Source organism: Perca flavescens, chromosome 4 (genome assembly GCF_004354835.1).
Source record: "Perca flavescens isolate YP-PL-M2 chromosome 4, PFLA_1.0, whole genome shotgun sequence".
NCBI lineage: Eukaryota > Metazoa > Chordata > Actinopteri > Perciformes > Percidae > Perca > Perca flavescens.
The window spans coordinates 4659896-4731791 of NC_041334.1; the positions used below are offsets into that span (position 1 = coordinate 4659896).

General features: G+C 40.7%; 7 protein-coding genes across 7 annotated transcripts; 4 read left to right on the forward strand and 3 right to left on the reverse strand.

Annotated features, from left to right (window-relative positions):
* Window positions 1-21029: 21029 nt before the first annotated feature.
* LOC114553516 (uncharacterized) lies at window positions 21030-22888 on the reverse strand. The gene is made up of 5 exons (XM_028574726.1): window positions 22805-22888; window positions 22549-22575; window positions 22106-22387; window positions 21604-21900; window positions 21030-21112 (listed from the first exon to the last, which is right to left on the reverse strand). Exons 1-5 carry the CDS (start codon window positions 22836-22838, stop codon window positions 21030-21032), a joined length of 723 nt encoding a protein of 240 aa, XP_028430527.1. The 5' UTR covers window positions 22839-22888.
* Window positions 22889-29875: 6987 nt separating this feature from the next.
* On the forward strand, window positions 29876-30360 carry LOC114554160 (histone H2B). The gene has a single exon (XM_028575814.1). The coding sequence runs from the start codon at window positions 29895-29897 to the stop codon at window positions 30270-30272; it is 378 nt and encodes a 125-aa protein (XP_028431615.1). The 5' UTR covers window positions 29876-29894; the 3' UTR covers window positions 30273-30360.
* A 2392-nt stretch (window positions 30361-32752) lies between these two features.
* Window positions 32753-33467, forward strand: LOC114554154 (histone H1-like). The gene has a single exon (XM_028575807.1). The coding sequence runs from the start codon at window positions 32769-32771 to the stop codon at window positions 33384-33386; it is 618 nt and encodes a 205-aa protein (XP_028431608.1). The 5' UTR covers window positions 32753-32768; the 3' UTR covers window positions 33387-33467.
* A 1281-nt stretch (window positions 33468-34748) lies between these two features.
* On the forward strand, window positions 34749-38378 carry LOC114553518 (histone H3.3). Its single transcript, XM_028574728.1, has 2 exons — window positions 34749-34811; window positions 38007-38378. Exons 1-2 carry the CDS (start codon window positions 34749-34751, stop codon window positions 38355-38357), a joined length of 414 nt encoding a protein of 137 aa, XP_028430529.1. The 3' UTR covers window positions 38358-38378.
* A 4113-nt stretch (window positions 38379-42491) lies between these two features.
* Window positions 42492-42864, reverse strand: LOC114554166 (histone H4). The gene has a single exon (XM_028575820.1). It carries the CDS (start codon window positions 42851-42853, stop codon window positions 42542-42544), a length of 312 nt encoding a protein of 103 aa, XP_028431621.1. The 5' UTR covers window positions 42854-42864; the 3' UTR covers window positions 42492-42541.
* Window positions 42865-47145: 4281 nt separating this feature from the next.
* On the reverse strand, window positions 47146-47670 carry LOC114554158 (histone H2A). The gene has a single exon (XM_028575812.1). It carries the CDS (start codon window positions 47556-47558, stop codon window positions 47175-47177), a length of 384 nt encoding a protein of 127 aa, XP_028431613.1. The 5' UTR covers window positions 47559-47670; the 3' UTR covers window positions 47146-47174.
* Window positions 47671-47858: 188 nt separating this feature from the next.
* Window positions 47859-48653, forward strand: LOC114554157 (histone H3). Its single transcript, XM_028575811.1, has one exon. The coding sequence runs from the start codon at window positions 47933-47935 to the stop codon at window positions 48341-48343; it is 411 nt and encodes a 136-aa protein (XP_028431612.1). The 5' UTR covers window positions 47859-47932; the 3' UTR covers window positions 48344-48653.
* The last annotated feature ends 23243 nt before the right edge of the window (window positions 48654-71896 follow it).

Sequence of the window (71896 nt, forward strand, 5' to 3'; positions counted from 1 at the left end):
ACGGTTTGCAGCCAAGTGTGAAGCAGTTGGGATGAGGATCAGCACCTCTAAGTCTGAGGCCATGGTTCTCAGCAGGAAACCGATGGAGTGCCTACTCCAGGTAGGGAATGAGTCCTTACCCCAAGTGAAGGAGTTCAAGTACCTTGGGGTTTTGTTCGCGAGTGAGGGGACAATGGAGCGGGAGATTGGTCGGAGAATCGGCGCAGCGGGTGCGGTATTACATTCAATTTATCGCACCGTTGTGACGAAAAGAGAGCTGAGCCAAATGGCAAAGCTCTCGATCTACCGGTCAGTTTTCGTTCCTACCCTCACCTATGGTCATGAAGGCTGGGTCATGACCGAAAGAACGAGATCCAGGGTACAAGCGGCCGAAATGGGTTTCCTCAGGAGGGTGGCTGGCGTCTCCCTTAGAGATAGGGTGAGAAGCTCAGTCATCCGTGAGGAGCTCGGAGTAGAGCCGCTGCTCCTTCGCGTCGAAAGGAGCCAGTTGAGGTGGTTCGGGCATCTGGTAAGGATGCCCCCTGGGCGCCTCCCTAGGGAGGTGTTCCAGGCATGTCCAGCTGGGAGGAGGCCTCGGGGGAAGACGGTTTGTTTACCGTCAGAAGACGGCTGTGTCTCATGTTACGTTGTTTTTTGTAAACGCTGTGACTATACAAATCACAACATGTAAATAGTAACATGTTGGCGTTATTTTGTCACTTTTGTCACAATTCGGAGCAGTAGGCTAGTTGGAACCAGTTACCTGCAGGATTTGTGCTGGGCTAAGCTAATGCTGGAACCGTCAGACAGCGTTACAGCACGCACGGAGATGAGAATGGTATGTATCGACTTGTCTTACTCTGGGGGTTACGGTGAATAAGCTAAATTCCCACTAAGTCGGCGTGTTCCTTTAAATGTTACCTGATAAGTGTGTTTCCCCCCACCCCTGTTTTCAGAGCCTTTTGCGGCATAAATCCCCAGACCGGCAGCAAGGCAGGGAAAAACGAGGGCTGAACGCACCAGTTTGCACACTTTTGAGAAAACTAAAGATTGTTGTTAAATAAATGAGGAATGATTGTTTGTGCATTGTGCACTCCATCTTCTCTTCAATTTTAAGAGAAAATAAAAAATATATAAAAAAAGAAAATACCAGTTGTTTTGTTTTTCTTTGCAGAAGTCTAAAAGAGGACATTTATCCAAGTTACAACATTTAATTGTAATATTTACAATATTCTATCCTGTGAAATTACAGGACATTCCTGGCAAGTTTATATGATTGTATTGTAATTAATTACAGTAGGGATGTTGTATTAAGTACAGTAAGAAATTTCTAACAGTGTTATCATACTCTCTTACTTACTACTCAGCTATGTAGCAGTATTAGGGGCTGGAATGCAGGGTTCAAAATTAACTTTTGGTCCACCAGGTATTACTAGTGAATGTTAAAATTGAACTTAATTTTGGCTGGTGAGTTAAGCAAATCTACCAGCCACTTGCATATTTTACCAGCATTTGGCTACTAAATTGTGCGAATTTTGGACCCAGCTTACATGTGTTGAAGGGGAGTCTGGGTCTCAAAAGTCCAGAACTGATTTTTTACTCCAGTCCAGCCCTGGGTGCTTCCACTCCTGTAACGCCTACAGAACGAACATCGGGTCCACTAAAGATATATTAAGTGTGACTTTGATTAATCACAAATCATATGTATTTTATAGTATTTTGACTTCTGAAATGTACTTTGTTGATTCACCAGGGAGGACTGTTGGTACATCAAGTAACACTGGTAGTTTTATCTCTACTTTCCCAACACCAGTGAAACCAGCAGCAGGTAATTATTCCGTGCGGCTTAATAACTTCACATTTGTACCCATACAAAGGGAGAACATATGTATTTGTGATGTTAATATGTTTTGTGCCTTCAACAAACAGATACTAGTATGACTCCTATGACTCCAGAATCTGGTGATGAAATAACAGGTAAACTCTTATAATTGCATCAAAATGCAAACATGCTTTTCTGTTGATGTTTGTTGCTGTGTACTCATATTTGAGTGTTAATATGTCTGACACTAAACATAAAAACATATAAAACATATTACGGTAACATACTATCTGGTACTATGTATCTTTCATAGTTAGCTTGAGTTATGGATATTGCTCACCCAAATCACATTAGAAATTGGGGGTTAAATATTAGATGTGATGTCATTTGTGCGAAAGGTTAAGAAATAGCTAAGATTTTATATTTGAAAAGTTGAAAATGGTGACTCTGTCATCTTCAGTAGACACACTGCACATTGCTGTAGTGGAAGAATTGAATTCAGTGATAAAATAATTGTTTAGAACCTAATTTACAATGAACATCAGTAGCAACATTTTGATTTCCATGGTAAATATTTGGTGTGAACTGGTATTGGTGGTTATAACACTGTAGTTATCCACAGAACATATCTTCCTGCTTTGTGTTAATGTTGTGAGAAGCAAAACTGACTTGTTTATGGCTTCTATTGTTGCAGAAACGTGGATTTTAACAGCAGTTGTGGCTGGTTGTGGAGTCACAGTGGGCGTCATCTTGCTCGTTTCTGCAATTCTCTGCAACAAAAGAACTGGTGAGAACTAGGTTCATGTTTTTGCAGAAACCATTATTTTTTTGTTTCTTTCTGATTATTACATAAGTGCTGTACTTAAACTCGAGAAGTGCATTGTTGCACTTTAAGATTCACTCAGTTTGAGAGGGCGTCACACTTTGTTCCTTTGTCCCTTCAGCTCCATTCTCTATTCCTCCATTGCTATTCTCCTTTCATCCAGCAGATGTTCTTTGACATTGCCTCCTTCCCCTGTACAATTTTTTGTTTCCTAGGATGGCGAAGGCATGTCCCGACCTACAGAGAGAAGCAAACGCACATTTGCTTCCCCCTTCCCCTGACTGCCAGACCAATCTACTCTACACATGTGCTTCCACTTCATTCATCTGTCTGCCTGACTTTTCCTCCCCACCTCCTCACCTGCATCACTCGCCTGCTTCCAATCCACTCTCTTTAGATCCTGCTCTACTTATACCAGTCCAGTTGCTTTGTTCCTTGCCAGTTTGTAATGTTTCAATGTAGTCATCTGTCTGTCTGTGACCTGCCTGCTGTATACCTGTTCTGTGTCAGCTTGCGCAGAACAAAAGACACAAGACCTGCATCTCAATCTGAAAGTCAACGCTGCGTGACGGAGACCAACACTGCACTTAGACAAAAATAACTTCCTTTGCTCGCGTCTAACACTTTTTTTCCACATACGAAATGTTCTTAACGGCGGGTTGATTTTGTACACTTTTAAAGTGCGATGCTTTCCTATTATATTGTGACCATCACATTCTTAACTCCAATCTGCCAGACTAAATACATATCTTAATAAAGAGAAATGTATAATTGCATATATAACCTTTGCTATTAACTTACTTTGAGTGTCTCTCTCACTGGCAGGTTCTGAGGAAGTAAGAAGGCAAGAGCCTCAAAACGAGAATGTAAGTATGATGTGAGAGGCAATATTAAATACATTTTCCATATATATATTAACAGATGCTACAGTGTTGCTTTCTTTTCCCAGTTTGACACATACCATATGTACTCCATTATTGCTGAAGAGCCAGCTGCATCAGGCCTGAAGGGTATGGTCTACAGCATGGTGCTATACTATGCTATACTGGATAGAGAAAGAGAGGCAGACAGCCTCAAGGACTGTAAGAAATGTAAACCTTGTGTTTGAAGTTGAGTGGTCTATTCCAGACTAATGTTGGGAGACATAAACATTTCTTTTTATCAGATGAACCCAAACCAAACTGCTGGTTAAGACTGAACCATTTCAATTTAGCTTTAGTTTAGGTCAAGATTGAACATGTATTTAGTTTTACTCATATATTAAGCATGAGTTCAATTTACTCCTGTTAATAATTTGTTTTACTTTGATTTGTTGTGTGTTCTGTTCTGTTTTTGTTTTGTTGTTTTTGAATCTGGATATATTTTGTCTGAGACTTCTGTGACTACACATGCATATATGTAATAATTATGTTTCTCAGTTTAAGTGTCATTAATTGGTTCATGTCAGACACACATACAAATGGGAGGTTGTGTAAATCGGAAGAGGTCCAGATGAATGAACAGCTGGTTTTAATTGTCAATGATGAAGAGCTGAAAATCAAGATCTATTGAAAAAAGAAAGTGGCCCACAATAGGGGTCCTATTGCATATTTTAATTTTTTTTTAAATGCATTGTGCATACAATGTACAAGTTTGTTTGAAATGTGTGTTCAATAAGATTAAACAGCTATTGACAAAAATCAGAAAAGCTCCCTTGGCCCATTTGCATGCACTTTTGAGACTGTCCCTAACTTCTATTCCTCATTTTACAATATGTTCAGATGTTTCCCTGACAAAAACTTATCAAAAGAATCTTCAGTTAAAATGTAAGCATATCTCGGCAAAATCCAATGCTATCAACGCAAAACTTGGTATTACTGTTCACCAGGCCACTCCGAAGGCTCTGTAGCCAAACAAATTTAAGATTGGCCCTTTAGGGGGCGCTATAATCGAGGTAGACGCGTTTTGGTCTATAACTAAATACGCAATGGGGAAAAAAGTGCTATCAATGCAAAATTTGAGATTCATGTTCACCATGGCAATTTGAGGCTCTGTACAAAATGTTTCGAGGTAGACAGGTTTTGGCCTATACCCCATCTAAATGGGAAATTTGCGGCTCACACCTCGCGACATTGCCTCCCCACTTTGGGTTCCATTTTCGCAGACTCTGCGGGTCGTCTGGGGTGACTCGCAAATTTTATTTAGAATGCTTTATCTTTGAAAAATTTGCGCAGGTTTGGGCTCTTTCAGAAATATCTCTTTCAGTTAAAGGTGCTCTAATCGATGTTGGGTGAGGTCACTTCTTGTTGATGTTCGAAGTATTGTCAAACAAAACGGAGGCTAGCTCCTCGTCATCCCGTTCACTCCCTCTCCCTTCTGCGCACACAGTTAGCATTTTCTGTTAGCGTTTGTGGAGCCTGGGCTGTCTACAGTGTTTTTTTACAGTGTGTTCAGGGGACAGGCAGCTAGCGGATAGTGAGATGTTTGCTGTATGTGACAAAAAGTGTTGTAGCCTAAAAAAAAACGGGACGTCGCTTAGAGCCCCTTTAACACCTGCACTAAATATATTTAACCCTTGTGCATCACTAGGGACATTTTTGCTTTTTTCATTTTTAATCTTTTCGATCATTTTGACTGTGTTGATTTTGGTAGGGTGTTTTTTCAATATTTATGTATTTTTATCCTTTGTGGCTACCTGCCTCTATAGTTTTTTTTTACTGAGGTTCAGAGTGAAGGGTTAGAGCCTCATATACCAGTCCTTTCAGAAAAAGAAGTAGTTTTTTTGTGATTTTGCAGGCAAAAATCCTTGATTATGCGGCACGTTTTCTTAAAAAATGTGATGGAATATGCGTGATTTTTATGCAATGAAATTGCAGGAACTTGCAAAAATTGCGGGAACTTGCAAAAGAGAAAAAAAGTGATTCCCCCAACACCCTGCTTTTCGATGATGTTCACGTTGCGTAATTGCGTCACTTCATAACGTTCCCATGGCAACAGGGGAAAATGACTGCTCTTGTGTGAAGTGAACGCAACATTTTTCAACTTTCTGCTAAGATATATGTGACTTTTTTGCAACGACAATGCAGGGATTATGAAATCATGCAAGCCCCGCATATTTTGCACAAAAATTGGCAATTTATGCTGCAAAAGTGCGGCGTATTTAAAAAAATGCGGCCACTGCATAAATATGCGGACTTTGGCTGATTATGCGTTGAATTAAGAGATCGCATAATCGCGTTTTTCTGGAGGGACTGGTATACCTAACCTGACCTTTGGTTAACATTTAATTTAATAATATTAAATCTTTTGTTAGAAATTAGTAGGATAAATGATGATACATTTCTGAGTGAAACGTCTCCTTCCTGTCAGGGCATCTTTCTCTGTAAATAAGTCTTTAAAGTCCTGTTAATAATATTTAGACTTGTTTGGTGTATTTTCTAAAATCAAGCTTTATTTTTCTTGACTCTAGTTCACAGCGACCTGCCATCTTCAGTCTAGTTTCAGGATAAAGACTTTACTTTATATCACCGTTGGAATCCAGTCAGTTCACAGTTTTTCTCAATTGCTAAAACACTAAACCCTATTGTCTGAACCAAATGCTCAGTTGCCTGAACCCACTGATTGAATCAATCACTCTTTTGGCAAAACCATAAGCACTTTTCACCTGTTTAGACACAACTTGCCACATTTTCATTGTGATGCACCCGTGCTGCATAATGGTGAGCACAGGTGACAAAAGTCAAACACAATTAAAGCACATGTGTCACCATTTGAACACAACAACTCAAAATTGATCACACTTGTGGCTAATGATGTGAGGGAACATATAAGCCAGTTCAGAGAGCACTAGTTTGTGAGGCCCTACAATGGAAAGAAATCTGAGAGGAAGAGTTCGTGTGAGAGGAGGTCGAGGTGGTCAGCGAAGACAAAGAACCGTAATATCTGATGAAATCTGATGTTCTTGTCCATGGTATGAGCATGAGGGAGGCTGGACAAAGGGTACAACCAAACATCAGTAGATTCACTGTGTCCACCATAATCTGAAGATTTAGAGAAGAGAACAGGTAATTACCTTTATTTTTACATTATACTACAGTATGTAAATGTTGACAGCAATTACTGTATGACATACTATATACTGTACCACAGTATACTGTAAGTAAATATATGTTTCAGTACATCACTGTACCAATGTACTGTAGTATTGTAATGGAGGGTTGGTCTAACTTTTTGTAGGCTTAGTATTCCAATACTTGCCTGTGGTGACATAGGTGTGGAGGCATGCCAAGCCTGGATACAGCATGCCAGGGTTTTTTTCCCCCGTTGCCTGGCCAGACAAAATGTGGCCTGTGATGTGGATGAAGTCCTGTGGCCTGACCCAGTACGGAGACATGATGCTGTGGCTGAGTAATGCACTTATTTGTATATTTTTGTACTTTATTTTTACATGGTCTTACTGTACACAAGTGGCAAACGCATGAGATTTCTGTTTGTTTTTACAAGTGCTACGTGCAAATGCACAAGATTTCTGTTTTGTCTTTTTGTACAAGTGCTAAATGCAGTTTTTTTTTTTTTTTTTTTTTTTTTTTTTTTTGCAACATGCATTTAGCCTACAGTGAACAATAAACATTTATTTCTCCAGCTTCATGTCCTGAGCATTGTGTTTTCTATTTTTCTACGTAGTGTTTAGTGACCTCCTCAGTAGTGTTTTTAATTTTGATTGACTCGGGGCACGATTTGACAACATAGTTCAGTTTTAAGCACAGATTAAACTGTTTTGAGGTGAAAGTTTGGTTTTGCAAGAAGAGTCTGAGGTTTTGTGAATGTAGCTTGAAAATTGGGTTTTGTGTTCACCGTTTAGAGAAAAGGAGAGCAGCTTTCAAGAAATGTGTCTTAGCAATCGAAAAACTGTAAAAGTTCTTGATATTATCCAGTTCACACAGAGGTTGATGATGGCTGTAATGGGTTACGTTGGTGAACACCAGATGGCAGCAGGAGATAACATGATGGTGAGCTGGGAGGGAATCCTTTCCTAATGGAACAAATCACAGAGAGGAACTCTCACTTTATATGTTTGATCATGAGCCTGATCATCAACATCAGGAAAACACATCTGAAAGGATACCAACTAAATACTGTACAAGTGTACAGTACAAGTTCACATAGGGAACATTTAGGTCAATGCAATTTGGCGATTTTAATTAAAGTAATCATCAAAGTAAACTTTATTATCCCGCCAGGGGAAATTCATGTGATCTGATACTCTCCTCAAAAGAAAAAGAAATCCTTTAAAAGATGGTCTGTAGGGAGAATCCAGTAATACAGTTTGTGACAAAGAAGTAAATTTCCCCAAATACAAATGTACACAAATGGATCTAATGTACTCTTCGGCCAGTCGTCAGCTGATGGTCGTTGAAAGATTGGAGGACATTCAGAGCCAAACCCTACCCCCACCCCCATTAACCAGGTTTACCTTCAGGCCATGTGATAACCCCAGCTCCATTCACTGAAAGCTCCTGCACACCCCCAACAAACACACAGGTATTCCAGTTATTTGGGCTACAGTCAGGCAGAGCTTTGCTGCGATGTATGTGAAGTCACCACTTGAACTACAAAGAATGATAAAGATATAATTTGTTCCACTCTGACACAGATGCAAGAGAGCCAATATAAGTCAGGGAAATGTTCAAATAGCCTGAACACACCCAGCCAGGTGTCCTGAGATGAAGTTTAAAAAACAAGATTTTAAATTCCTGTTTTGTTACATACAGTCCCCTCCAAAAGTATTGGAACGGCAAAGCCAATTTCTTTGTTATGTTGTTCACTGAAGATAAAGATAGAAAGATAAAAAACAAAAAAAGTATCGCGTTGGGTGTGAGACACACGCATTTCAACCCGTTCACACGCTAATGCCCACCAAGTTGCGCTGCTATTTTTAACAGTGGAACAGGTAGAGGATTCAAGGGAGTTCCCCATAGAGTTCAGAACGCCCTGCCACCACCCGCGGCGCTACCATTGGACATTTTAGGTCCGGGCCCGCCCATTTTGCTAATATGAAACGCAAAGCGAAGCAAAGCAGCTTGTTTTCATTTAAATTCAGCAAGAAACGCTCCGAGAAGCAGGAGGAGGACATTTTAAGTAACACGGTTACAAGTGACGAGTTACCATCCTGCTCGGCCGCACTCTCCCCATCAAGTCCTCCCGTAGCAACCCCCTCACACCAGCAAGGCAAGTAGTGTCTTAACGTTATTGGTGTCTGGCTGTCTGAATGCAGGGGGAACCGGAAAACCTTTTTTTTTTTTGGGCTTTTTTTAATTGGCCCATCCAGTTTTCTGGAGGCCCACCTACAATCAAAATCCTGGCGCCGCTAGTGCCTGCCATGCACCAGCTGAGTGAGTGCGGATTTCAAGTTGCGGCTTTCGTCGCTGTTTGTGACTTTGCCTGAGATTGAGTGACAAGTGTACTCCAAGGGGGTAAGCTTCGCTTCAGAACTCGAAACTCTTATGGCGCCATTCTGATGCTACAAAACGATCACCTCCCGTTACCATTCCACTCACTGACATTCATTTTGACGTCACATGACAGCAAATAACTTTACATCTGAAGCATTTAAAGAATATATTTGTCCATTGTTTATTTCTAAAGAAACACGACAATGTATAAGAGGCTCCATTACCTTGTACCTCACGTTATGGCTCCGTAGCAGACACTTTTATAAAAATAAGCTAACGATTGTGTCACATAGTAGAGGAATTACCGTATAGTACAGGAGAAGCTCTCAGGCAGTTTCGACTTACATGAGCTGTTTAGGTTTAATTACTAATGTTAACTAGCATTTTAGTGATCAATAATTAGCCTGTGCCCATGTTATCTCCTTACATATCCCTACACTCTCCGTCTCTGTAAGATTGGGAATGATTGAGATTTCTCTTGTCACAGCTACCAGAAGACTTCCAACTTTCAGACACGTTGCTCACGTCACATTTACCTTGTCTCTGTCAGTTGGAGGCTGCGCAGTAAAGCAAGAGATCACCGGAAAAGTGCTTCTAATAGCCTTCACTGGTCTCCGTCCAGAGCATAGGGATCTGTTGGTCCATTCTTATATACTGTCTATGGTGTACTCACCCTGTTGTTTATCTGGTTGCCATGACTTTGCAAGTGATGACGTCCTGTCACTGTTCCAGTTGAGGGGAGAGAGAGCGGATAACATTTGGCTTACACGGCTCTGTAGAGTCGTATAATTATGACTTTCTATACTATATAGCTACATAGTGGAAACCCTGTTGTGCGTCTGCCCTATTTGTGATACTGTGGCGGCAGAAATCAACATAGAGGAAACACTGGGTAGCTTTTGCGCCTATTATTAGTATTATTATTATTATTATTATTATTATTATTATTATTATTACATGTTAAATCGTTTATTTTTATAAAGATACCCATTTTATAATAGGCCTACCCATAATACTTTTATAACAGTACCCATAATAATTTGGAACATTTTTAGTTTTTTCTTTCCTTTCATTTTTACTGCACAACCTCCCGGCCCCCATAGCGAAAACCTTTGGCCTAGGCTATTTCATTATATTTTATCCAGATAATGCATAGTATTAAGTATTACATACAAACACACACACACACACACACACACACACACAAAGAAATTCTGAATTAAATAAAAAAAAAAATATTTGTAAACAAATGTATGTGTCATTTATCAGATCAGACTCCGTCCCCACCCAAACCCCTGCCACCAAAATCTCACTCTGAACTCTGTTCAAAACTTGAGAGCTCTGTTTTTGTATTCATTAAACATTCAAGCTCTACTCTGCCTGCTGCCTCTGCTTTTGGGTCTGCCATATTCCAGAACCTAACAGTAACACCCTTTAACGTTAACGATCACAACTAGCCTAATCTAGCTCCACCTCCTACTGGACCAGCGTCTGCTGCTGCCGATCAGGGAAACCACAGCTAGCATCAAACGTGAATCACATTAAATTAACCGACATTCACAGAAATACACTCACACAACATCCTCTTTAAAGTAGCTAGTACATGTGTTTAATTTAACTTTATCCTACCACACTGGAGGCTCATCGCTGAAGAAAGATGAGTAGGTCTATGTGTTTTTACATTGATTCTGTTGCCTGGTAACTAGACAGCAGCTCTGTTTCAGTTTATATTATTAACAGAGTGTCATATCTTATGATTTGTTGCTTTTTCTAAAATGTCAGGTTAGTTAGACTTATTGTTGGAGCTAAGGTTGAACTTCTAAAATCTGAAAAAAACACCCTTGCCAAAATGTATTCCTTTGCAATAACACAGTCAAAATGATCGAAAAGATAAAACATTAAAAAAGCCTAAAATGTCCCTAGTGATGGACAAGGGTTAAATATATTTAGTGCAGGTGTTAACTGAAAGATATTTCTGAAAGAGCTCAAACCTGCGCACATTATTCAAAGATAAAGCATTATACAGCTGGAGCACGCGAAAGTGGAACCCAAAGTGCGACAGTAAGGAGGCAAATGTCAAATGTCGCAAGGTGTGAGCCGCAAATTTCCCCCATTTACATTTATTGAGTTATATGCTAAAACGCGTCTACAGAGCCTTTGAAGTGGCCTGGCCAACAGTAATACCAAGTTTACGTTGATAGCATTTGATTTTGCCGAGATGCGCTTACGTTTGTGTTTGGACGCTAGTTACAAAAACTTGTTCTTATGTAATTTACGCATTTTTTTACTGAGCAAGATTCTTTTGATAAGTTTTTGTCAGGTAAACATCTGAACATATGGTAAAATGAGGAACATTTTCTCAAAAGTGCATGCAAATGGACCAAAGGAGCTTTTTGTCAATAGCTGTTTTGTTTTATTGAAAGCACTTATTCAAACAAACTTCTGATCTTCTCCCATTGTATGCACAATGTATTTAAAAAAATAAAATATGCAATAGGGCCCCATGAGCTATTGTGGGCCACTTTTTTTTTCAATAGCTCTTGATCTTCAGCTCTTCATCATTGGCAATTAAAACAAACTGTTCATTCATCTGGACCTCTTCCGATTTACACAACCTCCCATTTGTATGTGTGTCTGACATGAACCAATTAATGACACTTAAAGTGACTAAGAAACATAATTATTACATATATGCATGTGTAGTCACAGAAGTCTCAGACGAAATATATCCAGATACAAAAACAACATAAAAACATATCAACAAAAACAGAACACACAACAAATAAAAGTAAAACAAATTATGAACAGGAGTAAAGTAAACGTATGCCTCTTATATGAGTAAATCTAAATACATGTTAAATCTTGATCTAAAATAAAGCTAAATCGAAATGCAGTTTGGAAAGCAAGCTGTGCTTTGTCCATCATAAAACTCAACTTGAAATTTTGCATTAAACTTGGGAAACTTTTGTAAAAGTTTGGTTCAGAGAAGTTGGGTTGATCTGATATAAAGTCATTACAGTCGTCCAACATTAGTCTGGAATAGACCACTCAACTTCAAACACAAGGTTTACATTTCTTACAGTCCTTGAGGCTGTCTGCCTCTCTTTCTCTATCCAGTATAAAACAGTGTCAGTGTGTCTGCACCGTGCTGTAGACCATACCCTTCAGGCCTGATGCAGCTGGCTCTTCAGCAATAACAGAGTACATATGGTATGTGTCAAACTGGGAAAAGAAAGCAACACTGTAGCATCTGTTAATATATATGGAAAATGTATTTAATATTGCCTCTCACGTCATACTTACATTCTCGTTTTGAGGCTCTTGCCTTCTTACTTCCTCAGAACCTGCCAGTGAGAGAGACACTCAAAGTAAGATGATTGCAGGGGTTATAATGTATATACAATTCTACATTTCTCTTTAGTAAGATAAGTATTCAGTCCGGCTGATTGCAGCGTTGCTCTCCCTCACGCAGCGTTGACTTTCAGATTGAGATGCAGGTCTTGTGTGTTGGTTCTGTGCAAGCTGAAACAGAACAGGTATACAGCAGGCAGGTCACAGACAGACAGATGACTACATTGAAACATTACAAACTGGCAAGGAACAAAGCAACTGGACTGGTATAAGTAGAGCAGGATCTAGAGAGAGCGGATTGGAAGCAGGCGGGTGATGCAGGTGAGGAGGTGGGGAGGAAAAGTCAGGCAGACAGATGAATGAAGTGGAAGCACATGTGTAGAGTAGATTGGTCTGGCAGTCAGGTGATGGGGGAAGCAAATGTGCGTTTCCTCTCTCTGTAGGTCGGGACATGCCTTCGCCATCCTAGGAAACAAAAAATTGCACAGGGGAAGGAAGGAAAGGCCAAGAACATCTGCTGGATGAAAGGAGAACAGCAATGGAGGAGCCGGGGGAATAAAGAATGGGGCTGAAGGGACAAAGGAACAAAGTGTGACGCCCTCTCAAAATGAGTGAATCTTAAAGTGCAACAATGCAATTCTTGAGTTTAAGTACAGCACATATGTAATAATCAGAAAGAAACAAAATATTATGGTTTCTGCACCCATGTAAAAACATTGCTTGACTAACAAATGAACCTAGTTCTCACCAGTTCTTCTTTTGTTGCAGAGAACTGCAGAAACGAGCAAGATGACGCCCACCATGACTCCACAACCAGCCACAACTGCTACTAACTTCCATATCCACTTTTCTGCAACAAGAGAAGCCATAAACAAGTCAGTTTTGCTTCTCACAACATTAACACAAAGCAGGAAGATATGTTTTGTGGATAACTACAGTGTTTTAACCACCAATACCAGTTCACACCAAATAGTTAACGTGGAAATCAAAATGTTGCTACTGATGTTCATGGTAAATTAGGTTCTAAACATTTTATCACTGAATTCAAGTTGAGGACATGTTGAGAATAAAAATAACTGAACATGTATTACTTCCTTGTAGCACTGTGGTAATTCTTCCACTACAGCAATGTGCAGTGTGTCTACTGAAGATGACAGAGTCACCATTTTCAACTTTTCAGATATAAAATCTTAGCTATTTCTTAACCTTTCGCACAAATGACATCACATCTAATATTTAACCCCCAATTTCTAATGTGATTTGGGTGTGCAATATACACAACTCAAGTTAACTATGAAAGATACATAGTACCAGATAGTATGTTACCGTAATATGTTTTATATGTTTTTATGTTTAGTGTCAGACGTATTAACACTCGAATATGAGTACACAGCAACAAACATCAACAGAAAAGCATGTTTAATTTGCATGTGCTGCTTAATAACTTTATTTTACTTTAACAATGTGGGCTAACATCTGCACTAGAAAGGCTAACTTCACATATCCATAAACAACTGCATACAGCATCTATCACACACTACCTGAGTAACCAATCAGCAACCATCCCTTCAATATGCACTTTGACTGAGATTCAGGATAATCACTTTTTGTATTATTCAGTGTTTCACATGTCAATATTACATGGAGTGTATGTACAAACACTTAGTAAAGAGTGTGTGTGGGTTGTTGAAAAACTGAATAATTACCTGCTGCTGGTTTCACTGGTGTTGGGAAAGTAGAGATAAAACTCTCAGTGTTACTTGATGTACCAACAGTCCTCCCTGGTGAATCAACAAAGTATATTTCAGAAGTTATAATACTATAAAATACATATGATTTGTGATTAATCAAAGTCACACTTAATATATATGAACTTTAGTGGACCTGATGTTGAGAATAAAAATAACTGAAAATGTATTACTTCCTTGTAGCACTGTGGTAATTCTTCCACTACAGCAATGTGCAGTGTGTCTACTGAAGATGACAGAGTAACCATTTTCAACTTTTCAAATATAAAATCCTAGCTATTTATTAACCTTTCGCACAAATAACATCACATCTAATATATAACCCCCAATTTCTAATATGATTTGGGTGTGCAATATCCACAACTCAAGTTAACTATGAAAGATACATAATATCAGATAGTATGTTACCGTAATATGTTTTATATGTTTTTATATGTTTAGTGTCAGACGTATTAACACTCGGACATGAGTACACAGCAACAAACATCAACAGAAAAGCATGTTTGCATTTTGATGCAATTATAAGAGTTTACCTGTTATTTCATTACCAGATTCTGGAGTCATAGGAATCATACTAGTATCTGTTTGTTGAAGGCACAAAACATATTAAAATCACAAATAGATATGTTCTCCCTTTGTATGGGTACCAATGTGAAGTTATTAAGCCGCACAAAATAATTACCTGCTGCTGGTTTCACTGGTGTTGGGAAAGTAGAGATAAAACTATCAGTGTTACTTGATGTACCAACAGTCCTCCCTGGTGAATCAACAAAGTACATTTCAGAAGTTATAATACTATAAAATACATATGATTTGTAATTAATCAAAGTCACACTTAATATATATGAACTTTAGTGGACTTGATGTTCGTTCTGTAGGCGTTACAGGAGTGGAAGCACCCAGGGCTGGACTGGGGTAAAGAATCAGTTCTGGACTTTTGAGACCCAGACCAGCCCACCACAATCGGCCGGACACCACCTGTCCTCCTGTTACACATACCCTGGGGGCTAAGCCCCCCCTGTCTTTCAATCCTAGTGACGTCCCTGGACAGTGTTTAATAAATCCACAGCTAATGCTAGTTGCTAGCTAAGTGTGGGTGTGGCAAGCTAGCTTAATCCAGCGTTTCTGTTATTCATGTTAAACAGGAACATGGAGCTGGCTAAGTAACTAGCACTTACTGCCAAGAGGAGCAGCTAAGGTTTATTTTATATTGTATGTGATTTATGGGCCAAATTGTTCTTCTAAACTGATTGTCTGATATTCTCTTGTCTCAGCCACCATTTGGACTCCTGTTTTCCCTGTCCCTGCCACATGCCCTGGTATATCCAACATCCTAAATAAACACAACGCAGAGGCAGACTTTGCTGGGGCTTGCGGCCTGACAGATAGGGTTACATTAAGAATAAAAATAACTGAAAATGTATTACTTCCTTGTAGCACTGTGGTAATTCTTCCACTACAGCAATGTGCAGTGTGTCTACTGAAGATGACAGAGTCACCATTTTCAACTTTTCAAATATAAAATCTTAGCTATTTCTTAACCTTTCGCACAAATAACATCACATCTAATATTTAACCCTCAATTTCTAATGTGATTTGGGTGTGCAATAGCCACAACTCAAGTTGTCTCAACTATGAAAGATACATAGTACCAGATAGTATGTTACCGTAATATGTTTTATATGTTTTTATGTTTAGTGTCAGACGTATTAACACTCGAACACGAGTACACAGCAACAAACATCAACAGAAAAACATGTTTGCATTTTGATGCAATAATAAAAGTTTACCTGTTATCGGAGTCATAGGAGTCATACTGGTATCTGTTTGTTGAAGGCACAAAACATATTAACACATATATATATTTTACCCCTTTGTATTGGTACACATGTCAAGATTTTCATGTGCTGCTTAATAACTTTATTTTACTTGAATAATATGGGCTAACATCTGCACTAGAAAGGCTAACTTTACATATCCATAAACAACTGCATACAGCATCTATCACACACTATCTGAGTAACCAATCAGCAACCATCCCTTCAATATGCACTTTGACTGAGAGTCAGGATAATGACTTTTTGTATTAACATATTCAGTGTTTCACATCTCAATATTACATGGAGTGAATGTACACACACTTAGTAAAGAGTGTGTGTGGGTTGTTAAAATACGGAATAATTACCTGCTGCTGGTTTCACTGATGTTGGGAAAGTAGAAATAAAACTATCAGTGTTACTTGATGTACCAACAGTCCTCCCTGGTGAATCAACAAAGTACATTTCAGAAGTTATAATACTATAAAATACATATGATTTGTGATTAATCAAAGTCACACTTAATATTTCTGAACTGATGGACCTGATGTTCGTTTTGTCAGCGTTACAGGAGTGGAAGCACCCAGAGCTAGACTGGGGTAAAAAATCTGGTCTGGACTTTTGTAGGGGTGACCCCGAATAGTCGAAGATTCGATGCATCGATATGCGGAGCCTGATTCGACCACCAATCTCACAGTCGGATCTTCGCGGGTGTTATTATGAAACGAGGATCATACCATTTTGGCAATATGGGGGTGCTCAATGTCTAATTTATAAATATAATTTTTATAAAAAATATTAATATAATATATTAAGTTATACACAGCCTTTAATTATGATAATGCTGTAAAAAAAAACATGAAAAGAAAGAAAGAAAAGTTCAATAAATATTTTTTACGTGTGTGTGTGTGTAAATCCAACCACGAGGAGCATCAGACGAGGAGATTAACGTTACTTAACAATGTCTGGAAAAAGAAAATCTAGTGTGGATGCACTTTCAAATGGTAAAAGATGATCCAAAAAAAGTAAAATGCAAGTTGTGCCAACAGCTCATGTCCTACCACTCGTCAACAACAAACATGGCTTTCCACTTAAAACGGGTAAGTTTATTACCAATAAAGACGTTTCACTCTTTCATATATAATGGCGCTTTTAATTTACGAATAGCAATATCATATGTTGGGACTTAAAATATGTTAGTCTGTTTTCTAGATCCACCCACAGTATCAGACTGATGACAGCAGTTCATCTAGTAGTAGTAGTAGTAGTAGTAGTAGTAGTAGTAGTAGTAGTATTAGTAGTAGTAGTAGTAGTAGGCTACCGGAGCTGCGCCAAAACTAACTCAAAGAAAGCTAGATTTGAGACCGCCATTGCCCGAGAAAAGGAAAAGAGAAATCCCGGACAAAATTGCAGAGTTTATTTCACTCGACATGAGGCAAGTGAATGTTGTGGACGGTGAAGGTTATAAAGAATTAATGCGCACACTTGAGCCATGATACACAGTTCCCAAAATAGAGACAGTTATGCATGCGGCGGATGCGAAATACGCGTCCATACGCGCCTGCGGTTTACATGTTACCCTCCTGCTGACTAGTGTCGTGCCCCTCCCAACCCATTCACACACACACACACACACACACACACACACACACACAGATGATTCGACTATCAGTCGACAATAGAAAGATTCGTCAATTCTGATTGGAATGTGTAAATCCTTAATCGGGGACACCCCTAGAATTTTGAGACTCAGACCAGCCCACCACAATTTGCCAGACACCACCTGTCCTTGCACTCCCCTTCAACACATGTAAGCTGGGTCCAAAATTAGCACCATTTAGCAGCAAAATGCTAGTAAAATATGCAAGTGGCTGGTAGAAGATGCTTAACTCACCAGCCAAAATTAAGTTACATTTTAACATTCACTAGTATTACCTGGTGGACAAAAAGTTAATTTTGAACCCTGCATTCCAGTCCCTAATACTGCTACTTAGCTGAACGGTAGGTGCAGAGTGATAGAGAAACCAGAGTGGCGACATTCCCATTGGACTCCATTGTATGCATTTTCCTGTCTACTTCCGTGGTATGGAGCCACGCTTAGTTCCAAATATCCATTCTACGGCATTGGACATCATTCATTTTCATTGCTGGCCGTTGAGTTACTTCTGAGGTAAGTTAATTAAATAGCTACCTCTTCTGAATTGTCACCTGTCTATATTTTATCAGAGGCCATTTATGATGCATATAATGATCTTAAGTACAAAAGTTAAGTAAAGCCATTAGGAAAGCTAAGGCTGCCTACAAGGTGAGGATGGAAGAACAATTTGGCACTGATGACTCCTCTTCAGCCTGGAGGTCATTAAAGAACTTGACAGGTTATAAAAATAAAATACAACAAGCCACCCCATCTGCTAAACTGGCCAATGATTTTAACGTATTTTAATACCAGATTTGAGAGATCTTCTTGCCCTTCCTTCTCCCCTTCCCCTTCCAGGTGGGATTTGGGTGTTATTCCCACACTATCTCGTAATCATTGAGTCCCATTCAGGGAGGGGGAGAACACTACCCCTCAAAATCAAACCCCCTTTGATATTGAGGAGAAAGACGTGCACCGGCTATTTATCCGGCAGAATGTAAGGAAAGCAGGTGGCCCCGATGGGATCTTGCCTGCCACCCTGAAGCACTGTGCCAGTCAGCTTGCTCCTGTTTTTACAGACATTTTTAATCATTCGATTGCCTCATGCAAGGTTCTGTTTTAAGTCGTCAACCATTATTCCAGTACCGAAGAGGAACAATGCCATGGGCCTGAATGACTACAGACCGGTGGCCCTTACATCAGTGGTAATGAAATGTCTGGAGCGGTTGGTTTTGTTTCATCTCAAACCCATTATAGCTCTCCATCTTGATCCACTGCAGTTTGCTTACAGGGCAAACCGCTCAGTGGATGATGCAGTTAACTTAGGCCTGCATTATGCCTTGGACCACCTCGACACTCCTGGCTCCTATGTAAGGATGCTGTTTGTGGATTTCAGTGCCGCCTTTAACACCATCCTACCTGAGCGGCTGCAGTGGAAGCTGTCACTGATGGGGGTGGAACCCTCTATCTGTCGCTGGATAATGGATTTCTTTAGCAATAGACAACAGCAGGTGCGGCTTGGCCTGTGCATGTCTGATCTCCGGTATACCAACATTGGAGCACCTCAAGGGTGCGTGCTGTCACCATTTCTCTACTCGCTGTACATCAATGATTGCACTTCCAACAGCAGTTCCATCAAGTTGAATAAATTTGCAGATGATACCACCTTGGTCGGCCTTATTAAGGACAATGACGAGTCTGCTTATAGGAAGGAAGTGTCTCATTTGGTTGGATGGTGTGACGATAACAATCTGGAGCTTAACCAACAAAAGACAGTGGAAATGGTGATAGACTTCCGCTGATCTACCTGCTCTCTCTCACCCTTAACCATCAAGAGCTCTGTTGTGAAGGAGGTGGAGTCATTTAAATTTTTAGGCACTATTATCACAAACAACCTGAAATGGGAGGAAAACAGTTCTTCCATTATTAAGAGGGCTCACAGTGGAATGTTTTTTCTAAGACAGTTTGTTCGGTCTAGGTTTTATAGAGCCACTGTGGAAAGCCTTCTGTCAACATCCATTTCTGTATGGTTTGCATCAGCATCGGCCCAGGCGAAGAACAGACTGCAGCGCATTGTGCGCATAGCAGAGAGGCTGACTGGACAGAGGCAGCTGTCAATCAGTGACCTGTATGAGGCCAGAGTCAGGAAGAGGGCAGCTAAAATTGCTGCTGATCAGTCCCATCCAGCAAGTGATATTTTTAGGCTGATTCCCTCAGGAAGAAGGTACAGGGCAATGAGGACAAGGACCTCACGCCACCTTAATAGCTTTATTCCTAGAGCTATTTCCCTTTTGAATAGCTGATCAGGTCCCCCCAACGTTATTATTTTATCTTTGGACTATTTATTATTGATTGTTTTTAAGCATTTCCATGCAGCTATGTGCATATACTGTTTGTTAAGTCCTGTGTTACTGATTGCCATGTCAAATTCCTGTGTGTCTGCTGATGCATTTGGCAAATAAAGTGATTCTGATTCTGATTTATTCGTATGTGGACGGCATAATTATCTATACTTTTTTATTTTAGTAGACAACCGATTGCCTGCTAGCTTGTTAGCTCATTTGCTAGTTTGTTAGCTCGACTTCGCCAGCTGTGAAAGTATCCCTACAACCAAAAATAGAGTCTCTGACAACTTTTATTTAGTTATTGATGTTAGATTACTAGGATCATTAAGGTTGATAAAGGACAGGTTTTCCATCCATCCATCTTCGTCCGCTTATCCGGTGTCGGGTCGCGGGGGGAGCAGCTCCAGCAGGGGACCCCAAACTTCCCTTTCCCGAGCAACATTAACCAGCTCCGACTGGGGATCCCAAATGCGTTCCCAGGCCAGGTTGGAGATATAATCCCTCCACCTAGTCCTGGGTCTTCCCCGAGGCCTCCTCCCAGCTGGACGGGCCTGGAACACCTCCCTAGGGAGGCGCCCAGGGGGCATCCTTACCAGATGCCCGAACCCCCTCAACTGGCTCCTTTCGACGCAAAGGAGCAGCGGCTCTACTCCGAGCTCCTCACGGATGACTGAGCTTCTCACCCTATCTCTAAGGGAGACGCCAGCCACCCTCCTGAGGAAACCCATTTCGGCCGCTTGTACCCTGGATCTCGCTCTTTCGGTCATGACCCAGCCTTCATGACCATAGGTGAGGGTAGGAACGAAAACTGACCGGTAGATCGAGAGCTTTGCCTTCTGGCTCAGCTCTCTTTTCGTCACAACGGTGCGATAGATTGAATGTAATACCACACCCGCTGCGCCGATTCTCCGACCAATCTCCCGCTCCACAGGTTTTATTTAGGTTTTATCTGCTGAACCTGACGGTCAGCTGAATACTGTGTGTCTGATGCTATAGCTAGTAGAAATAAGGTTGCGTTTGTTTAATTATACCCTGACAGGAAAATATCTCGGGCTGCAGAAAGACTCAGACTGATGATCAATCACCTTGATCGATCCTCTGCCACGATTGTATCCTTGTGTTCTGCTTGTTTAAATGTTCGATCATCGGGGGATTCGGGGCTGCACAGAGCAGAACAGGCTAAGACGTTATCCGCCTGCTGCGCACCTAACGGCGGACAGCTCTGGTGGGATAGACCGGTGTATTGCAAGCCTCCGGGAAAATGAGGAGCAATACAGGAGTCATTTAATGCTAACTATTATTGTTCAGTTCAAGGTCATCTTGAAAGGGCTGTTGGATTACATGTATGAATACAAATTATTTCCCACAAAAAATAGCATAAGCCATAATGACCTTTAAAATGTTTAGTACACAGACAGTAGTGTGACGAATTTCTTTCCCAATTTAATGTAAACACTAATTTGGTCTCTGCTAAACATTTGTGTGAACTTGTGGTTAACTAAGTTGTTTCTCTTTCTCAGCACCACATTTTTTTCTTCTTTTTTGTCTCCTTTCCCACCGTTTTCCTCTCTTCTCGACACTTATATATACACAATATTCATCCCTGTTTCTTGTGCTGACACTGCATCGAGATATAATAACAGCCACTCACTGTGTATGGTGATGGACGACGTGTCACTGTGTGGTGATGGATAACTTTTCTCTCCAACCTTTACAGTGTAGAAACATGTCACTTGAACCTCAGCGGGTAAACTGTGATGGGCCATGTTCAGCAGCTCAGTTCCTGTCAGGGTCTGCAGACATGAGAGTCCTCTGACACTCCCTCCACTTAGAGTGAAGAAATAACACAGAGACACAGAAACAGATGAAGGAGTCTGACAGTTCAGGGTGACTGAGTCGGTCTCGTTGATCGCTGCTGGATTCACTGTCAGTTTAGATGGAAGAAGAGCTGAAAATGAAGCATGTGTTTGATTAAATAAATGAAAAATGCATTTATTCAAAACAATTCTAAAAATACATTTCTAAGAGCAGATGATGTCCATTAAAAAGCTTCTATTATTTAATTTGAAGACTCAACCCCCATGTTAAAAGCCACTTTGTTGTTTGTGCTCAAACTGTAGCAAGACATCATGATATAAGTAGAGTTCACTCACTTCGAATGATGATGGAGGATGGATCACTGTCGGGAGATTGAGACACGTAAAGGTAAAAACATGTCACTTGAACCTCAGCAGGTGAACTCTGATTGGCCATCTTCAGCAGCTCAGTTCCCGTCAGGGTCTGCAGGCAAGGGAAGCTTTTGCCAGTTTGTCCTCTTACCATTCGAAAATAACACTCAGACAAATTAAGATGTGATGGAGTCTGACAGTTCAGTGTGACTGTTTCTGTCTGTGTGATCACTGCTGGATTCACTGTCAGCTTAGGTGGAAGAAGAGCTGGAAGGTAAACAAAGGTTTAGAGGTAAACGTGTTATATCACATACCTAATAGTTGCATTAAGATAAGATTCCTAATGGGCAACTGGGATTTAATGCACGGTATAGAAAATAGAAAAAAAAATACTGCACAGGCAAATTGTCAAATTAAGAGAGACTGACCTTGTGCTTTCATCTCAGAAAAGGAATCTGTTGGAGAAAAGAAAACATGTTAACAAGTGAAACAGATGTAATAGTAAGATAAATCCTTGATCTCTAAAACCAGATTAAAAAGTGTAATTAAACATGCTCCTACCAATACATAACGGCTTGACTTTACATATTAATCTGGCTCTTGCAAATCAAATGGACCTGTATTGGTGTGTATCTGCCTACATTTACAGAAACATTAAAGAAACTGACAAGAGGTTTAACTTACACATGAGGACGACTAACAGCAGGTGTCCAGCCATGATGAAGCTGAACAATGTCAATGTCCAATAAGACTACACTTGTATGTGTGACTACGTGGACTTTGGTATACTGAAAGTGTCATTTTGCAGAACATGTTCTCAGGAAAACCACAGCAAGCCTCAGAAATGAATCACACTGACAGACAGGCTACAGAAACAGGCAACCATGCATCTGACATCATTTATAAAGCCCCGGTATGTGTGGTACTGTATATTTAGATCACATCTACCCTGTTGGAAGACTGCTTCAGAGAAAATACAATGTGTTTATAATTTGTGTTGCTTTCTTATTGTCTTTTTTTTTTATGTTTGTTTTACTTGTTGCTTGTTCTAAACTGGCAGGGCTAGTGCTGGCTTGTGCTAAAATCTTATCCTAACAACTTAAGACGATAACTTATGAGTATGAGAATGGTTCAACTCGGCAATGAAAATTCATATGAAAGATAAAATTGCATTAAGCTTAAATCAGATGATATGACTAAAATAGCCACGCCAAGGCTAGACACGGCTATCCGATCATTTTGTAAAAATGAAATGACTAAAATCATAAATTAAGGATGTTAATACACAGGTATTAAAGAATTACTCAATTCAACATGAATGAACAGTCGAGACTAGTGCAGTTTAGCCACACTTCCTATCAGAGCTGCTGCTGTCAACAGCTCCTCTAGAAATACTGTAGCCTAATAGTTCTTATATTAATGATCAAACATACTGACAAAATGGAACATATCCACCTATTTTCCTCTTTTTATTTGTACAGTTTTATCACCATTGACCAAAAAGCCAATGAAATAAATAGTAGTATATTATATCCCCTTTTCTACCTTCTACCTAATATAGGCTGCTCACTTCTCCAATGGTTACAGTTCCAGTGAAGATTGACTGAAATTTAGATTTCAGCATGTCAGATTCTACAGAGCTAAGAGTTGAAAAAGTATCAAGCCCATGGCATGTAACGTTGTGGTTCCAAAATTAGAGTTATTTGGTCATGTTTCCTTCCTGCCCTGACTTTTGAGAGATGGGTTGACAAGTCTGGCAAGACGTTAATTTGTACAAGGTTCCTATCATATAATATAATTAGTGCTGTCAGTTAAATGCATTAACGGCGTTACAGTTTTTTTGGATTGCTTAAGCACGATTTTCAAAACAGGGCCCGTGTTTTCAAAACACTACACACAATTAGCACAACCACACACCCAATTAGCAAAACACCTTTGCAAAATGAAACACTCTTGCAAAATCTATACACTAATTTATAAAAAACATATTTTGTTAACATATGACACACCTTTCATTTGACTTAATTAAGTTTTAACCATATACACACTGCTGTTGCTAACCTAAAACACTTTTAGCAATTCTACTTCTACAGTGATTAGAGTACTGTAAATGAAGTACACAGAGAAATGTACAATACGTTCACCAAACACTACACAAGACCAATGCTGCAGACTGAGGAAATATAATTTATTTCTCTCCATATACCTAATTCAGTCAACATGGAGAATCAACAACAAAAAATGTCCCAGTTTTCATTCTACTACAGTAGTGTGCATAGGCGCCGGAAGTAGGGGTGCTGGGGTAGCTGCAGCACCCCCTGTTGGTGGCAGCACCTCTTGTTGGCGGCAGCACCCCTTGTTGGCAAACTGCGATCAAGCCCGTATTACCCAATGGGCATTAATCATTATGGTGATAATTATCCAATCAGAATAAAATACAAGTTGTTTAATGTAATGATTGGGAGAAGGCCGCATGCACTGCGTAGATTGGCTAAAGATAAAGGTGGGTGGGCATAGAGCAGGTTGTTTACATCGCACTGATCCAATATCAGCTTTCTAAGAACGCGTTGAGATTGAAAGAGTGGAATTAATTTGTAACTGATCCCCGGTCAGATTGGGTTGCATCAGCGAGTGAAAGTGTGGAAAACGGAGAGAAAGCGGCTGCTATAAAAATGTCCCGCGAATAAATAGCTTTTTAAAAAGAGCTGGGAATGACGAAGAGGAGGATGTCGAGGAGCTAGCCAACGTTAGCTTGGAAGAATCGCTGCCTTCTACCAGCTACACTCAGCCACAGCTAACGGTGGCTAACGTTAACTTTAGCGAAGTTGTTGTGGAAAAAGACAGAGATGAGGCCGGTCATCAGCATTACAGAACAAGGTAATGGCCGCTCAGGTACCATCATCTCTGAAGAGCCTGCACTACGGGGACCGATTACAGAGGCCGTCCGGGAGGAAGTTATACCCAGAGGAATATTAGCCTTTCAGAATCGGCGGCTAAATGTCCAGCATCTCGGAGGGGGGACGAGGCTGGTGGCAGAAAGACCCGCTCTCTCACTAACGAGGCACTGCCCGACACCTTCACAACGGTGAAACGGTACCACAGGAGTGGATTCTAGATCACTGTCCACCGGAGAGACATTTGTTGCGTTGCCTGTAAAGTGCTCCCAACACACAGCAATACAGTACATGTGTAGTAGGGATTAGCGAGCTGCTGAGGGAGCTGGACTTTGAGGATTTGATCTGCGACTTTGCAAAGAAAAAGACAAGAAATTAGAACTTCTAAAGGTAAGAGCTATTATGCTATCTGTAAATTGAGCAGGTTAATATAATCTGTTGTGACTGTGTGACCAGATAATGTACATATTTTGTTTAGTTTATTGAAATGCCATGCATATCAGACGTATTGCAGAGGTAGAGTCGTTCTGCGCACCCCCTGCTGAAAATGACTTCCTCTGCCTCTGGTAGTGTGCATAACACTGTTAGCTCCACAAACAACAAACCTAAAATATTCTATCCAGTTACAATCACAGAAAAAACAGACAAAACAAAAAAAAAGATCTGAAAAAGTACAGAAAATACTAGACATTATCTCTTCGCCTAGCTGGATCCGGCCAAGAGAATTTCATCAACATCACAGGCGATATCCTCATTGGCAAGACAACGTGGGAAGAACCGTCTTGAATGTCGAATCCATCCTTGCACAGCTGCAGCGTAGATTTGGTCACAGGCGTCCTCCATGGCCTCAATGAGGGGTACCTGAGCCTGGGGCCTCAATGAGGGGTACCTGAGCCTGGGGCCAGAGATCATAAACCCTCGCGTGAATATGGGCCCCCTTCCTCCTTGTCGTTCTCGACCCTCAGTCATGTCACAGGGAGGGGTATCAAAAGTGCTGATATGGTGCATCCAATGAGCAGCTGATTACTGTAACTGTAGACAGATTTTCTTTTACCTGTTTCCTCGTCGAAATGTCCTCATGACAGATGCCGTTGTATATCTACTAAGATTTGGCTGACCCTTAGTCCAGTCTCCCTCAGCATCAATCCGTGGTTAACAACATGGTCCACTAGTGTGCCTCTACCTCTGGCTGGGCCTCTTCCTCTTCCTCTACCTCCTTTTCCTCCTCTGTGGATTCTCACTCTCATTCTTCTTCTTCTTCTGACTCCTTCCATTTTGGTTGAAGGCAGGTGAACTTACCTGCTGCATTTTATATAGTGCTTAAACCTGATTGGTGTGTCTACAATTTAGCAGTCATGTGTTTGCATACCTGGTGGCTGTGTTTAACCAATAGGTTCATGTGTGTTCATTTGAAAGCCTTTGCTTTGAAATTGCAAGGAAGTGACATCATGATAAATTTCTGTGTCAAATGCATATAAGTGTGTTTAGTGTTTTGCAATCACTGTGTGTAATGTTTTGCAAAAAGTGTGAAGCTGACAATGTGCTTCCAGTTGTGCAAATCTAGCTTAGTGTTTTGCTCCTTGAGTGTAAGGTTTTGCTAATTGTGGGAAAGTTTTAATTTTAGTGTGTAAGCAATTGTAAAAAACTGTAAGCCCCATTGTACCGAATTTGGTTGCAGTTCCACCAGAGTTCCACTGGGGGTGATCGCAGTCCAGTGCAAAATGAATGGGACTCTATGGAGATAGACGGTTAAATTTTTCTCTTCCACCTGATTGTCTTTGAGAAAATCTCAGATTTGATTGCAGTTTTTGCAAGATCAACATGGATTACAAGTTGAAAGTTGAATGAAAGAGTACTTATGTCCTTTGATTTCTTACAGGTTGAGTCGTTGTTGCCCATAACACGCTAGCATTCTGCTAATGAATGCTGATTGGTCATTGAAGGACTGATTACGACCAGAGATCCCGCTTGACGGCATCCGAAGCGGAACCAGACTGTCAGAGTGAATATTTTGACGTGGTCTTTAAAACATTAGCAAACCTCTTTCTAGCACGTGTATTAACAGGGAGAGCCTAACCTGTCAGCTGTGTTGTCGATGCCTCAAGAGAAAAAAGGAATCGACTCAGAGCTTGACATAAAGCAGTATCTGTGGCCGTATATGTGTATGACATCAATGACATTTTAAAAGGCTTTTTAGAACAAAAAAGCCACTTTAAAAAGATCTAACACCCAGCAGTGTGTATTTTCTTAGCCTCCCCTTTCGAAATGCAACATTGAAATTACTAGACAAAACATGATATCCTGAGAAAAGTGGATTTTGAGGGTTATAGCTCCATAAAGTCCCATTCATTCTGCACTCGCCCATGAGCACCCTCATATGGAACCAGAGTGGAACTGCAAACAGTTCAGAAGCCGGAAGTTTCCAGAGAGTGGAACTTCTCTCCTTATTAGACATTCTCTGGTTTCAGCTGTTAGACAAGCTATCTACAGTAGCTGTGTTTGTGGGGGCTATACCTATCCAAAGATATCTATAGAGATGGAAACGTTGGCGCAGTCTGAGTCTGAGTTGAGACTGATGTTGATGAGAAATGGCCCATCAGCACGAACAAAAGGATACAGACTTGGGCGTGGAATATGAAACTAACGCTAACGCTCCCATTTGGCCTGATGTTGAACTGATCTCCAACGACCACAACGACTGTCGTTACAACAGCAGGAGCACTAACCAACCAAGCTAGATAAGGTACCTGCTGACAGTTTTTATTAATTAAAAAAACAAGATGGAAACAAGATAACTGAAATTTGGTTTGAAATGTCAGAGTGATCTTCGAGGGAAGTCAATTAATGTGTTGTAAATACTTTGCCTCAAATACAACACATATTCTTATCTCCATACAAATGCCTTTACAAAAGACAAAACTAAAGAAAACTAAAACAGAGACAATATTATTGAACATTAACATTATTCAAACGATCACGTGCCATCTACCTTGCTAACTGACGTGTCATATAAATATGTCCCTCCTTAAGCCTCTATATTTTCTGGCCTTTTCGGCTATATGGCTTGTTACACTCATCTTCAAACATTGTGCAGCAGTGTAACAAACAAATCATATATATACATGAATTTCCCCTGGTGGGATAATAAAGTTTACTTTGACTTTGATTAAAATCGCCAAATTGCATTGACCTAAATGTTCCCTATGTGAACTTTTAACTGTAGTTAAACTAAGTAAGTTTTAAGTGTAGGCTACAGTATTTAGTTTGTATCCTTTCAGATGTGTTTTCCTGATGTTGATGATCAGGCTCATGATCCAACATATAAAGTGAGAGTACCTCTCTGTGATTTGTTCCATTAGGAAATGATTCCCTCCCAGCTCACCATCATGTTATCTCCTGCTGCCATCTGGTGTTCACCAACGTAACCCATTTCAGCCATCATCAACCTCTGTGTGAACTGGATAATATCAAGACATTACACCTTTTAAACTGATTGGATTCCAATGGTGATATAAAGTAAATATTATATTTTATGTTTATATATTCATCCTGAAACTAGACTGAAGATGGCAGGTTGCTGTGAACTAAAGTAAAAAAAAAAAAATCTTGATTTTAGAAAATACCCCAAACAAGTCTAAATATTAACAGGACTTTAAAGACTTATTTACAGAGAAAGATGCCCTGACAGGAAGGAGACGTTTCACTCAGAAACGTATCATCATGTATCCTACTAATCCTATATATATCCTAATCCTACTATACCCTACAGATTTGTACCAAAAAACAAAACCCAGACACATTCGTTAAACTTGCTGGATTATTTGAGAACCCAATAACACTTTACAATTATTGCATAGGCCGATATCAAAATCCCCCATGATGAAAAGTCTGTTATTGTCCTCTAGAAAACACTTGCATCACAGCACAATAATAAGGCGTCCCTGTTGTATTGAGACAGTTGCCATGTGCATTCAGCTGTAGTTGTATTGTGTTAACCTTTTGTTTTGGAAAGTTTACTTGTGTAACATTTCAAGACACGTTTAAGATGGGTTGATTTACATTTTGTGTTTTCCGTTTGATTTTTGTTTCTGTGGATGAACAAGCAGCGATAGAAACTTAATCAGAGTCCTGACACATTGAAAACTCCAGTAAACATCTACAGTGGGGAGGATTTTAATGATTTTTCTTATTAACAGAAAATCAGCTTTTTAATAATGTTATTTTTTATAGTTTATTTAACCTTTATTTAACCAGGTTAGTTCAATAAATAGTAATAATGTTAATGCAACTGGTCGAGGTAATGGGGGAGTTTATCTGCAAGGTAACCAGTAAAAGTACAGCTTTTGAATAATTGTGCATGTAACATAACATGGAAATATAAGTACAAGTACCAACTTATTACAACTTAATCCTCGGTTACAAGTTTTTTATTTCTCCTTCATTACCAACGGGAAATGGAAAGTAGAAAATGTAGGCCTACATTCATATCATAACTTTATTGTGTACCAACCATAACTCTAAGTCTTATACATATTTACGTAATTACAAAAAGAGTAAATATAGAAAATAGAGCATTTGACAAACATAAAAGAGCATACAAACTTTAAATAATTAAGTTAAATATCTTACACCATGAAAAAGTAAACAAACAAAAAAAAACATCAAGAAATATAATAGAGGTCTAGTCAGGAATGTTTTCCTAAACATTAAAGACTTGTTAGGATACAAATAGTGGTTTGGAAACAGAAAAGTCTCAGTCAAAAAGCTCAGCCAATCCTGTGCGAGTAACAGCGCAGTCTCATTTGCATCAGGTGCATATAAAGGAGGCGTCCGGAACGAGAATTTGTTATCCGTTTCAGGAACTCCAATCCGAAGCAAAGATGCCAGCAGAAGCCACCGTGAAAGCGCCCAAGAAGGGCTCCAAGAAAGCCGTGACTAAGACCGCCGCTAAAGGTGGCAAGAAGAGGAGAAAGAGCAGGAAGGAGAGCTACGCCATCTACGTCTACAAGGTGTTGAAGCAGGTCCACCCCGACACCGGTATCTCCTCCAAGGCCATGGGCATCATGAACTCGTTTGTGAGTGATATCTTTGAGCGCATCGCCGGTGAGGCTTCCCGTCTTGCCCACTACAACAAGCGCTCCACCATCACTTCCAGGGAGATCCAGACCGCCGTGAGGCTGCTGCTTCCCGGGGAGCTGGCCAAGCACGCCGTGTCTGAGGGCACCAAGGCCGTCACTAAGTACACCAGCTCCAAGTAAACCATCCCGCTGCTATAATCTACTAAACCAAAGGCTCTTTTAAGAGCCACGCACTTCTTCTTGGGAGCAAAGTTTCATTCCGTTAAGTGTGTAGATGCAAAGTATCTATTTCAATCAATTATCTATTTGTTCTCAACGTATATTTTACGTTGTATAATTGATGTATTTGTTTTATACATTTTATATACTTATATACGAACCTAACTAATTTTACTGTGGGTCAGAGAGAAACCTTGTCAATTCCTCTGTCTGGCACACATTGCTGAATTCACATTAAAGTAGTCTTAAAATGTACAATATAAGCTCCTTGGAGTCTCGACAAATTTAGTCTACCACTTTTCTTTACAACTATAAACTATCACTCCTTGTAGACCATAGGTTACTATTTTGTTTTTCTCCAGTGTGTGTCCAGGTAAACCTGGGGTTAAACCAACAACTTAGCTCTATTAAGGGCCACACAATGACTTGAATAAGCCCTCTTTTCCTGCAGAATTTAAGCTTAAGAGTGTTTAATTCTCCAAGATCCATGCTCTTAAAAATAAAATGTAAGGTTGTTGCATCTGCATTCAAAATAGGCCATGTAAAACAATATTTTGGAAGCATCTTTATTTACAAAGAATTTGGGTGCTTTAAGCCTCTAATAATTTACGTAGGGTTCATGCACTTTCTTAAACTCAATCTTCCTTCATGGACAGTAATTGTAAATAGATCGCATTTTAGTCTTTACGACCAAGAAGAAACCACTGCACACACAAGGACAACTGTGGCCAAAGAGTGCTTCTGTTTCTGCTCGTTTCTTGTGAGTTTCTTCCCAGGAGCAGCACAGTAAACTTTTCCCAAACACATCCAGTAGGAGTCTTGCAAATTGGGAACCTTCAAGATCCCCAGTCTTTGTCATCATGTCACTGAGGTTTGAGTCACAGACTAAGATTTTGCAGATTGCCTTTAGAAGTGCTGTGCGTCTTTTCAAAGTATTCAAGTTAAGTGGTTTGATGATGGTCTTCCTAAGAAAAAACATAATGATTATTAGTACTAATAGTTTGTTGTGCTGTTGCTTCATGCTTTTAATCAGTGTATGTGCTCAAGGCTACTTCAGATCATTTCGAGGTCAGGTTGTACTCTATTATTTTCATTTTAAGCTACTACTTAACCACATTTTAAAAGAAATGATTGTGCTTTTTACTGCACCACATTTGTCTCAAAGCTGGAGTTACTTACTACTATAGCTGTAGTTCCCAAAGTGGAGTCCGGGGTCCTTGAGGGGTTCCCAGGAAATCCCCAGAAAAAGGGGAAATATTTATTCTTAGGCCTACTATAATTCCATTCATAAGTAACACCATGATACAATGTATGACTATTTTGGTCATGGATTGTAGGCCTATTCACTATGTAATCGCTCACACATAAAAACAGAGGTGGAAAGGAAATTGAAAACAAAAAATAACAAACTCAAGCCTATTCACGTTGATGTGATGAAACCAAAAGAAGCTGTTTATGAGAAACCTTCTCAAAATAACTCACAATAATGACGTAGTATCCCGCACTAACCTGTTATTTTGAAAAAGTAGATAGTAGGCCTAGCCTGTCATTATTTTGAGATATAGTTGGCTTCTAGGTTTCTAATTATAAAGACTTAAGTCTTTTTTTCATCACATTGGCGGAAAGTGGCTTCCATCGACCCACATTACCATCTGATCTTTCATGTTAAGTGTCATATTTTACAAAAACATAGTGATAATATAGCCTATACTCATTAATATAATAAAAATGCAAGGAAATGTGGGATCGCAAATAATTGTGAATCATGTTACAGAAAGATTGTGAGGCAAACTGAAACTGGTTGCAGTGACAGACACAGAGTCAGGGTTGTGTACAGCAGAAGAGAGAAATATGAACCTGTGTTATGAGGCCCATCATGTCAGATCCATCATGTTAAGGATCAATGCCAGCAGAGAAACCTGTGTCAGGTAACGGCCTAGCTTCACACCCAGCACCCAGTGTGTTTACCACCAATGAAAACGTCCCCAATTTAAACTAAATAAAACACAATAATGCAGTGATTTCACTTTAATTCTCTTCTCACATGTCTCTGCTTACATGAAAACCACTGTCAAATTTAATACAAATTACTTTGAGGTATTTTTAAAGACAAAATGTGAGGAAAACTCGCTGTGAGTAGTCCAAAATGACTGTGTATCCGAAAGGTTTGAAGCCTCCTGTAATCAAATGAACGAGTCCTCGTCGCCAAACATGAGCTCAGTGTGAAGGGGGGAATGTTTTCTCACCGCTACAGCAACTATTGTGCTATAAAACGTTTCTCTACTATGAATTTTATCCCCAAATTGTGGAAGAGAAAACACAAAGTGTGGCCACATTTTCAGCAGGGCAGCTGAGCGGCTGTGTGTTGACTCTCCACGGTTCTCATGAGCTTTATAAGTCCCGCCTTCTGTCTGAGCAGGAACAGCAGACTGTAACGCGACAGAGAAAGACACAGACATGGCAGAAGAAGCTCCAGCAGCTCCCGCGGCGAAAGCCCCGGCCAAAGCCCCCAAGAAGAAGGCAACTCCCCGGGCAAAGAGTGACGGGCCCTCCCTCCCGAAGCTCATCCTCGACGCCGTGACGGAGTCCAAGGACCGTAAAGGCACCTCTCTTCCGGCTATCAAAAAGACGTTGGCCACCAAAGGCATCGATCTGGAAAAGTCCAACAAACGCATCAACACCGCGGTGAAGAAGCTGGTGACGGACGGAAAGCTGGTCCAGAATAAAGGGGTTGGGGCTTCCGGATCCTTCAAGCTCCCCAAGGCTCAGCCTAAAGCCGCCAAAACGGGCAAGAAAGCTCCCGTTAAGGTGAAGAAACCTGCTGCCAAGTCCCCGCAGAAGAAAACCGCAGCTAAGAAAACTGCAGTGAAGAAGACCGCAGCCAAGAAAACCGCCGCTAAGAAACCAGCGGCCAAGAAACTGGCAGCCAAGAAGTCTCCTGTGAAGAAAGCTGCCAAGAAGCCGGCAGTGAAATCTACACCCAAGAAGGCTGCCCCTAAAAAGGTCGCAAAGAAGAAGACCCCTGTGAAGAAAGCTCCGGCAAAGAAAGCTGCAGCGAAGAAGTCCAAGAAGTAAAGTGGCTCTTTAACCTGCACTCAGTGCACCAAAAGGCTCTTTTTAAGAGCCACCACACATTCACAAGAGAGCTGTTTTCCCCCCAACATTACCATGTCTGTTTCCATTGTTCGTTTTTCTATTTTTATTCTACCAAAATAAAAAATAATTTCTATATTTACTTATGAATATATTTATATTCAGATGAAGTGTGTGGATAAGGAAGACCTACATTTTAATGCATAGGTCCATATTACAAAGGAAAAGCATGTGATGATCAACACTTGTATCATCAACTCCATACTCTGTGTATCTTTTTCTGATTGTAAATCAGATTATGGCCCACCTTTTTGAATTTTAATATATTTCAGTGCCATTGAGAATCCTGTTTTTCAAGAGGAAAGAAAAGACCGGCAACAGCATACATATTAAAATCAGTTAATATTCTATTCAAAAGGAGAAAACAATTAATAATAAACCCATAACCAACTTAATACCTAATAATCTTTAAGGTATTGAACAGTTTTTCAAGGAAGACCTGGCTAAAACATTTTGAAAAAAGTAAGCCAGGGTAGGATTTGAAGTAATTTAATTGAATTAATGAAAGTTTTAATTCATTCTGTACTACAACTCCCACAGTGTGGATGAACTATGTAACGGTGTAGGGGAGCGGGGCACAAAGTAAGTATTTCTAAAACCATTCGAGTTTTACTGCTCATATTTTTATACAAGCAACATACATATCTCTGCTACAAATGTGCACTGGAAGTTTGTTTGTATGACCTACTGTTATTGAACAATTCCACCGAGTGGCGGAAGGTGAAATGTTACAACCTGCCCTATATGCGGGGTTAGTTGTAACACTTGTTAAAAAGTTGGATTCAACACAAATAATTCAATAGCATTGTGCTATACACCTAATAAAACACTTCCTTACTAACTCTGCATAATATAATAGTTTAATTTATGGATCTATTAAAACATATTGCCCTTGTGTGTGAATATATTTGTTAATTTGCACACTGATTTGTCAAAAACAAACTTTAACATGTTAAAATGTGTAAATATATATATATATTTTTTTTATTCAGCAAGACATTTAATCATGTGTGTAGCCTATAGACTCCATGTGTAAACTTTTAATTAAAATGGTTACCAGTATACACTCATTTTGAAGATAACAAAGTTGAAGATATTTCTTTATAATATTATAACCTCATTCTTTCATTAATAAGGTCTCTGGTAGGCCAATATAGCCTACGCTCATTACATACTCATTTCTTTAAAACATATTCATTCTTTCATTTAAAATGTTTCCATTAGACCGGTGTGTAGCCTCCTGTGTAGTCCTCTTCTCGAAAAACTTCAGCTGTGTAGGGCCAGATGCCAGTGCATCTGAACCCTGATGTGATGTTCTCCGGTGTTACTGCCTGTGGCAACGCTTTGGCAACGATGCCAGGAAGATCGTAGATGTTGGCGTTTCTCCCTGGGTTGGCCTTCATCCATTGATCCAAGTGGGGGTTTGACCGGAAAACAGTGCGATCAAGGGGACACAGTTTGTGTGTGCAGTGTGGAGGAAAGGTAAGCAGGACTATGCCCTGTTCTTTGCAAAGCAATGAAGTTTGCAAAAAAGTTCTCACTGAGCTCAAGAGAAGAAAATCCATGGACAGAAAACAGCTCCTTCCTTGGAGCTCTCTGACTCTGAACTACAGCACTTTATGAAGACTTTGAATGCACTTTATGAAAGACTATTTGCACTGTACGCACTTTTATTAGCCCAATTTGCACATTTGCCTCTGGTATCGTTTTTCTTTTTTTTTCTTTGGTATATTGTGATATTTAATGTATAACTTGTAATTTTGTAAAAACGTTGTATATTGTGATGTTGTTTGGTGTATAACATGTAATTTTATAAAAAATATAATAAAGCTCATAAAAAAAAAAGAAAAAAAAAGCAACAGTCACCAGTGTACCCCTCTCCCCTGATATTAATGCCCCTATCTGCCGCTGTCCTTTTGGGCCGATGATCCTCAGCGGTGCTTGGACTGTAGTCTTTCATTTAAAATGTTTCCATTAGACCGGTGTGTAGCCTCATGTGTAGTCCTCTTCTCGAAAAACTTCAGGTCTTTAGGGTGGTCCCCCGTTGATGAAGTGTGCATGAAACCTCTTACGGTGAAAAACAAAAAAAGGTGGGATTGAATTTCCCAATTTATGGCTACAGCAACAGTCACCAGTGTACCCCTCTCCCCTGATCTTAATGCCCCTATCTGCCGCTGTCCTTTTGGCCCGATGATCCTCTTCGGTGCTTGGACTGTAGTCACTCCGGTTTCATCCATATTCCACACCTCTCTTCCCGAGAAAGAATGGCGCTCATATACAGGCTGTAAGTTCTGAAAGAAATGCCCCACTGTGTGAATGTTAAAACTGGTGGCTTTTGCTACACTGGTGGCCTGGGGTTTCCGGATTGAAAGAGACCTATTCCTTTTTAGGAAACTTGTAAACCAGTCCCTGCCTGCCATTTGGGACTTTTGCCACGACTCTGGAAACTTGCAGTAGAACTGAACTGCACACTGGAATGCAAGTTTCCTGACCTGAGAAACATAAAAATAATAAATAAAAAAACAACAAACATAATAAAACAGTAAATAGATGAATTGCTTTTTCATTTGTTTCACACAAATTAATCATGAATATGACTATTTATTTAAATCATTCAAACTAACTTTATAACTGGGAAATAATATGAATCTGCATTTAAGGTCAGAGCATTAGGCCTACCTCTCTTGGGCTCAGCCCATAGCACATTCCTGACACTTAAGTGCTTGACACAATTAAGTAGTCTCTCAACTTTTCCTCATCCTCTGTTGAAAAAACCTTCCTGTGGCTTGAATAATCCATGGTTGGCAATGGTGTTTTTTTTTTTTTTTTTAAATAAATCGTTGTAGGGTGACATGGAAGATGCCATAGGTACCAGCTGCCCCCAGTGTTGGGAAGGATACTTTCAAAACGTATTTCGTTACAGAATACAGAATACATGCCCACAAATGTAATTTGTAACGTATTCCGTTACGTTACTCAATCTGAGTAACGTATTCTGAATACTTGGATTACTTCAGGATTACTTCCACATTGAATTGCATTTTATAAGTGTAGGAATGTGGCTATCACATCCAGTTTACTAAACAGGCCTATAATGGTGTGTTCTTTTTATTCCAACTAGCTGAATGTGTACCTGAACAAGCAGATAGATTATTGTATTGGTAGTCCCGAACTGCATAGCCTACTACAAAAATCTAACCGCGGTCTAAACTACCACAAGCTAATTTTAGCTAACGTTAGTTAGCATGTCAAACGGGGCTGTCAGTCTTTAAACAGCTCTGGAGCTAGTAAATCAGCACGTATACGTATAGGAGAATGTAAAGTCGCACGTCAATGTTAAAATAGCAAGGTGACCAGTAAAACTACAGCAGACGACTACCCTTGGCTAATTAAAAAAATAACTTACTTTAAGATGCTTCTTCAGGTTGGAGGTGGAGTAATTTGGAGCTGAAAGGAGGTTGGTTGCTGGCAAGCAGAGGCTGCACGGCAGAGTTAGCTGTATTTCATTCTCCCTGTTCGTTCTTTAATGTGAAATGCTGTTTGAATTTCCAAGATAGAAACGTATTGCTGCCCTGGCTCTGTCGTGCCCGTTCCGACTCCATTGTGACTGATCAGGCAAATAGCTATTTTTTTCTATTTCATATCGGGGCTTCTGGAAAATGCATTAAGTTGCCTTAATTTATTCAGAGTGAATAAACTCGTGAAACGGAGAAGTATTGTCATGTAATCCACTGATTTTAACAATGTAACTGTATTCTAAATACCAACTATTTAAATTGTAACTGTAACGGAATACAGTTATTCATAATTTGTATTCTGAATACGTAACGCCGTTACATGTATTCCGTTACTCCCCAACACTGGCTGCCCCCCTAACTGCAACTACAAAGAAATTAAATATAATCCTCCCAGATTACACATGAAAAGTGTGCAATAAAAGGATGCAATGTAATGGCTTATACATTCTACAGATTTCTCAAATTAAATATAACCTGAAAGTTATTGGTAATGCTTAGTAAAATGTAGGGCTGGGAAAAAAAATCGATATGATTTAAAAATCGAGTTGGTAGGTCAAATCGATTCATATTTTCAAAAAATAAATTTTTTTGATTTTTTTTCAGTCCAAATACAGTATAAATAATTTGGATGTTTAACAATCTTTTTTTCACACTGCACAGTGACTTTTCAGTTAGAGAAAGGGTTTGCCTGTGCAATTTTGTTTATGTTGATGCACTTTAATTAAATACAATAAATATATATTTTTAAAATATATTTACAGTTCACAGTTATTTGGTTTTAAATGGAAGGGGGTAAAAATCGAATCGAATCTTAAATCAACTTTTTTATGAAAAAATCACAGATTTTTTTAGGGCAAAAAAAAATCGCACAGCTCTAGTAAAACGTGAGATAATTCATTTTTCTTCAAGAAATCAGAATCAAGTGTTCAGTTCAATCAAGACAAACAGCAGGAAAAATAAACCACAGATGAAAGTAATGAAGGCAGAAGAAAGTAAGTAAACATTGCTTTACGGTTTCAAGCAGCTGGCCACCAAGGCTGCCCGTAAGAGCGCCCCGGCCACCGGCGGAGTGAAGAAGCCTCACCGTTACAGGCCCGGTACCGTGGCTCTGAGAGAGATCCGTCGCTACCAGAAATCCACCGAGCTGCTGATCCGCAAGCTGCCCTTCCAGCGCCTGGTCCGAGAAATCGCTCAGGACTTCAAGACCGACCTGCGCTTCCAGAGCTCCGCCGTCATGGCTCTGCAGGAGGCCAGCGAGGACTACCTGGTCGGCCTGTTCGAGGACACCAACCTGTGCGCCATCCACGCCAAGAGGGTCACCATCATGCCCAAAGACATCCAGCTGGCCCGCCGCATCCGCGGAGAGAGGGCTTAAACTGACCTGAGACCAGCCTACAGTCACTCAACGGCTCTTTTAAGAGCCACATACAAACACTAACAGAGCAACAGACCTTTTATAAAATTCTGTTTAACATATTGTATATGATAAACCTATAATTAAAATAGTATTCGGTCCTGTGGGCACTAATCCTAATAACAATTTACAATGTTATTCAAGATGTGTGTATGCTCTCCACTGAGGCTTCATGAAGACCACAACCACAAATGTGTCAAACAAAATCACCATGTTCCTGCCTATTGTAAAAGTGGAAATGCTACCGAGAGGCTCTGTAAAGTGAATAGAAGACACATATATATATAAACCTATATTATTACTATATTTCCAATAGTATGTTGAAAATGTACTTACACAAATTGTACTTATTGTAAATATATAAAAAGTATACTATCATTATCAACACTTTTAACACACTTTACAAAATAATTATACTATAATACACTATAGAAATATATTATACTAAAATATACTTTAAGTGAAAGTTATGTGCACTTTCTAAAGTGTACTTATTTGAAATTTGTTTTTACACATATTTTTGATATATGTTAAATTGTATTCTCAAAATTGTCATTGTAACATAAACTGAAAGCATACTTTAAAAGTACACATTTTAATGTTGTAACACTGTAATATTAAGTTTGAGTGTATTTTAAGTTACATTTGAGTCTAATTATGAAGTGAAGTTATTCACGCTAGTACTTCGGGACATTCTTTTAGAAAGTGTTCAATAGTAATATTATGAAAATGCAATTAAACCCATTTATGAAATTTTGTGCTGTGTGTAAAGTACACAGATAGCAGTTATTGCAGCTGTTCTGTAATGTTTAATCAGTTTGGCAAAAGAATATGATACAATACATTTTACACAAAGAATGACATTAAACAAAAATACAGGTGCACAAAAAATGTGTGTTCTGCTGAAAAGCAAGTGGTTTAAAGTTGGATTTAACAGATAGCATCACCCTTAAAAATTAAGTTCACTCACACTGTGTTAACATTGTCACAAGTGTTCAAAAAAGAACATTTCATTGGTATTGTTTAATGGAGAAAAAGCAGGGCTACTGCAAACAAGACCAATTGGAGAATGTACAGATCAAAAAGTTGCTGACAGTATTCTTGCGTATAGGACTGATATGTAGAGGTCAGTTTGGCGTTGATGTCTGTAAAGTACTGGCTTCCCAAGAAATTTAGTCTCTTTCAACATTGTTGGGAAGTGGAATGACATACATTTTCTCCTTGGACTTAACCATTAGATGCACGGCAAATACATGATGGGTGTGAGACACCTCATTTATAAATGTGGAAGATACATTTAACTGAGTATCTCTACACACCTTTCCTCCACTCTTGGAAAGCTCTTTTACTAAAATACAGAAGTTGGTGGATGTGAATGAGGCCCCATCATTAGATGTAAAAGCCACCAGGGCCATAACTTCGCAGAATATTCCATCATTTAACTGTACAACTGAATGATTTCTCTTTTTAAGAGTTGGTCCCCAGCATAGGCGGAGTTTGACATTCGAGCCAGGGGGGCAAAAAAAAAAAAAAAAAAAACTCATTGTAGCAACTGAGACCTGGGGAACACAGCACGATCACATATGGACAAAACAAACATGCTAAATAAACATAGGTTTATTTTTTTAAGCAGATTTGAATTTACATTGTAACAATGTAAAACCTCGAGCTCAATTTAGTTAAAAAAAGAAGTCCATAACGCATATAATTCTTGAGCGACAGATGCAAAAAATCCACAACAATCTCTGTCCCCACAGGGCAGGCTGCACGCTTCTCTGTTCACAACGCTGCCTGTTCTGCTTAACGGGACAAAGCTTAACGTGGTTTAATGTACCTCAACAACGATCACCAAATGTATCATGGCCATATCTTGAAATGAACACTTATGCCTGTCAAAAGAACTTGACAGGCTATGGCGAGGAAAAAGCGAGGAAAAAGCTTGTACCTAAACAATGATTACCAAATTTCTCTCATATTGCTCCTCATAACCACTGAAAACTGTCATAAAATCTAACCAGAAATGTGGCGATGATTGATCGTTGTTTAGGTATATTAAACCACGTTAAGCTTTTTCATGTTAGGACTTATAAAGCCCATGAGAACCGTGGGGAGTCAACCAACAGCTGCTCCGCTGCCCTGCTGAAAATGTGAAGCAGAAACGCTAAATGTCAGATAACGTCCATAATAATTGGACTTTGGGTTCTATTTTTTGACAGTTTTCCGTGGTTATGAGGAGCAATATTAGAGAGAAATTTGGTAATCATTGGTCATTGTTTACGTACATTAAACTTGACCTGCGCGAAAGAGAAAAAAACGTATGCGTCATTGTACCCAGCACTTCTGGAAATGTACCTCCGAATGCGTCTCTGTCCCCAGCACATTTCAAACCAAACTGAGGCCCGTGGGCACGGCTGTGTTGGAGCACAATAGACAGACGGTGGCAGAATGCCCCGACACTTAAATTCAACGAACATGTAGGCTAACAGTGAACAATCAGTGTTGGACCTCCAGTCTGTTGAGATGCCTCTCCAAACGCAGAAACCAAGCGCAATCGCACCATAAAACGTTAAGACACGTTATGAAAACAGATCAGTATTTTGCCGTAATCCAATGACATGAAAACAAGTCATCCACAGCGATCAGTAGATTCACAAACAGAGTCCCGGTGTATCCAGCAAGGCCTATACGAGCGTCCCATTCACCAGTCAGCTCCAAACAGGTGAACGAGGTGAACTTCGCCGTTTAAACAAAGTGGAATAAAACGTATAAAAGACCAAATCTACACAAAACGCGAATTCAATTAGTAAGCTGACAGCAAATGTATATACATGGCATTTAGGCAACCTTTATTGCAACGTTGGCACGGTAACATGTCCCGACTAGTGCAACAAATTATTGTTTTGGGCGTCCTGCATATGCGTCGACAATGGTCTCAGATGAGAGGCAGAGCCCTGAAAAAATATTATTTTTACTAAAGCAGTATATGAAATCAGATGTATTACCTATCCCCATTTAGTTGTTTTGTGTTTTTAAAGTATTTATAAAATGGCTGGTTATGTCATAAGTAATTATTCCACTCATTTTTGAAACAATGCAATTACCCGTTTCAGCTACCAGGGGGGGCAGTGCTCCCCCTGCCCCCGCAAACTCTGCGCATGGTCCCCAGTTACACACGCCTGCTGCCAAGTGCATTAATAAATGCATATTAAAAGAAGCATTAGCAGCACTAGAGCTGGGCAATATATCGTTATATCGAAATTGTGATATGACACTAGATCTCGTCTTAGATTTTGGATATCATAATATCGTAATATGGCATAAGTGTTGTCTTTTCCTGGTTCTAAAGGCTGCATTACAGTAAAGGGATGTCATTTTCCGAGCTTACCAGACTGTTGTAACTGTTCTATTATTTGATATATCATTGATATACATATCGCCCAGCCCTAAGCAGAACCATACAGTTTCTCAAAGTTGAGCACACATTTCGGCAGAGCTTGTTCTGCCACATCCACATCTCATTTTGATGGCATCCTGAAGAAGAGTGTGCAGTCTAGGAGTCCTTGACCTGAGAAAATTTGGGAACGTAAACAATCACAGGTGGCCAAACTATGGCCTAATTTTTTAAATGCCAGGGTGACTTTAGATAAACTAGGAGTTTAACCGTAAACATTCCATGTAATTAAAATGTATTAAGAGATAAATTAGAACAGTTTGGTTACTTAAAAAGAAGTGTGTGGCTCTTAAAATTGTTTTTTTTTCCCCCATTGGCCTTCAAGGTTTCCAATTCATTGTTATTGGACACAGTAGCTATCACAAACTAAGCAGTGTATGCATGAGAAAGAAAAAAATGTGACGTTGTTGTTCAGCGATGAGATTAAGTAATCACCAACAGATAGGGTCAGATAGGTCTAAATTTGATGGAATATGCCCTAACCGACAGATAACATGGCACAGTAATCTGCAAATATCTAAGTAACTCCAGTATTAACGTAACTTCAATGTATGTGTATGTTTAATTGTGTGGCCAGAAACGAGAATTTGTCCAGTTAATAACATCGTACACATCAGGAAGTATTTCTCTCTAGACGTATTGTGTGTGGCTCTTAAAAGAGCCGTTGTGTTGTTGTAGTTTCTCCCGATCAGGTTTAACCTCCGAAGCCGTACAGAGTGCGTCCCTGCCTCTTCAGAGCGTAGACCACATCCATGGCGGTTACGGTCTTCCTCTTGGCGTGCTCGGTGTAGGTGACGGCATCACGGATCACATTCTCCAAGAACACCTTCAGCACGCCGCGGGTCTCCTCGTAGATCAGACCGGAGATACGCTTCACTCCGCCGCGGCGAGCCAGACGGCGGATGGCGGGCTTGGTGATGCCCTGGATGTTATCACGGAGAACTTTACGGTGACGCTTAGCGCCTCCTTTACCGAGGCCTTTTCCTCCCTTGCCGCGACCACTCATTTTTCCACTAGCTGTCGTTAGAAACGAATGGCTTGAGTCCCGTCAACCGGCAGTATTTACATCTTATCTGCGGACGTAAGAGAGGACAGATGGCGCGAGCTTCTGTGGGCGGAGCCAAACTCTGCAGCCATTTCAAAACTGAATGATTGTTATTCATTTATGTAGAACTATAGTTTAATCCTTCGTGTCTACCAGACCTTTGGTTAAGATTTTATTGAATAATATTTACAAATACGTTTCTCTGTAATTCTTTTTTTTTTCTTGACTCTAGTTCACAGCGACCTGCCATCTTCAGTCCAGTTTCAGGATTAAGACTTTACTTTATATCACCATTGGAATCCAGTCAGTTTAAAAGGTGTAAGTTCTTGATATTATCCAGTTCACACAGAGGTTGATGATGGCTGTAATGGGTTACGTTGGTGAACACCAGATGGCAGCAGGAGATAACATGATGGTGAGATGGGAGGGAATCATTTCCTAATGGAACAAATCACAGAGAGGTACTCTCACTTTATATGTTGGATCACATCTGACAGGATACAAACTAAATACTGTAGCCTACACATACAGTTACAAGTTCACATAGGGAACATCTAGCTCAATGCAATTTGGAGATTTTAATCAAAGTCAACTTTATTATCCCGCCAGGGGAAATTCATGTGATCTGATACTCTCCTCAAAAGAAAAAGAAACACTTTAAAATATGGTCTGTAGGATGAATCCAGTAATGCAGTTTGTGACAAAGAAGTACATTTCCGCAAATACAAACGTTTGACTGCAATCCAGTAGTCATAGAAAAGAATTATAAAGATATAATTTGTTGCACCCTGACACCAATGCAAGAGAGCCAATTTAAGAGTCAGGGAAATGTTGAAATAGCCTGAACACACCCAGCCAGGAGTCCTGAGATGAAGTTTACTCAGCCAAAACAGTGAAATCACGAGAGTGGGTTTGACATTGTTGTGCAGGGACTAAAGGGCAAAAGATAGTGAAATGTTGTTAAAAGCTCAAAATAAAGCATTATACCCTAAACATCACACCCAGTGGAAAGGGACCTTAAAACAACTGACAAACTATCCAAAATGAATATATATATATATATATACTGCTGCACAATGTTTGAAGACTGAGTGTAACAAGCCTGAAAGGCCAGAAATTATAGAGGCTTAACCCTTGTGTTGACTTCGGGTCAAATTGAGCCGTTTTCAATTTTTGTTTTATATCAGAAAATATGGGATGTAGAAATAAGCGCTGAAAATGTGTAAAAGAAATATTTAACAATTTAAAACAAAAAGAAACTGAAAAAAGGCGTCAAAAACATTTCTTTTTTTCAAGGTTGACGGGAAGACAACATAAGGGTTAAGGAGGGACATATTTATATGACACATCAGTCATGAACAATGTGGATGTTCAATAATATTGTCTTTGTTTTAGTTTTCTTTAGTTTTGTCTTTTGTAAATGCATTTGTATGGAGATAAGAATATGTGTTGTATTTGAGGCAAAGTATTTACAACACATTCATTGACTTGCCTGAAGATCACTTTGACATTTCAAACCCAATTTCAGTTATCTTGTTTCTATCTTGTTTTTTAATTTAAGAAACTGTACCTTAGGTACCTTCTCTAGCTTGGTTGGTTAGTGCTCCTGCTGTTGTAACGACAGTCGTTACGGTCGTTGGAGACTTGAAGCCACCATTGTTCCACATCAGGCCAAATGGGAGCTTTGTTTAGTTTCGTGTCCCACGCCCAAGTCTGTATCCTTTTGTTCGTGCTGACGGGCCATTTCTCATCAACATCAGTCTCAACTCAGACTCAGACTGCGCCAACGTTTGCATCTCTATAGACATCTTTGGAGAGGTATAGCCCCCACAAACACAGCTACTGTATATAGCTTGTCTAACAGCTGGAACTCGAGTCAGGATTCAGACAATCCCATTTCACTGAAAGCTGCCTTTTATATTTAACAGGCCGTATCAGAAAGGAGGTAGATGCAGGTGAATTCTGTAGAATAGTTTTATTAGACCTTCAAAAGGCCTTTGATACTGTGGATCATGGTATCCTGTTGTTAAACTCATGTTATCATTTTTAGATTTAAGAGTTCAATGGGCATAAAAACATTTTTATACACAGCTGCAGTTGAATGGAATAAACTTTAGTATTTCTAAAACTCAGAAGCAGTTTTCAGTGCCCATACAAAGCGTGTGAAGTACCTTGGCATAGCACATTACATTGAGAGTAGCAAGACATTGTTGCTGAATAAGTTGTTTATGGGGAAGGAGATCATGGAATGTGTTCACCAAGTACCCCATAATGTAATGTTAATGTGGTTTCTGTATGAAAGGTTACATGTGAATGGAGGACCAGACGGCCATGCCCAGACCATCAGGGTGCATGTCATGGAATGGAACACTGACTGGCCTTCATTCAGATGCAATATGAGCAGTTCATGGCCTATTATAGAAGACAATTAATAGTGTGAAGTACCTTGGCATAGCTGTATTTAGGTGTAGACTATGTTGAAATGGGGTGAATGTGACTCACGTTACATTGAGAGTAGCAAGACATTGTTGCTGACTATTTGATGTTAGAGTGGATTGTGTTTAAACCCACAAGTTCCACATCATTTGTATTAATATTATCATCATAAAGACAGTGGGAAAAATACAGGGACATACGCTTTTCCAAAGATAGGCTTTTATTATCAGTCAAGTCAAATGTATAAAATATAACTATTATACTATATATATATATATATATATATATATATATATATATATATATATATTAGAGATGGCCCGATACCACTTTTTTGCTTCCCGATACCGATTCCGATACCTGAACTTGCGTATCGGCCGATACCGAGTACCGATCCGATACCAGTGTGTCATATATTTTATTATGTTTTAACAGCTGTATACTACTATCCCTGTATGGATGTGATATAAATGTTATCTTTGTTGTCTGTCTGGCTCATAAACATGAACAAACACAAACAATGAATGCCGTAGAACTTTTTATTCTCCAGTTTGACAGTCAATTATAACGGAAAAAGAACATAAATAAACTACTTTAACGTAGATTTTCTTTAGGGCTTTATTACGTGGTATCGGATCGGTGCATAAACTCCAGTACTTCCCGATACCGATACCAGCGTTTTAGGCAGTATCGGAGCCGATACCGATACTGGTATCGGTATCGGAACATCTCTAATATATGTACTACTACTATAAAAAATATGTGGAACACCTCTCTGTCACTGACTGTATATTATGCTTGATGATATTCATTAGATCAGGGTCAGTACTAATTCCTGGTGTGTTTCACGTTCCGGCTCCATCAGAAAATGTTGATCAACTGAAATTCACTGATGAAAGATTAGTCAATTGATAGAATATAGTGGATCAACAGAAACGTGATTTTCATTTTTAAGAAAAATTGTAGGCTATATCCGTTCCATCCAGCCATAACCGTCTCATTGTTTAATATTTTCGTTTTTTGGTTGAAAAGAAAAAGAAACGGACACGTTTTTTTCTTTTTTGGTTTAAAACGAAAAACAGATTATACTTTAGTACACTGACCATCTCGGTGTATTTTATCTCCTCACAGAATTGCTGACCCCCCAACAGGAGAGTGATATGGTTAAGGATGTAACACTCAATGATTGTTGGGAACCATCTGATGACTAGACATTTATTCAAATGCAAAACCTACATTCATACCAGTGAGAAGTGTAAGCTACAGGTTATAGTGCATACTCTTATTCTTGCGTAGATATCCGTTTGGTCATTGTTTTTCCTGTCTTTTAATACACCGGGCGGAGGTAGCGTTCCTGATTTCGTTGTATTCTGTACGACAGTTTTCTATTCTAACTAAAGCAGCTAATTTATCATAGTTGACTGCCCTTAGTAGCCTGTTGTGTATGTAGGCCTATCTATGCATCACTACACAGAAGTGAAGATAGCCATAGTCTAAATGTTGAAATGGTTACCTACAAATAAACAATTGGCTACATTTTGTAGATTCATGGTATCTAAGAGTAACTATAGCTCACAATATAGACCAACGGATGATATTTAGCTTTCTTTAAAAAGTGGGAGCTTCTTAAATTAACGTGTTGGAATCTTCAAAAGGTTTACTAGGCCTAGTTTTGTCATGTTGTTAAGGTCACATCAAAAACTGGCAGAAATTGTTCGTACAATTAAGATAATTGAAAACTTTCACAATATGAACACAGTAAGGAGCTCGTTCTCTTTAGTTAGATGTGTGTGGCTCTTAAAAGAGCCTTTGTTGGGTCGGTACAAGCCGGTACCGGGTGTTCAGGCTACTTCTTGGCGGGCTTCTCGGTCTTCTTGGGCAGCAGGACGGCCTGGATGTTGGGCAGCACGCCGCCCTGAGCGATGGTCACTCCGCCCAGCAGTTTGTTGAGTTCCTCGTCGTTGCGGACAGCCAGCTGCAGGTGACGGGGGATGATACGAGTCTTCTTGTTGTCGCGGGCAGCGTTTCCAGCCAGCTCCAGAATCTCAGCGGTCAGGTACTCCAGCACAGCCGCCAGATAGACGGGGGCGCCGGCTCCCACACGCTGAGCGTAGTTTCCTTTACGGAGCAGCCTGTGGACACGGCCGACTGGGAACTGGAGCCCGGCACGGGAGGAGCGGGTCTTTGCCTTAGCTCTGGCTTTTCCTCCGGTTTTCCCTCTTCCAGACATTTTTAGATGCTCACGTAAGTCTCGACTCTGAGAAGTGTTTCTTCAACAGCCGAAACCCTCCTATTTATGTCCACGGAGAGGACCGCGCCGCTTCCTGGCACACCAACCAGAAAAGAGGCTTCCAGCAGAGCAGAAGAGGGCGGCCCGCTCTCACATTTGGCGGGCATTTTGAAAGGATTATTCGCCAATAAGAAGCAGAGATCCGGGCGGTGGGTCGCTCCTTGAGGCGGTGCTGAGCTCCAGGAAAGCCCCTCACCAATCAGGAGCCGGAGATCTGGAGCAGCGTCACCGTCTCACATCCGGGTCCCACAGTTTAAGAGCCGCCTGTCTCTTTATTTCACTACATTGTCTACTGACCAGAGACAGAAGACGCCATGGCTAGAACTAAGCAGACCGCTCGTAAATCCACCGGAGGTAAAGCCCCCAGGAAGCAGCTGGCCACCAAGGCTGCCCGTAAGAGCGCCCCGGCCACCGGCGGAGTGAAGAAGCCTCACCGTTACAGGCCCGGTACCGTGGCTCTGAGAGAGATCCGTCGCTACCAGAAATCCACCGAGCTGCTGATCCGCAAGCTGCCCTTCCAGCGCCTGGTCCGAGAAATCGCTCAGGATTTCAAGACCGACCTGCGCTTCCAGAGCTCCGCCGTCATGGCTCTGCAGGAGGCCAGCGAGGCCTACCTGGTCGGCCTGTTCGAGGACACCAACCTGTGCGCCATCCACGCCAAGAGGGTCACCATCATGCCCAAAGACATCCAGCTGGCCCGCCGTATCCGCGGAGAGAGGGCTTAATCTGACCTGAGACCAGCCTACAGTCACACAACGGCTCTTTTAAGAGCCACCTCACTCTCACTCTGCTGCAGCACATGTTTCGCCATCAACAACAGATATATACTTTTACAGTAAACTGCTCTTCCTGCCTACATTCTAAATACTTTATTCATCTCCAGACCTCTTTCATGGCTTATTTAATAGGCTACTTATTTAATACAATATTGGCTGAAAGGTTAGATAAGAACTTTGTCTCAAGAGAAATTCTTCTCTATTCCATTTGAGTTAAAAAGATATACAAACAATAAAAGCTCAACGTTAGAAAACTAAACATCAGTGTGCATTAATGTGACTTAATTCCAACCAATGTTTATTTTTCTTCTAATCATCCAAATCAAAGTAACACCATGTACACTATATTTGGAATGTGCGTGTGTGTAAATAGACTAGTATATGCTAAAGTAATTAAAGCACAAAGTGGAAGAAAAAGCTGTATTAATTTCAAGAAGACTACGCTTAAAGGGATTTGACTATGGTGAAATATGACTCAACTAAATGAATAAGAAGTGAACTGTTGAGTTGAAGACTTTGATCAGGAGAGGGCGCTAAAGCATCAGCAGAAAAGTCCTACTGCAAGTTCCTCTGAGAACACACACTACAACTAACACATATCACCATCACACTTCCTCAGCTGATTACTCACATTAAGACGTGTTTGTATTACGAATTTACTTTCGTTTACATTTTTTTAGTTTGTCAGAACAGAAATCTACACACACAGACAATGTGTAGTAAAATAAACAGTCAAATGTGTATTAAGGACAATAACGTGTACAAGTATGTACGTTTTATACACTGATAACGGATGCAGATACATTTGTTGACAGATGGAGAGCAGAGGACTGGAGAGTCAGAGAATATGCAGAGAATATGACTTAACCCTTTAGGCTCTAAGCTGTCTCCATCTCAATGTTTTGTTTAGAAAGATGCCGCATTTTTTTTTTTTAGAATCTATCTCGGCTGATCTTGTTCGTTTTGTTTGCTGCTTCCAGGGCTGCAGCACGCAGACGTTCCGGAATGGAATGGACATTTCATAGGAGAATGTCCTGGCTTTAGCATTGTTGTCAGTGAAAAAAGCATTTCGGCGCCCAGATAGCTCGGTTGGTAGAGCGGGTGGCCATGTGTAGAGGTTTAACCTCAACGCAGCGGACCCGGGTTCAATTCCGACCTGCAAACCTTTGCTGCATGTCATTCCCCCTCTCTCTCCCCTTTCACTACTTCAGCTTTCCTATCATTAAAGGCCTAAAATGCCCAAAAAAATAATCTTTAAGAAAGCATTTCAGCACATTTCCAATGGTGCAACCAGGCAGGGGCCAGGTGGCCCCTGATACAAATGCTGTTCTATCGCATAATTTATGATATTCTACAACAAATGCACAGCTAGCGGCTTTTGACCTTTCATATGGGGCAACATCCCGTGTGCAGGCTCACATGGACCCGCCGATCATATAAATAGACAGAGGAGCATGTCAGCCCCAAGAGGGGTTAAAAAATGTAATGGCCTACAAGTCCTCCATCTTCGTAGGTTGCCTTTTCTTGCCTGAATGAATGATTGCCTAACACATGTACATACAGAAACATAACACAAAAGCATTGTTGTTGTTTCATATAACTCTGAATGTAAATGTCAATTGTGTGTCCCTGCAAAATGTAATAAACAGTGTGGAGGAAGTGGAGGAAAAAACAGGATTGTTTTGGTGCTCAAAATGCATACTGTACAGGTGTTAGTCTATGCACATGAGATAATTAGTAATATTACATGTAAAATAACAAACCAAGTATATCAATGGGCAATTCCTCAATTCTTTGCCGTTTTCAACTACCCTGTATATGCTACAACAACAGCATTATAGAATTTCTAGAATTCTGTTATGGCTTTTGGTGGTCCACCCTAAGATTTTCAGTGGCCCTATCTGACCACCCTGAAAAAATCCCTGGAGGCACCACTGCATGTTTACCTAATATCTGATGACATGTCATGGTCATCTCATGACTTATTGCAGCACAAATATGACATATTTTTACTTTAAATATTTCCAATTAAGCTTTTCCATTTTCCTTTTTGAGATTCATATTTGATGCTCCCTTTTTTAATCTATATTGTCATTTCAATTTCACCTTTATAATTTAAGCTTTCAGTTTGAGCATTTCCAATCTTGCTTTTTGTGAAAGCATTCATTATTTTTGTCATGTTTGTTCATGTTTCACAAAGAGTTTAACCTGACCGACAACAAAGATAGAAATAATATCACATACTACTATCCACATACAGGGATAGTAGTCTACAGCTGTTAAAACATAATAAAATATATGACACACCGGTTTCGGATTGGTACTCGGTATCGGCCGATACACAAGTTCAGGTATCGGAATCGGTATCGGGAAGCAAAAAAGTGGTATAGGGCCATCTCTATTAAATATTGATCAAAATAATGTTATCCAAGTAGTTGATGGGTTTCCTGTTGGGCATGATGCCTTGATTTAGCCTATTACTTTTAAAAAGCTTTAAAAAAAAAAATACATTAGCTAGCTTGATTGAACCGGAATGTTTTATCCCATGTGGCAGAAAATGACGTCCAGTCAGAGCCGGATTAATGGAAAGGCCTGCATCCGGCACAAAATGTTTTGTGCTGGTCAGCGGGTACTTGGATGCAAAAATATTTCAAGGGGGTGCATTATTGAAAAAAGATTGAGAACCACTGCATTAGTGCAATGCATTTAATGGATTTATGTGTGAAATCTCTGCAACCTGGCATGTTTTCTCTTTGCGCATGCCTCATAGTGTGTTGAGTGAGTGAATAACAATGCCTGTGGGAACGCTTTATCGAATGGGCCTCTACAACCTGGGATAGGGGATTGGAAAATTCAATCCATAACAATGTACAGTTCATATGCAATTTCCATCCATTGATTGGAGGATCCATTGTAAATTGGGTTGCCTGAATGGACGGCAGGTTGGCACCAATGGTTTTCTCTGCAGTCCAGACTTTCTATTGTAACCTGTTCCTGACCTGTTCGGTGGCCGATCCAAACAAACCACATCATTTGAGTTCCTATTACACAACCCACTTCACTGTCACTGTGTGCTCACTGTCATGACCTCCAGGCCTTTGTTTTGACCACGAATCTCATTTCAGGTCTTTTAATGGGAAGACCAAAGTAGAAACCAAACCCTAGCTGGAATTTCACTTATCTTTGTAGGACCAAATCTCAAAAGAAGAGGTGGATGAACAGAAAGGAAATGAGGAGTGATGGCGTAGTGTGTCTGTTGGTGCATAAGTGACTCCACACATGTGCTACCAACCAGTGATCAGTGATGATGACGCAGGAGGTGTCCCCCCTATAAAAGAGACCCCTGAGCTGAGTGTGTGGCAGAGGGGTTACAGTCAACGCTCGCTCGCCTTCAGCACACAGGTAAGATCACAGCATCACGTTTCATATACACACTGTTCTGTTTATATCTCCAGGAAGTCTTCGTTCGGTGATATAAGGTTGTGGTCACTGTAGTTGTGTGTGCGTCCGTTTGAGAGTGGGAAAATGAATGATTGAGAATTGTCATGCATGTGACAAACAGAGGTCCCGGTCAACACCAAACAGCATCAAAAAGCGTTCTGGTTAAACCGCACAAAAAGCCTTGGTGGTTTGGTGGGTTGCGAAGCATAGGCGTAGATTTAGTAAGACAACCCACTCCCCTAAAGAGGTAAAAAAAATGTATGGAAAACAAAAACTGTGTCTACTCGGGGGGAAGCTACATAACACAACAAGAGCGTGATAAAATGGAGATGTGATTTCGCTGGTACTGGGATCCGCGTTGCATGGCATTGGCGTGATCCCAGCCCCCTTGGGCTTGGAACTCTAATTAATTATAATAATAATTGCCTCAATGTAAATAAAGATCTCACCATAAATTGATGCAGAAAAAAAGCACAAATTGTTGCACAAAATTTACCAGAATGCAGAAAATGGAAGTATTTGACGCTCAAAGTATTATGGGGGAGGACCCCCCGGTTATAATGTATCCAATGTTGAAACAAAACCTACACCCTTGTTGGGAAGGATCAACGGTCAGAATGGAAAGTGCATACTTTGCAAGCTACTGGACCCTGATTGTCCAGTGAATGACAGAAAAACAACAGTGAAACAAGACCAAGAGTCTACAGAAGCATCTCTGTGTGGCTACAATGCAAAGGAAATTGTTGCATGGCGGTTAAAAATCAGCTTTTGATCCTTAGCAATTGTGCAAAGTCAGAATACAGGTATTTTGCATGCATGATGCTGTGAGCATGAAAGTGTGATACGATGTGAGTGGAATTTTTGAAACGATTCCAAGATGGAACCAGTTCTCGATGCCCAATCGTAGTGCCTAGTGGCTAAGTGTTTCCTGCCAGGATGGCAAAGGCAGAAAGGACAACATGTTAGATGTCATGGTATTATATCAGGTTTGTGTGATGGGTGTAGAAAGATGTAAAAAAAAAAAAAAAAAAAAAAAAAAAAAAAGAGAGAGATGTGAGAAGCACGGTCCATTTAGGCAGTGAGCAGTATAGAGAAAAAGAAAAAGTGGCGTTGCGTTCTCACTTTTTATTCTGCGTTTAGACACATGACCCGTGAGCGTATTCGTGTATGCTGTTATTTATGCATTCTGTGAGTTTGCAATCTCAACATATATGTATTATCTTGCTCCTCTTATTTTACTACCACATAACAGCTGTGTCTTTTCTCATCTTTGCACTCTATGCTCCGTTGTTTGATCTTGTAAGCTGTACTGCTTTGTAACAATTTGGAATAAAACAAGCCTCAGCGCTATATACGCACACACAGACACAGCTGTACATTCCAAACATGAGCAGGGACGTAAAACCCTGGGCACCGATGAATTATTGATCAAAAAACGGTTTGGTTTTTCATCTCTGCGGGGTGTGTTGATGCTGAGGTCAGAGTGACTTGTTCCCCAGCAACCAGTGTCCAGCTGCTGTCACAGGACTCTACTGGTCCATGTCACAGACAGGGTACAACATCAGAGATGTTTCAGCCGGAGCCAGACTGGACCAAAAGAGCTGCCAGTACTCTCATTCTGCAATTGCATGACATATTTTTGTCTGCATTTCATTACATACACTCAGGGTTTGACGTTAACTTTTGTTGCTCACAAGCCACAGTGGCTAGTAGGGTTGGGGATCGTTTTGATTTTGACAATTCCGATTCTTCCTTTTGATTCTCGATTCCCATTCTTTGAGGGGTTGGAGTTGAACGGGTCACATGCTTATTTCACAGACAAAAGGAACATTTTATTTTGATTCAATGGTGATTTACAGTTTAACCGGGCTTTTTCAATGTAAAATAAAGCCACAGTGTGCTCACACCTGGAAGTACGGCGGACGGTACGGAAACCAAAACTTGCATGTGTTAAATTCGGAACTCTAACCCTAACCAAATTTTCCAATCGATTCCAATAAAAAATTATTCCACTGGAGTTGGAATTTTTGAAACGATTCCAAGATGGAACCAGTTCTCGATGCCCAATCGTAGTGCCTAGTGGCTAAGTGTTTCCTGCCAGGAAACTAAACAAACGCTCACATTTGGCCTCACGCAAGTTTACAATTAAAATTAAAAATGTGTGGGAAGCATGGTGTGATTATACCTGTGATGGCAGATATGAGTATGTAAATGACGGTGTGCACACACCTGTTGTGGATGGTGAACATGCAAAAAGAGGACCAAATCTTTTTTACATAAAGAAAATATTTCTATTTTGTTTTTCAATCACATATTCACACAGCCTCAGGTCAGTCTCACGGAAGTAAGAATGTGCTTTTCTTTGACGGATGGTATTTTTATGGCGCTCTTTTTAATTCTCGCCATCTACATTACATTCTGTGACACCATATTTCTTCGCGGTGTGGCAGTTGTTCGACGACTCTGCTGCGTTTATCACCACCATCTTAAAGTTAGCACCAAAGACTCTTCTAATTTGTTGGCTAACTTGGCAAGCTACTGTTGAGCCACTTTGTTGGGGACACTCTCCGTGTCTCTGCGTCTTTCAGCCCTCTGGCTACCAATGGCAGTTTCGATTGACGGCTCCGGTCATGACAAGCACATTCAGGTTACTACGATTTGTTGAAAAGTCTAGACCCCGAATATAGGACGACCTAACGTTTTCACATATATTCATATAAAAACATTAAAATAAAAAATATGTCTTATACAGGATCATTTTGTAAATGTGTGTAGGTTAAACACTGAGGAATCAAAGAATATTCCCATTCAACCACAAAATCATTCAATACAAAGGAGTTATTTGTTTTTAATATATTTTGGGTTATTTTCTGATTCAAATAACATGCAAAGAATTGACACAATCAAAATCAGTAAAATCTAAAGTGTATACCTAACGCTGCCTGCAATTTCTTGACTTAGTACTACAGTATTACAGCTAACGTGTTTTTTGTGTGACAATTAATAAATAATTAATGTAAGTAAATCAAAGCATAGCAGTAATCCAGACTGTTATACGTTCTACTTCGTCGAATCTGTCTGCAGCAATACCGAGAATGTTACAACTTTTGTTGCACCCTACAATCTGCTGGAATGAATGACATTTGAATCGTTTCTGTCTAAACAGAGGAATTTCAGCACCTCTGCCATACTGACTGTCATGATGCCTCGACTCATTGTTGCTCTGATGATGGCTGCTCTGTCAACAGAGGTCTACATCACCAGCAGCATGAAATCCACCTACTACAGTAAAGGTACAGTCATGAGTTCTGGAGGCTTTAAAAGCATCCTGTAAATACAGATCAATGCATAACCTTGAATTACACTCTGCATGTCAGCACACAGGCTGTTCTCATGAACCATTTGTGCATATACTGTAGTTACGAAAAGTAATGCACTGTAATTTGTATATTCCTAGTATTGAAGGCTTTCAATGCCCTTTGTATTGTGCACTAAGTGCTTCATTCTGCACAGCTTTCTCACTCTTAAAACAGCCCCATTGGGCCTATCGTAGTCTATATCCACGATGTTCCACTTCCGGGATTGCTCCGTTGCCGCCGGAAATTCCGCCGGATGCATGTCTTTTCGCTGATGTCCGTTTCGCTGTCCTTTCGCTTCCGTTGTATTGTAATTCTAAACTCTAAATTTATGAGAACTATGGTTAACTGCTCCTCAGATCTGTGCAGGGTAAATCCAGACAGCTAGCTAGACTATCTGTCCAATCTGAGTTTTCTGTTGCACGACTAAAACAACTTTTGAACGTACACATGTTCCACCAAAACAAGTTCCTTCCCGAGGCTATTTTGCAGAGGCACCGTGGCTCCGTCCGGCGCTTAGTGCCGCCCATGATGATTGTGATTGGTTTAAAGAAATGCCAATAAACCAGAGCACGTTCCTCTCCCATCCTGTAATGCTGTGTGGACTAGCCAGACCCTCCTCCGCAGCGCTGTGAAGGAGGGTCTGACAATGTGAGACTAGGCCTATCCTAATATTGACACTTAAGAACAAGCTCTTCCAGAGCCACAGAATACATTACTACAACTGTTTCACAGGATGAGAAGTATGCTAGACCAGCGGTTCCCAAACCTTTTTCAGGTCAGGACCCCTAAACTGACACAAATTAGACAACGGACCCCCATTTGAAAAGATTTTGTCCCAGGGCCGTCCCAAAATTTGCCTCTTTGTTAAAATCTAGATTTCAGTTAAATGTGTTATCAACTGACTAGTTCACTTACTTTGTTTTTAAAATGGATTTTAATGAAGTATGTTGCTGTATTAATTCATTTTGTGCTTTCAGTTTAAATTTGGACAGATCAGCTTTACAATCCGAGTCACATAAGCATTTACGAACAGGTCGACTATAAGTCAAAAAGGGGAACGCCACACATCTTTGTCTTGTTTGTTCTTCAGATCAGGCAATACTCAAAGCCCTGAGAGATTTAAGCCACACATCGATAGTGCTATCAGCTATCAAGACTTCTGGGAATTTACCTGCTGATAAGATCCATTCAGCCGACGGAAAGTTTCCCAGGACGGGATGGTGGCTCCTCCCTCAGACTGTCAGGAAACGTCCAGATGTGTCCTCATACAACCTCAACTCCTTTGGTCTACGTTATGGAAAATGACGAAGAAAGCTGATGTTGTTTTGTGTTAGATCTGATCTTTCCACCGATCGTGTTTTGATTAAGTTTGTACATTCACAGTGGGGAAAGAAAATAATGTAACTGTTAAAGGCTCAATAAAAAAAATCTGTTAAAGGTGATTCAAATAACTTTATTCTTTATTCTTTTTATTTATCTCGAACTATCAACAGATTGCTGTAGAGGAAAAACACAAACGTACACAAATAAATCAGAATTTAACAAAGAACAAAAGAAGGATGAGTTTGAGAAGTAGAAGGCGGAAGCGTAATGCTTACAAAGTCCTGTCCCTACTTTTTTGAATTTTTTTTTATTTAGCACATCAAAATAATTTGTACATAGTAACCATCCATCCATCCATCTTCGTCCGCTTATCCGGTGTCGGGTCGCGGGGGGAGCAGTTCCAGCAGGGGACCCCAAACTTCCCTTTCCCGAGCAACATTAACCAGCTCCGACTGGGGGATCCCGAGGCGTTCCCAGGCCAGGTTGGAGATATAATCCCTCCACCTAGTCCTGGGTCTTCCCCGAGGCCTCCTCCCAGCTGGACGTGCCTGGAACACCTCCCTAGGGGGCGCCCAGGGGGCATCCTTACCAGATGCCCGAACCACCTCAACTGGCTCCTTTCGACGCAAAGGAGCAGCGGCTCTCTCCGAGCTCCTCACGGATGACTGAGCTTCTCACCCTATCTCTAAGGGAGACGCCAGCCACCCTCCTGAGGAAACCCATTTCAGCCGCTTGTACCCTGGATCTCGTTCTTTCGGTCATGACCCAGCCTTCATGACCATAGGTGAGGGTAGGAACGAAAACTGACCGGTAGATCGAGAGCTTTGCCTTCTGGCTAAGCTCTCTTTTCGTCTAACGGTGCGATAGATTGAATGCAATACCGCACCCGCTGCGCCCGATTCTCCGACCAATCTCCCGCTCCATTGTCCCCTCACTCGCGAACACAACCCCAAGGTACTTGAACTCCTTCACTTGGGGTAAGGACTCATTCCCTACCTGGAGAAGGCATTCCATCGGTTTCCTGCTGAGAACCATGGCCTCAGATTTAGAGGTGCTGATCCTCATCCCAACCGCTTCACACTCGGTTGCGAACCGATCCAGTGAGTGCTGAAGGTCGCAGGCCGATGATGCCATCAGGACCACATCATCTGCAAAGAGCAGCGATGAGATCCCCAGCCCACCAAACTGCAACCCCTCCCCACCCCGACTACGCCTCGATATCCTGTCCATAAATACTACAAACAGGATTGGTGACAAAGCGCAGCCCTGGCGGAGGCCAACCCTCACCTGAAACGAGTCCGACTTACTACCGAGAACCCGGACACAGCTCTCGCTTTGGTTGTACAGAGATTGGATGGCCCTGAGAAGAGACCCCCTCACCCCATACTCCCGCAGCACCTCCCACAGTATCTACCGGGGGACCCGGTCATACGCCTTCTCCAAATCCACAAAACACATGTAGACCGGTTGGGCATACTCCCAGGCTCCCTCCAGGATCCTTGCGAGTGAAGAGCTGGTCCGTTGTTCCACGACCAGGACGGAATCCGCATTGTTCCTCCTCAACCCGAGGTTCGACTATCGGCCGAACCCTCCTTTCCAGCACCTTGGAGTAGACTTTACCAGGGAGGCTGAGAAGTGTGATACCCCTATAATTGGCACACACCCTCTGGTCCCCCTTTTTAAAAAGGGGAACCACCACCCCAGTCTGCCACTCCTTTGGCACCGTCCCCAGACTTCCACGCAATGTTGAAAAGGCGTGTCAACCAGGACAGCCCCTCCACACCCAGAGCCTTGAGCATTTCTGGACGGATCTCATCAATCCCGGGGCTTTGCCACTGTGTAGTTGTTTGACTACATCAGTGACTTCCGCCTGGGAAATCGACGACAATCCCCCATTATCCTCCAGCTCTGCCTCTAACATAGAGGGTATTAGTCGGATTCAGGAGTTCCTCAAAGTGCTCCTTCCACCGTCCTATTACCTCCTCAGTTGAGGTCAACAGTGTCCCATCCTTACTGTACACAGCTTGGATGGTTCCCTTCCCCCCTCCTGAGGTGGCGAACAGTTTTCCAGAAGCACTTTGGTGCCGACCGAAAGTCCTTCTCCATGTCTTCTCCAAACTTCTCCCACACCCGCTGCTTTGCCTCTTTCACGGCAGAGGCTGCAGCCCTTCGGGCCCTTCGGTACCCTGCAACTGCCTCCGAGTCCTCCGGGATAACATATCCCGGAAAGACTCCTTCTTCAGTCGGACGGCTTCCCTGACCACCGGTGTCCACCACGGTGTTCGTGGGTTACCGCCCCTTGAGGCACCTAAGACCCTAAGACCACAGCTCCTCGCCGCAGCTTCAGCAATGGAAACTTTGAACATTGTCCACTCGGGTTCAATGCCCCAGCCTCCACAGGGATGCACGAAAAAGCTCCGCCGGAGGTGTGAGTTGAAAGTCTGTTGGACAGGGGCCTCCTCCAGACGTTCCCAATTTACCCGCACTACACGTTTGGGCTTACCAGGTCTGTCCAGAGTCTTCCCCACCCTCTGACCCAACTCATCACCAGATGGTGATCGGTTGACAGCTCTGCCCCTCTCTTCACCCGAGTGTCCAAAACATACGGCCTCAGATCAGATGAAACGATTATGAAATCGATCATTGACCTTCGGCCTAGGGTGCTCTGGTACCAGGTACACTTATGAGCATCCCTATGTTCGAACATGGTGTTCGTTATAGACAATCCATGACTAGCACAGAAGTCCAACAACAAACACCCACTCTGGTTTAGATCAGGGAGGCCGTTCCTCCCAATCACGCCTCTCAGGTGTCTCCATCATTGCCCACGTGTGCGTTGAAGTCCCCCAGCAGAACAATGGAGTCCCCACTGGAGCCCCATGCAGGACTCCAGTCAAGGTCTCCAAGAAGGCTGAATACTCCGAACTCCTGTTTGGTGCATATGCACAAACAACAGTCAGAGTTTTCCCCCACAACCCGCAGGCGTGGGAGGCGACCCTCTCGGTCCACACCGTAAACTCCAACACAGCGGCGCTCAGCCGGGGCTTGTGAGTATCCCCACACCCGCCCGGCGCCTCACACCCTGGGCAACTCCGGAGAAGAAAAGAGTCCACCCCTATCCAGGAGTATGGTTCCAGAACCAAGACTGTGCGTGAGGTAAGCCCCACCAGATCTAACCGGTAGCGCTCCACCTCCCGCACCAGTTCCGGCTCCTTCCCCACAGAGGTGACGTTCCACGTCCCCAGAGCCAGCGTCTGCCGCCCGGGTCTGGTCCGTCGAGGCCCCTGACCTTCACTGCCACCCATGTGGCATCGCACCCGACCCCAACGGTTCCTCCCACAGGTGGTGGGCCCATGGGATGGAGAGGGAGTTGCCACGTAGCTTGTTCGGGCTGTGCCCGGCCGGGCTCCGTGGCAAACCCGCCACCAGGCGCTTCGCCGACGAGCCCGCCCGTCTGGGCCTGGCTCCAGACGGGGCCCCGGCTTCCTCCGGGCAGGGTCACTCCATCTCTGCTTAGCTTTTGCATTCGGGTTTTTGAACCATTCTTTGTCTGGCCCCTCACCTGAGACCACTTTGCCTTGGGAGACCCTACCAGGAGCACAAAGCTCCAGACAACACAGCCCTCAGGTTCACAGAGACACACAAACCTCTCCACCACGATAAGGTGATGGTTCACGGAGAGGACATAGTAACCAATTCATCATAAAAACAGGTGCAAGGAAGAGCAACAGACGGCTCCTCTCTTGAGCACACGTTGTTCTGGTGTATCTCCGCTCTTTCTTCATCCTCTAGCTAACTTTCTTCTCGGTTCTTGAATGTGCAGTACCGACCAGAGTCTCTCCCAGCTTAACAGACTGTTATGCTACCTGGCTAGCTAGGCTAGCAGCTGTAATGTAATGTTATATTCGGCGGTGTAGCTACATTTGTAAATGTAAAATGATTAGTGTTAGAAACTGTTTGTCTCAAATAGTTATATGCTATGGTGTTTTATCCTTTTAAAGAGAGTTAGTTGTGGGTTATTAATTGTTGTGTTATAAAGTTACTACCATGAGTGAAAAGGCTACGCAGTTAACAGGGGCCCCGGTGCTGCGACGGAGTGAAAAAAAAGAAAACTGGATCGGCACGTGGATCTGTTAATTTTTCCGATCCACCGATCCAGCTATTTTGTCAATATCGGGCCGATACCCGATCCAAATATCGAATATACGAAATGCATATGCATGCATACACGTACGAAAAATTGTAGTCATGCAATAACTTGCACATTACAACAACATACAACCATACACTTACACTACAATTCAATTCCTATGTTTAGGTCTCTTCCTTTCTGTACTGGGTATGGGTTAGGGTATTTTTGAACTGTATAATATTATGGCTCTGTGTGATGTCATTGTTTAGTCCAAACCATAAGGTTGTCCCACAAATTGAAATACACATGGTTTAACAGAAGTTCGCACAAGAGGTTCATTCATTCATTCAACCTTTATTCATCCTCGAGAGATCATTGAGGGGCGACCCTCATTTTCAATGTCATCAAGTCAGATTACAAAGACAGATACAGAATAGCAACACAGAAAGTCATATCATAAGAAAAATAGAAAGACAATCAAACATTCAGAATTGGAAAATGAATTGATAAATACATTAGGATAATAGGGATGCAAAAGAAAGTACAATGATGTAAAGCAGTTACACGTAAACGTTTGCAGGTTTAAAACCAGATTTCTAAATTGTCCAAAAGGCACAATTGGGTTGATTTAAAAAAAAAAAAAAAAAAAAAGTGCTGTAATTTGTTCCAGGAGTCAGATGCACTAAAATGATAAGTTGTTTTTTTCAAGTTCAGAGCGAGCTCGTGGAACATGAAGTAAATGCCCGTCAGCAGAGCGAGTCTGATTATGTCCTTCTTAGTAACAGAGTAGTTCTGGAAGGTAGTGTGGTAGTTTTCCAACTAGAGACTTATAGATAAAGTGATACCAGTGAGTATCTCGTCTTTCTTGGAGAGAAGACCACCCATTACTTATAAAACATATTCAGTACATACAAAATACAATGATGTGTACCATAGGCATGACCGGTTATGAATGGCAACGCGGAGTGATAGACTCCAGTCCAGAGATTAAAGAGTTGAAGATGATGCATGATGCACATGAATATTCCTTTTCTTTGCGTCACCCCATACAGAAGAGAGGGGGAACAAAAAGTGTTCACTCCAGAACACAGATTACCAACCAGGATTTCTAGAGAGAGCAAGAGACATATTGTTCACAAAAGTAAAAAAATGTTTTTAAATGATCAAACAATAAATAGCAATTAAAATGTGAGCAAAGCAATGAATATAATTGCTCTTGGGAGACCTCCCACTGAAGAAACACCACATGTTCTTACTGTAGCACTCTTCTCCCCACTCTGCTGTTCTTTAACCAAACCTTAACTATAGTGATGGAAGATCAGTAAAGTTTCATATCATTTTTGTAAGTGATGATTTATAAGGGTTTTGGAAGCCACCGACAATTTGTTACAGTCATCTCATCAAAAGAAGTTAAAGGGTAACTTTGTTTTTTTTCAACCCTATTTTCCTATATTTTTTTGTCTAAGTGACTGATGGGAACAAAAATCTTTGACGGTGGTCCAGTATTAAGCAAGATCGCGAAACAAGCTACAATGTAACGTTAATGGGCAATTGCCCACCTAACCCAATTTCGTTCACTAAAAGTGCTGTTTTTTGCCGCTGACAGGCTCATGTTATTATTTTAAGTGTCTGACAACATTATGGAAAGGATCCCTACGGAGATAGACCTTTTTTGTTAAAGAGTAAGATCCTTTTTGCTTAACACAAACAGCGCCAAAATCACCATCGCCAAACCAGTAACAAAAAATTACGTCTCTGTGTATTTTAATCTCCATTTCCTCTTGTATCCTGAGTGGTAAACCACTACTTTCCACTTAGGCAACACATTTGACTGCATGGGTTTGCTGTTGATGTGTCATTGCTCAGCGGCTGCACGAAGCATTCACTTTTGACTCGATGCCACTGGTCTTTTAATCTCCAATCGCTCTTTCATCCTGTGTCGTAAGCCACAACTTTCCACTGAGGCTGTTACAGGGTTTCCTGTTGATCAGTCATTGCTCAGCGGCTGCATAAAGCACGATAAGATGACACTTGGACCTAAGAAGTACAAGAATCACAAATACTTCGCTTAATGCTCTCAAGCAAATAACTGAATACAAAAATCGATCATTACGAGTCTGGATCTGCGAGATACGACAATGAACAGCTGTGTCGTGAAACTCTGCATATTTCTGTTCCTTACAGAGGGTAAGTGATTTTGAGTTTACGTTTTCATTAAAATGAAAAGAACACTTTAGAATTACCATCACTAATACATGGTAAGTTGCTAGTTAATTAAACTATCTAAAAAAAAATGTTTTTAAGAGGTTTTCATTACGTACATTCATTACAGACTGACAGCATTAAGTCCGGGCCCTACAGTTTCTGTGTTAAAAGAGTCACGGACAGATGCGCGAAATTGAGATTCCATTGGGCTATACATTAAGACAGTGCTAAAAACTAACAGGAGATTTGAAAATTTGAAAATATGTCTAAGTCTCCAACCGAGCCGACTCACTGTAACTGTAGTTTAAAAAACATCCGAAAAATCAGAATTTAAAAATAATTCCCAGGGATTTAGGCCTTAGTGGGCCTCCAGGCTTGCAATACACTGGGGGGAAACTCTCTAAACTAAAGGTTATACTTATTTTACTGTTAATAAGAACAATGAAATGATAATGAATAATGTTTACTGATTATTAGTAATGCCATATTTTATGTTATTGTAACAGGTTATTTTGGCACAAATCGTAACATTTTATAGATTATTATTTTATATACCCCTAGGGGGTTCTCAGAGTTACTGCTGGGGGGGCTCCAAATTATGTTTATATTATTTGTATGCACCATAAAAAAGGTATGTATAAAGGCTTGAGGCCTACCTACACATTATTGTATGCCCAGTTTAATATGCAACTACATTTTGTATAACATATGTGGGGGGGTCCCTGATCCATCTCTATTTCAGCTAAGGGGTCCTTGGCTTAAAAAAAAACATTGAAGACCCCTGATGTAAAAGATTTAATGGGGCCATAATAATGTTACTTGATGAGTTGAAAAAATAGGTTGCAATTCAACACTGGAGATTCTCTGGGTAGTACTGAAACCAAAATCAAATAGCCTGTTCCAAAAAGTGAAGAAAAGGTAGCACATCTTAAGTTAAGCAGGATAAAGTACTGTCATTTCACTTATTTCATTAGGCTCACATAAAAATAAATCAACGCTGATGCATTTCGGCACAAAGCCGTCTTTGGAGCGGTTCTTTTGTTACTTGATGCTTTATAAACCACTTATCAACCATTAACTAATTATTATAAGCGTCAGTTAAAACTTTAAAATAGCCATGCAAATAAATTATTTTAAAGTTTAAAGCTATTTGGTTTGGTTTAGATGGTTTACAAAACAATTATTAACCTTCCACAACTGAGGGGCCCGAGCAGAAAAGGCCTTTAGTTTTCAGGTTTGAACAGGGAACAACCCAGAGTGACCTCAGAGGATCACAGGTTAGGTTTAGGCTCAGACGGGGTGGGAAGATCAGCTATATATTTAGGAGCTAACCCCGTACGAGCCTTAAAAGTGATCATTACAATTTCAAATCCGCTCTAAAACGGACTGGAAGCCAATGAAGTGATTTTAAAATCGGAGTTATGTGTTCTCTTCTGTCATGAGTCTGGCTGCGACATTTTGAAAGTTTATTGAGTTTCTTTTTTGTGAGAGACATGAGAAAAAGCCATTGCAATAATCTAACCGGTCTGAAATGAATGCATGTATGACTGTTTTTGGCAGGTAAAATATCCAAAGTTGAATTCACTTTCAATTTACCGTTTATTTATCGTGGTAATTATAAAGTGTTACCGGCAATTTTTTTATGCTATCTGTGTGTTTAAAAGAAACATCTAATTGTATGTAGCACTTTGCAAAAACAGCCATATTCTTTAAGATCTGGGACAGGAAACAAAAAGCCAAAGCCATAATATAGAGCTTGAAAACTGATGTACATTGAACAATGTACAACAAGCTGCAGCAGTAATAGTGTGGACAGTGTTGGCAGCGTGGCGACTTTCTCGCTAGATTTAGCGACTTTTCAGACCCTCTTAGCAACTTAGAAATACATGGATCAGAAAATAGTCTTTTGAATGGCAAGTTGAGTTTCAAAGCCCTTCCAGATGGTTCTCTCCACAAGACTAAAGTTATTTGCATGTACTGTACATCCAGTCTCAAACAACACTTGAGCATTGGAAATAATATCCCTTTTAAAGTACATTTAGAACAGATAAATGTGATAATGTGATTGATCTTGAGTTAACTATGTACAATCATGCAATTAATTGCGATTCGATATTTTAATCGACTGACAGCCCTGTAATTAACACACGTCTACAATCAGTTACAGTCATTTTGAGCAGTTTCTGTCATTCTCTATTCTTGCTTACCATCATCCAACATTGCAATTTATAACCAATGGATGCATAGATGCCACATACAGTATAGTTTACGAGTACATTTTCATTGGTAAGCAAGAATAGAGAAAGACAGAAACTATTCCAGCGGTGGCGGCTGCTCAAGAAGTCTGAAAAAGAAGTCCAACTGTAAAATTTAGATTGACTGAAGCCAGAGCAGTGGGAAGTAATGAGAGAAAAGAGGATCATCACAAGGGAATTATTCTTGATGTAGCCATTAGGTTTAAGGCCGTTATCAGCTTTAAATGATCATTCTTGAATGTGTCTATGCTGATGCCTTGGGATTTGTCAAACTATAACCTCTGTGGACTCATTATGTCACTTAGGTTCCACTTTACAATTTTGTGTCTGAGCCTATTTTCTCTCATTGAACAAGTTTACATAACTTTGATACTTGTGAGGATTGGATTGCCTTTCAAGAATTCACTTTCATGCTTTATTTTTTGAATTATATAACCCCGTGAACCTATGCTGCCAGTTTGATCACGCCTATTCATCCGTCTTGCCAACTGGTGCAGCAGACGCAGTCTGTGAAAAATGAATATATCTGTCACACTCCTCCAATACCAAAATGGCTGATTTCATGATCATAATCACTTAAATGATTCTTGGTAATGCATGGGGACTTAGAATTTCTGATATCTCAGAAGGTTCCAATGTGGTTTTGGAGATTGTCACGTCTTTGATTATCTCTCTGATCAGCACTTTGAACGTGCAGCACTTGCGGTGGAAGAAAATAAATTCAGTCTCATATTATCCTAATATTCTATCTCCTGTTCACTGATCAAGCTCCTGCTGTTCTGTATGACATTTTGACTCTGCTGAAACTATTTTTCCTGATCAAACTTTTAGTCTAGCCTGATTTAATTAAGTCTTTTTGCCTTTTTGTGTGTGAAGAGGAAGCATTTGCGTTAACATGCAAAGCCGGTTGGTTAAGTGAATAACCAGATTATGCCAGTTCTCCTTATATACATGTGCGGGGTAGAATGGGAAGAGTGACGGGAGTATCTCGAACTCCCATCATTCTTCCCACTCTTCCCAGCTCATGTATACTGAGAGAACTGGCATAACCCAATTATCGCTTTTTGCTGGCAGGTTTCTCTATAGAGCTCCCCCTACAGCTTTGGAATAGATATTTGACTCCTCGCTCGGTCAGTCTGCCGTTTCCTCTTTCTCTGTTCCTCCGACAATGCTTTCCTAGCTTTCTGCTTCTTTTTTGCCGGCTCAGCCATGACGATAGTGTGAAAAATTCCATCGCTACCTTGTTAGCCGGGTCCTGAATGGGCGTATGTGTTCAGTGCCATCAAGCAATTCATTGCATCGTGAGACCATCATACTTCTCCTTTAACCAGGGAGAGAGAGACAGACAGAGAAAGAAAGAGAAAGAGAAGGAGAGAGAACTTTTTATTCCTACAGGGCTTTCCCATCGTACCAAAACCCATCTTAAATAAATAAAGTTAAACATGCCATGTCTTTTGCATGTTAAATATGTAATAATCAGGGGTCCAAATAGCTTTTTCAGTGAGTTACTCAGGTGAGTACCAGCAGGTGTCTGGTACTCACCCCATATGTAGTGTGGTCTTAATAAGTGCAGTCTTCCTCACTGTCCTCCTCAGTTTCGGCACCACTGTCCCCTTCAGTGTCGCCCCCACCACTGTCCTCTGCTTCAGCTTCCTGCATGGTAGATGATGAAGATGCTGCAGATGCGCCTCCCTGTTCTTGGGTGAGCCTCTGATTAGCTGTCTCCATCCAAAGGTCAACAGCTTGCTCTGGGTCAAATGTCTCTGTGGTCTGCTTTGACAGGTGAATGTACATAAGGGCTGAGAGACGAGCATGTGACATACGAGATCTGTACTTGGTTTTTATTATGTTGAGATGTGAGAATCCCCTCTCACAAGCTGCACTGCTTAAAGGCAGTGTAAGACACAGCTTAACCACCTTGTTGATGTTGGAGTAAGCATCTGGGTTACTTGTATTTACTATTTGGACCATGTCATACACAGACACAGGCGTTTTCCTGCTTGCTTTAAGCGCATCCATTATGTCTCAGTGGTGTCTTTGTCAAGTTGCAAGGTGGCCTCATATTTCTTGAGAATGCTGCAAACTGTTGTGTTTCAAAAACTGTTGAGGTCTTGCATTTCCTGAGTCCATGTTGAAGGATCAAATACTAAGAAACGATTACATGACTTGAGGGAGTCATATCTGATTTTAAACTCTTCAATTATCCCCCTGAGTAAGTGTCACTCACAAGACTCACTGACTGACAAGATTTCTTGCTCAGTTTTTGTGATGTCCTCAGATCCATCAAAAAGCAGCTGCCAAAATTCAGCAGACAGCAACTTGGCTCGTAACTCCCCACTGATAGTGTGAGTGATGCTCTGCATGATCCATGTGCCCCCTTCACGTGAATGATATGCACCTCCGACATTTACTCCTGGCCACTTCAGTAAAGGAAGATCCTCAGAATAGGAAGACATGGGACGTGCGTGTAAGGCGAGGAGAAAAATATTAAACAGAGCTTGCCACTGTTCTTCATTCCGCTTGTCTCGCCATCTGGCAAGTGGGCGACTGGACATTTCTTCTCGGCTAGCTTGTTTATTAGCAATGGCTTGCGCCACATTTGTGTGCTCCTTGCTCTTTTCATGTTTGTCAAATAAAGGATGGTCGAAACTCTTTCAGCCTTTATAAAACACACCTGTTTTGTCTGTTAGATGTGGATTTTAGCTGCAAATCTTGCACCACATTTCAGCGCGCTCATCGTTAGCTTCAAGCCACTGCACATCTTGGAGCCACTTTTCCGAAAAAAGTCTTTTCTTTGGCTCTGGCTCCAGTTGGTGTTTCTTTGTAGGTGGCGAAACGCCAAAAAAGCTGCTTAATGTCTTTTGCTTTTTGGACATCTCTGACATTAGTTGACAAGCAACATGTAAGGTTAGATGAGAAGATCGGTCAAGTACGCAAAGTCGCGTAGTAACACATGTGGCAATACGCATTACTGATTTATGTCACGCATGCATACCAGTTATGTGCACCCCTGGTTATAATCTTGTTATGGTCTGTAATCTTGTCATCCTCCTGCATCTGATATAGAATGGAAACTTTCAAGTGCTCAGACGTCATGCTTTGCATATCAGCTACAAGGTAGTGCACTCAGAGAGAGAAAGAGAGAGAGAGAGACCATTTTACTTTGATAGAAGCGATACCTGAGCTGTCGGTACAAAATAAAAGTAAAGAAAGACAAAATGAAAGACAAAAACAACTGTAAATGTAACTAAAAGATATCAAACGTACAGAACCAGAGACTGCTATACTAATAATGTAGATTTTATTAACATCCCAGTATCAGTGAGAGAATCTAGAGAATCCAGCGTGATGGCATACAATATATAGCCACTACAGAAACCATCAAAAACCCAATAAGCAGCAGAGGTGTATAAAGTACTAGAGACCCATACTTGAGTAAAAGTGCTCTATCAAAAAAGTGACTTGAGTAGAAGTTGAAATGCTCTTTCAGCACCCCACTTAAGTGGAAGTACTAAAGTATTCAACATTTTTTGTACCTAAGTATTGCAAGTAGTTTATTTTACAATGTACTACTCAAGAACTGAAAGTAAAAGTACAAGTATTGTGTTATGTAGTTATTAAAGAAAGCAGTCTAATACTGCAGTGATTTGCTATAGCTACATTCATCTATAAATCATTGTCTATTGTTTAAAAGCATACAGATTGGCACAAACATCACCAGTTATAATAATCATGCAACACTTATGTCTTTGTTAACTAATGTTTTTTTTTATTGAGTTTAAAAGCTAGTGGAGGGTAACATGATTTTTTGTCTTACCAGCATGTGCTCTCTTTGTTATAAGGGGAAGTTTGCCGCGATCCTTGGGTTTAAATGGGTCTAGGACCTCCGGGGTAACATGAAGTTAACCAGCATTTTAGGTATTACATTTTACAGCCAACAAGATGTATTGTGGCTGTGGCTAATTGGAATGCCAATTATATAAATGATATGCTGTAACTGTCTAGCATCTTAGATATATTAATGTTGGCTGTATGGAGCCGTTACGGTCTATTCACCTGAGCCACCCCTGCATTGTGTTGTGTTGTATGTTCCAATTTGAGGTGCGGGGCTTCAGGCTATATAGCCTAGCAGTAGTATTTGTTCAAGAGAGTTGAGGAAAACCTGAGGGAGTAGGACGTAAGTCTGCTGGAGGTCCTCAGGGTGGTGACTTGATTTAAGGTCCAATTAGTGAACAGTTGTATATTTATATTATCTTATTGTTTTGACTCCCAAGTCAAGTTATTTTATTTCCTTGAGAGCATATATTTTTCTGTTTTCCTTAATTGTTTTGTTAACTTTTATTTCACGATTTTGCCTGTGGGCCTTAATTGGGATAATGATAAAAGCCCATCATTTCAACATCATCTTTGACTCATCCTGTTTACATCTGCTCAAGACTACTCTTCGACATCTATCCTCAAGAGGAAGTTTCTGTAATAAACCCCAAAAGGTACAATGTCACAGCTTTTATCTGATATAACAGTGGGTTATTAATCACTTATTAACAAATACTGAAATAAAATGTGTGATGTAGTGGAAAGTTAGCAAGCTAGCAAAATACAGATAAACTAGCAGCTTCACGCTTAACAACGGTTAACATTCGACTGAAACAACTCAGGAATAGCTTAATCTGCTGCAACAATAACTAAATAGAAAGAGTATAAACTTACATTGTTTCTGACTTCTGAACAGGCAACCGTAATGAAAAGAAACACGACGCGATCTTGGTGATTTCTCACTGTAAGCTACACAGTCTCCGTAGCGTGATGCATTCACAACAGTAACAAGTAACGATGCAGCACATAAAAAATGCATCGGCGTAAAAGTATTAAACTCATTGAAAATATGTACTCAAGTAAAAGTGGAAGTAAGAGAAAAAAATAATACTCCAGTAGAGTACAGATACAACATTTTAGTACAGTAGTGACGTAGTTCTACTTCGTTACTATACAGCTCTGATAAGCAGACAACAAAAAGAAACAGGGTGGGGTTCAACTGCACTATCACAGGGACACGTGTAGAGTTATGCCCCAACAAAAGAATTTGTCACAAAATATGAAGGCAATTCATAGATAATCATAACATGACACACAAACCAATTGACACAGTTCTACACGCTCAAATTGTCTATTGACAACACACTAAGGTAGCTTAAACTGCAAAAAAAACGTGCATGCAGGATGGCTCCTCTACCAGTCAGTCCCCCCTCTAACACAGCAGAAACCCCACACAAAAAAACCTCAATACAAAACGGCCCATACTGTAGGTTAGTTAAAGGCTAAAACTGGGGGAAACAGTGGTTGGTTCATTTAGCAGTGTCTTTGTTTAAAACTAGAAAAACACATAAACATGTTAAAAGGCTATACAGAAGAAAATTTCACAAAAACATGCAATAAAATAATAAATATACCAAATCAATAAATATATCAAAGCTAGAATAGTCCCTTGCAGGTGACTGGAATGTAAATTTATAAAAACTATATAGATAATGTTAATATTACATAAAAGATCTTATTAAGAACATCTCCATTCGGCATGAGCATGTATCTTTTTCTTGGCTGATGTGCCTGAGCAATCACTCCAATTGTTTGTCCCTCATCCAACATGAGGAATCTAACAAAGAACAGATTTTATCATTTAACAAATCTTTAATATGTTGGGAAAAAAATACTTGCTGACTAAACAGTTCCATGTTAACTATGCTTTAAAGCTACATTGTGTAAAAAATTCTCCCATCTAGCGTTGAGATCATATATCGCAATCAACTCTCTCTTGCCACGCAGTTCACAGTATGTATTGCAGCTACGGTAGCCTTCACGCTTCAAAAAGCAAATGTGTACAATAGGCCGTCTATCAGCCGTGGTTGTTGGAGTCCATGTCGGAGGGTGGCGCGGACGCGCGCTCCCACCATAAGCGGGCACGCGTGCCACCCGACGGAAAGGAGAGAGAAAGAAAAGGAGATCTGTGTGGTGGTCCGGACGATAATTAACTAGTTGGGATTTGGTGTGTGCGTCCAGCAGCTCCAATGTTCATTCTATTTTCTGATGACGCCGGTCTCTTGCTCTTTTCAATATAATATCAGAAGAAGACTCCTGTTCCTGAAATTTGGATTTTGAATACGTGTGGTCCTCCATGTTTCCTTCGTCAAAATTGCCAGGGCCGGGGAGCGACGATGCTCATTAGCAGCAGCTGTGAGTCGAAAACGCGAAAGGCGGAGCAGTATGTTCTGTATGTCCCTTACTGGCTAACGTATTTCAAGATGGCGCATCATTCTGGAGCGTCTACCCCAGTTCATGCAAGCGCAAATGTAAAATTCCAAGCCAATACGAATACATGGAATTGATGGTGGTGGTCAATATTCATGAAAAAGGACGAGTTTGTGAAGGGCAATACTGATTTTGATAATGAACAACTACAAACATTACACACTGGGGCTTTAAGATATATTTTACATCAAGAAAAGGGCCTACCCCATCAAACACCAAACAAAGGCGGGCCTCGGCTTCTTTCTCATGAGTAGCTTAGGGGGCTTTCACACCTGCCTCATTTAGTTCTGTTAAATCTTACTAGAGTTTGATTCCCCCTTGGTGCGGTTCGTTTGGGCAGCTTGTAAATGCAGCAATCGCACTTGGATGCACACCAAAAGCGGACAAAAGAAGCGTACACTTTCAAAAGAACTCTGGAGCGGTTTGTTTATGGTGAGAACATGATCTGACCTCGAACCGACGCAACTACTAGGTGTACTGT

What these genes read in the sequence shown, in the direction of transcription:
- LOC114553516 (XM_028574726.1), bottom strand. Translation starts at nt 22,838, where the DNA reads ATGGCTGGACACCTGCTGTTAGTCGTCCTCATGT. An exon ending in TTCTGAGATGAAAGCACAAG is followed by an intron (nt 22,388 to 22,548) that starts GTCAGTCTCTCT and finishes TTTACCTTCCAG; the next exon opens with CTCTTCTTCCACCTAAGCTG. An exon ending in GTCGTCCATCACCATACACA is followed by an intron (nt 21,113 to 21,603) that starts GTGAGTGGCTGT and finishes TGCTCTGTGCAG; the next exon opens with CCCCGAATCCCCCGATGATC.
- LOC114554154 (XM_028575807.1), top strand. Translation starts at nt 32,769, where the DNA reads ATGGCAGAAGAAGCTCCAGCAGCTCCCGCGGCGAAAGCCCCGGCCAAA.
- LOC114554160 (XM_028575814.1), top strand. Translation starts at nt 29,895, where the DNA reads ATGCCAGCAGAAGCCACCGTGAAAGCGCCCAAGAAGGGCTCCAAGAAA.
- LOC114554166 (XM_028575820.1), bottom strand. Translation starts at nt 42,853, where the DNA reads ATGAGTGGTCGCGGCAAGGGAGGAAAAGGCCTCGGTAAAGGAGGCGCT.
- LOC114554158 (XM_028575812.1), bottom strand. Translation starts at nt 47,558, where the DNA reads ATGTCTGGAAGAGGGAAAACCGGAGGAAAAGCCAGAGCTAAGGCAAAG.
- LOC114553518 (XM_028574728.1), top strand. Translation starts at nt 34,749, where the DNA reads ATGCCAGTGCATCTGAACCCTGATGTGATGTTCTCCGGTGTTACTGCC. An exon ending in CTGCCTGTGGCAACGCTTTG is followed by an intron (nt 34,812 to 38,006) that starts GCAACGATGCCA and finishes GGTTTCAAGCAG; the next exon opens with CTGGCCACCAAGGCTGCCCG.
- LOC114554157 (XM_028575811.1), top strand. Translation starts at nt 47,933, where the DNA reads ATGGCTAGAACTAAGCAGACCGCTCGTAAATCCACCGGAGGTAAAGCC.